The following is a 70,707-nucleotide window of genomic DNA, read 5'->3' as shown; positions in this document are numbered from 1 at the left end:
TACATTGCTTATGGGAATGTAAAATGCAGTGACTTAAAAAAGTTTGGGAATTCCTCAAAAAGGTAAACATATAATTACAATATTACCTAGCAATTCCACTTCTAAGTATATATCCAACAGAACTGAAAATATACCCCACACAAAAACTTGTACAAGAATGTGCATAGTGGCATTATTCATAATAGCCTAAAAGTGGAAACAACCCAAATGCCCATCAACTGAGAAATGGATAAATAAAATTTGGTATATCTGCATAATGGAATATTACTTGGCCATAAAAAGGAACAAAGTACTGTTACGTGGTGCAACAGGGATGGATCTTAAAAACATTATGCTAAATGAAAAAGTTCAACACAAAAGGTCACATATCGTATGATTCTGTTTATATAATATGTCCAGAATAGGCAACTCCATAGAGAAAGAAAGTAGATTAGTGGTTGCCAGGGGTTAAGGGTTTAGAAGAATAAGGAGTAACTGCTAATGGGTATGGGTTTCTTTTGGGGCTGATTAGAATGTCCTAGAATTAGTGGTGATGGTTATACAACTTTGTGAAACTTTGTGAAATCACTCAATTACATGTACATTTCAAAAGAGGGAATTTTACGGTATGTCAGTTTTATCTTAATTACTACAAATAAATAAACTAGATCAACTCTGTTTCTTGACCCAAATTAGATCAGGACTTGTAATTGGTTGAATGCAGAGGCTGTCCAATTATTCTGAATATCAACTAGTGATGCTCATTTACAAGAGGACAAGCTGCTGTGAAGTAGTCCTCCCCAACGTTGACATACTAAATAATATGTATCAGTTTTTATTGCTCTGATACATATTTAAGAATGTCTATAATAATGGATTCTGCCCCCAAATAGTGATCACTCTAAAATTGGCTGGAAACGTGTAAATTTATACTGCGTAGACTACACAAACCCCACTTGTGTAAATAAAGTGAAAACCATAGTCATATGCAAACATAGTAATGTTCCCCATTCTTGTTAAGCTACAGTCTGTTAATTGTGATCTAGTTTGAAATTTATCCAGGTTTTAGCTAATCTGAGACTTTAGTCAGTCTAAGGAGAGCTGCCTCCTGTGATAGGTTGGGTTGAGATGAATGGGACATCTAGATGTAAACACGGACTGAACTGAGGGCTGATTTTTGTGTCGCACCATGCATCAAAGTGAAGGATACCAACGAATTTGAAGAACAGAACAAGACCAAAAGCAGAATTTGAAAAATGATCACGTTTGGAGATGGGAGGAAGAAAACCAGTGAAGGAGATGAAGCAGCCAGAGAAGAAGAGGATAAAATTCATTTTACTTGGACAGCTCCTGGGGAAGCTATCCACCTGAGCTGTTCAGGTTTTGAGTCCCCATTATCCCTGGGTGGGTCTAAGCTGAGGGAGAAAAGGGACACAACAATCTGAAATATCAAAGCAGTAACCTACCTGATTTTCTCTCCTTTCCGCTATCCCTCCCTGTTTTTCTCCAACCCCTTCATGTTCCCACTGACTTCCCAATACCTTTGAAATCCCGCCCTTGTTGAACCTTTTTAGGATTTTTCTTTACTACCAGCTTCCCGCGTGGCGTTTGGCCCGGCTCAGCCGCCGTGCCGAGGCTTTTGCGCATGTGCGTGCTGAAACGTGAAGAAGGTGAAGATGGCGGCGGCCAGGGCGGGGGTTTTGGGAGTACGATGGCTGCAAAGGGCAGCCCGGAACATGGTGCCGCTGGGTACACGTACAGGTCGGCGAGAACTGGGGAGGCCTCAGAGTGGGAAGGGGATGCCTGAGGTTTGCTCTGCCAGGAGGGGGAGTATCATGGGATACCGCGACGGTCGTGTCGGAACAGGCAGTGGAGGGTCCCGCTGGTCCGGCTAAGTCCTGGGTTTTGGCCTCCGCATTCACTGCAGCTTGAAGCCTTCGGGGTGGCAGGGGAGCGGGGTTGCTTCTGACTTGCTCTGTTCTTCGCTCCAGCCTCCCACATTACCAAGGACATGCTCCCCGGTCCTTATCCCAAGACCCCAGAAGAACGGGCAGCCGCCGCCAAAAAGTATAATATGCGAGTAGAAGACTACGAGCCGTACCCGGATGACGGCATGGGGTGAGGCAGAGAAGGTCTGCTCGCACCGGGGTAGTGATGGGAGAAGGACGGCTGAGTTGGGTGGATCGACCCTGACCCTTTTCCCCCGAACCTTCTCGTGACCCCACAGAGTCAATGATGTGGATGCTTTTCTCGGTGGAGCGAAGTGGGAGGGGGGTGGGTGAGCAGCTGTAGCTGAGAGGACTTCAATTTTCTCCTTGGCTCAGGCTGTTTCCTCAAATGAGGAAACCGAGGTTTTAATGGCTCCCTTGAGGACCCCGGAATAGCAGGAACCTTCCTTGGCTCCATCCAGAGCGCTGGGTTTCATTTAGATTGAGCATCTGCTGGGCTCAGGTGCTGTTATCCACGCACGTGACCAGGCTGGAGCCTGACTCTTGTCATGAGAACCTTATTTGTAGATGGAGTACTCTATACGTGTGTGTATGTATTTCTTTTAGAAAGTATTTTTTGCCGCTCTGCACCTATTTTTTTTTAGAGCTGTGGAAATCATAGCAGCTGTTAGATTAAACTGCCAACTCCCTTATTCCAGTTGATGCTACGCCTTCCCCTTACACCCCTTCCCAACCAGTCTCCACATAACATCCCTGTGGTTAATTATCTGAAGTGATTGCCATCGCCCACATTTCCTGTTCTAGTATCACTCTTTTAATCTTGGTTTTAGCAGCTCCTATTCTTCTTACTCTGTTTTATAATAATTTTCTATGACACACATCTAGTTATCATCATTTCCTCCGTTTTTTATTGTGTTTTGGACAAGAGCAGCTTTGGCAGCAGTCCGTATAAGGTGAATCTGAATCTGTTGGGGGGAAAACCCTGCTTAGCAAGAAATCTCATGAGATCTCTAAGTCATAGAGATGTGTGCCAACTCCTTGGTGGTTGAGGAACATAGTTGCAATGAAAAGAATACTTTCATAATCTAGAACACTGATCTAATCTTTTTGTTTTCATTCTAGTTAGTGGATGACCTTGGGTTCAGACCCTAAATTTCAGTTTGTTTTTCTGTCTGAGGGAATTGATTGCTAAGTTCACTTTCAGCTCTGACATAGCATTGTGTGTTTTTTCCTTTTTGTTGAAAGAAGACAAAGAAAGCTTATATATGTTATAATGTTTCAGAGTTTGACATGAACTTTTAATTACAATTTGTATTTATGTGGTTAGTTCTGTACTTAGTGACTAGAACTTGAGATCTGGATTTGAGAGCCCATTCCTCTGTTCTTAGGTGAGGCAGTTATCTCTGTCACTTGGTTTTTCATCTCTGAGATGAGGAGACTGAATTGTCTAAGGCTGCTCAGAGCACCTTTCAGTAGTTCTTGCTGTCTCTCAGGTATGGTGACTACCCGAAGCTCCCTGACCGCTCACAGCAAGAGAGGGATCCATGGTATGACTGGGACCACTCGGACCTGAGGTTGAACTGGGGTGAGCCGGTGAGAAAATTATATCCCCTTTAACCTTCCTTCCGTCTCCATGTCTTTCTGAGTATTCTTTCTTTAACTCAAATGGCACCTCTTGTCCAAATAACACTAAGCTTTTCTGCCCAAGGAATCAAGGTCCAGTGATCTGACACCTGAGGTTCCATGTGTAGCATGTAGAATGGGACTTCTGGAAGTAATTGAAGTTTTGTATTGTGAAAGTTGTGAATTTCCATGGTTGAGTTGTCTCTGGTCAGCAGAACCTAGACAGGCCAGCACTCAGTTCTGTGGGCTGCAGGATCTCAGGCCTGGCTCTCAGAATATTGCCCCAGGGCAGTAAAATGCTTCTTTTGAGACTTGTATCAGGCCCTGGTTACTCTGGACTGCCTGCCTTTTGCAGGAAGAGTAGTATGTAACAGTTATCTGCCATTTTGCCTTAGCTCCACTGGGACCTAGACATGTACATACGGAACCGTGTGGACACATCCCCCACGCCTGTTTCTTGGGATGTCATGTGTAAGCATCTCTTCGGCTTTGTGGCCTTCATGCTGTTCATGTTCTGGGTGGGGGAGAAGTACCCCTCCTACCAGCCTGTGGTGAGTATCTGGGAAGTGCCCCCTTAGGCATGTTTGCTTAGCCCCTTTTCCTGAGGGACTGAAGTCTCTGGAGGAGGGATCCAGCCAATACCAAGATATGAAGGCTTTACCCACTGGCCTGGCACAAGTACCATAGCATGGCTCCACCCCTACATCTTAATCTGGGTGAGAAGAAACAGTTTAGGACTAGGTGAGGAATGAGAACATGGAAGCCAGCCGTGTTTTGTCGAGAGTTGCCATTTGGGCACTGTACTCATCACTTATATTCCAGCAAATGATCTTTCTAGGTAGAGTTAAGGAATCTAGAACTGAACCTTTATCCTTTGCTGGAGGTGTGAAGGACACTTACTTCCTCCAGGAACTGGAAGGAATTAAGTGTCTACTACAAGCATAGACAACTGTATTTTGGAGAGAATGTAAAGGACATAGAAAACATATTCTCTAGCTTTAAGGAAGTTTAATTTGATTGAAAAGAAATTTAGATAAAATGACATGATAAGCAACATTTGAACAGGTATGTGAGAGTTTGGCACAATTTGTATGTACATATATATGTTAATGTATGTGCTAAGGGGTATGAGGTGCTGTTAAGGAGAAGGGTTGTATTAGATGCTAAATATATACATATATATAGGGTTTGAGTGTAGGAAGAAGTTGGAGAGAACATTTGGGATAAGAACAGAATGAAAGGGAATAGGATGAATTAACTGGAGTGAAATAGATATATAAAATAGTTCCTAGACAATCAGCTGCATTGGTTACTTGGAGAGCTGTTAAAAATTCAGATTCCTAGGCTCCATTCCCTAGAGATCCTAATTCTGTAACTCCATGGTGGGGTTTTAGAATCAATATTTTAAAACAAGCTCCCAGGTTTGGAAATCACTATGTTAAAAAATATTCTGAGGTGAGATGATCAGTTAGGTTGGGCAGCTTTTATTACATGGCTGAGGGATTTGGACTGGATGGTGTAGTAACTCATTATTTCAACAAATATTTATGGAGCCCCTACTACATACCAGGTGCTGTGCTAGGGGTTGGGGATACATTGATGCCTTGGTTTGCCTCTAGGCAGCAGGGAGCCATTGTGGGTTTTTGAACAGCACAGTGACATAATGAAGGGTGGGTTTTTAGGAAGATTAATCTGGGAGTAGTCTACAGGATGGATTGGAGGGAGAGGAACTGAAAGCAGGGAGGCTGCTGTGTTTGCAGTTGGCTGCCCAGTGCTACCTCTGCAGAGATAATCAATGTCCTTATGGTAGCTGGTATATCTGTGTGCACTGACATGAGCCTTCCTACCAAGCCCCAGGGGCTCTGAGCTGGAGAGTGCACGTAGGGCTGGTGTGAGCACTAACTTCACTTCAGGAGAGCAAGAAACACAGTGTGGCTCTTCCATTTTTCAGTTCTGTAAGCACATCACCCTCTCTCCTCCCCTTGAGCTGTGTTCTCTGACAGCTGTTTGTTGGTAAAGTCAGCAGCCCCTAAAGCACGTCCCAGCCATGTCTCCTCTGTGCTTTCCCCCACCGCTGCTCCTGCACGCCTCATTTGCTAGGCCACTTTAGTGGTGGAACCATTAGAGGCTGAGTGACTTAAAGGAGATTGAGTCTGTCTCGACCCCGAGAGAGACTGGGATGGATGGATGCATCATCTCATTTAGAAAGCTTTGACTCTCGCTGTCTTGAACAGTGTAGACGCCACTTCTCTTACAATCTAGGCTTTCTCTCTGCCTTGGGCTGAGCGGGGAAGAATGCTGCTCCTGCCGTCCTAGCCCAGCTGGGTCTGACCAGAGGCTGCCATGCATTCCCATTTACCATGCGTGATTGTTACCTCTGAGTGGGGTGTAGCCAGGTGTTCGCTGCATGTATGTTGTTCTTGCTGACCTTTGTTTTCTCCTTAGGGGCCAAAGCAGTATCCTTATAATGATCTGTACCTGGAACGAGGCGGCGATCCCAGCAAAGAGCCTGAGCCGGTGGTTCACTATGAGATTTGAGGAGGCTTCCAGGGCTTTTGTGCCCCCTAATTAGGACTCTCTTGTTCCTAGAGATTAACCTTAATGAAATCCCTAATAAAACTTAGTGCTGTGGTATTTGTGCCTCATTTCCCCAGAAATAGCCACTGCCGTGAGGAACCTCATCCTTTTCCTTTTTTTTAATTCCTGCCTACTGTCTGGGATTGCCTCCCCTCTTTCCTGCTCTGGGACTGAAAGGATAGGAGGGGTGGGGGAGGGGTAAGCACAAGATGATGTTGATTTGTTAATTTTGCTGGGACTCTGAAGGTAACTGAAGGTTCCAGTTGTGCAGCAAGTGGGAAGGGTAGTGCAGCAGGGTCAAGGAAGAAGGCATGTTCCTAACTTCCCATTTCAAGTACTTTATAGGGTAAATGGGGGCCTGGTAGCTCCGTGGTTAAGCGTTTGGCTGCTAACCAAAAGGTCAGCAGTTGAAATCCATCCAGCTGCTCCTTGGAAACCCTATAGGTCAGTTCTGCTCTGTCCTAGAGGATCTGTAGGAGTCAGAATCGACTCAACGGCAATGGATTTGGTTTGATTTTTTAAGGTAAATAGAAGTTTTTGGACTGGCCTAGGGCTGTAACTGCCGCTGATCTTATTTCTGTTATATGTATTCCAAAGCAACTTCTGAATCATAACTCCTTAATTGGTTGAATCAGTTGAATCAGAGGACAGTTCAATGAGTGATTATTGAATCTATGCATAGTTTTCATTACCTTGATGATTCATCCAAGCTTTGATAATAGCCTTAGAAAGAACCCAACCAAAAACTCTTGCTTTTGAGTTGACTTCATCTCAAAGTGACCCTACAGGACAGGATAGAACTGCCCCAAAGCGTTTCCAAGGCTGTAATCTTTATGGAAGCCAACTGCCACATCTTGTCTCCTATGGAGTGGCTGGTGGGTTGGAACTGCCAACCTTTGGCACCACCAGGGCTCCTTTAGAAAGAACAAAACCCTGTTTTTGAGAGTCTACCTCATAGCATCTATTTTTAAATGAACCAGCTCATGTTCTTTTTGCCCCTTTGGGGGACATTTTTTAAAGTTATACTGCCTCAAAACCTGCCCCACAGGGGGTAAAAAACATGCATTCAATGTGGTCTATTGAAGCAAGTCCATTCAAGTTACAGAGTGGGGCCTGTAGTGGTTGTGAAAGAGACCTTTGTGAAATCAGGGAGTGGGTGCTTCTACTGAAATGCCTCTCTTTAAAGGTCACCACTGTCTTCACTCTGTCCTCTGTAGTATTTGATAATCATTTATTTAACAAGCATCTGTGTACCTAATATATATCAGACACTGATAGACCTTGGGGATATAAAGTTGAACAAGACAAAATGATTGCCTTCAAGTAGTTACCTAAAGAAGAGGCCAGCAGTTATAAAACAAGGTGACAAGAGATGTGAGTTGAGAGAAGAACGTACTTTTTTTAAAACCATGTCCTGCTTGAAACTGACTTGATAACTTTGGTTCAAATTTCTCTTGGAGCATTCCCATCAGTGGCTCTTCTGCTTTATTCCGTAATTCTAGGCGTTGCCTAAGGTTCAGTTTTCAGCCTTCTCTTTACTTTCTTTTGGTATCATCTTGGTATGTTACGGTGCTAAGAAGTTCAAGAAATACTTGTTGAATGCTTAATATGTGGGAAGAGTGGGCCAGGCACAGATAATACCCTAAATTTGTCTTCTGACTTCAAAATCCCTCTTGGGCAACACCATAAGATAAATGACTCCCCATCTTCAGAGGTAAGTTCAAGCAGGAACACAGTAGAATTCATGCATTAAATGCAAGTTTTGAATCAAAACTTAGGTCTAAGATCTTCAGCTGCCTACAGGGCACATTTATTTGGAATTGCCACAATTCCCTCAAAAAAAAAAAAAAAAAAAAAAATAGATCTCTTCACCTCTAGCCCCACCTCAAGTTCTCTAGTTCTATTAATAGCCCTACTGTTTTTATAGTCTTCCAGGCTCAAGGCCATAATAATCTTGAACTTCCTACCTTAATCAGTCTCAAGAGCCTGTCCAGCTCTCCTTTACAGTCATTACCACTATATTCAACCAGGCTTTCATCACCTGGTATCTGGATTGTTCTGTTAGTCTCCTAGTTTGAATCCCGGCCTCCACGTCTGCTCTCCAAGAGGATCCACACTACAGGTCTCAATACAATCATCTTATTGCATCCCTACACTTAAGTTTCAGTAACTCCAAACTATCTGCAGAGTTAAATTGGTATTGCACAGCCTGCAGCCAGTCCACTCTCCCAAGCACAGCCTCGTTTGTTCACAGTATGGGGTATGCCAGGATGCTTATTAGCTTGTTGGGCCCTTTTCTCCTTGATGGAACACCACCTGTTTTTTCGCAGCTCCAAGAAGTCACACCCATCTCACGTTCCTGAACGCGTTCTAGAAATCCCTTGGTTCACAGTAATCTCGCCCTCCACACACCTATAGCTCTTAATTCAGTTAAGCCAACAGCTTTTGGGCATCAGTGTGTCACTCACTGCCACTTATTTGTGGCCTCGTTTGATTTTTACCTTTTCAACTAAATGGATTCCACTGAGAGCTCCTGGGACTTGGGCCGGGTCTTCTCCCGCTTCAATAAGTAGATAATTAGTGCGCTCCCTTCTAAGAGGCTGCCTCAGCCCGCCCCTACCTCCCGCCCCCAAAAGCCTGGCTCAAATCGAATAGACCAGAACTTAACTGGTTGCAGAATCTGACCCACTCCGCCAGAACTGTGCAATCACAGGGCAGTTGAGGCAGGCTCGATGAAAAGCCATCATGCTATGAGGACACGTTCTCTATGGCTTGATGAAAAGCCATAATGCTATGTGGACACGTTGTCTATGGCTCAGCCCGAGTCCTCCGCTAACCTTTCTCCGCGGCGCGCGTGGGCAGCAGTGGCCAGCGGGCTAGGACCAGTTTTGGCCCTCCGCAGCCGCCGTCCACAGCGCTCCGTTTGAGGCCGAAAGCCCTTAGAGAGGGCCGGCCCTGGCTTGCCGCACCTGACCCCTGACTTGGGCTGCCTCTGCGCAGGTTGCTTGTCCCGGCTTGTCTGGGGGCCCTGAGTCGCCGAGGCAGACGCCCGGGCCTGGGTGGAGAAGGTGCTGGAGAACTAGAGCGCCGCTCCTCCCTCTAGAGAGTGCTGGGGGTCGCTCGCCCTCTGTCGAGACCCCTGCCTGACGTGTCCTCGACCGCCGGTTCAGTCCGCCCTCGGAGCTCCGGCCTGTACGCCGTTCAGGGGCCCCTGCTACGTCTGCCTTCGCATTGGATCCGGCTTCACTCCACCTGCCGCGCCGGGGTCTCCCAGCCCGGCGAGGGTTCTCTTCAGCGCTGCGCGACTGCGGCCCCTCCTCCGGTCCCCCAGCCCTGACCTGGGCCTGGAGCCCGCCCTGAGTCTCTGCGTCCTGGCTTAGCCGGAAGGCCTGTCATTACTGACCCTGGCGTGCCGCGCTCTAGGGAAGGCCGAGAGAGGCTGTACTGACCACCCTCGCTAAGGACTGGACTGCCAAGGGTAGCTGGCGCCTTACTTGCCTGCAAGAGTCTGTTCAGCTCTTGGTGGAATGGTTATAGCTCTCCCCCAGCCGGCGGCCCAGCCATTGCCACTCGTTGGTTTTCTTAGCTCAGCGGGGGCCCTTGTAGGCAGGAATACCTCTGGACAAAGTGAATTAAGGACCCATCTTCATAATTCCCAGGTTGTCAGGGATTTAAACACTTCATGGAGTTTAGGCTAGTGTAATGATTAAAAGTATGGGCTCTAGGGGCTGATTGGAGTTCACATCACAACCTAGTCAATTTCCTTCACTAAAACCCGGATAATAGTACTTACTTCACGGAGTTATTGTCAGAATTAAATGAAATAATGCAGGTCAAATGCACAGTGCGAATCACAGCTCCTACTTTTGTTATTAGGAGTTCTTTCCCCAGGAAAGAGCCCTGGTGGCGCAGTGGTTAAAGTGCTCGGCTGCTAACTGACAGGTAGGCAGTTTGACTTGACGGCAATGGGTTTGGTTTTGGTTTTTTCCCCAGAAACGGGAAAATGGTTGTGACCAGCATATGACACTGGTGGCTGTAGAGTATGGTGTGCAACTCGTCATAGGATACCTGATGTATCCACACATCTTTCCAGGCCCCATGGAAAGCTTGGCTTAATTGGCAACCTTAAACTTTCTTCACACTGGAGAGCACGTTAGAGATTAAGTAATGCTATGTCCTGTTTGTGTGGGTGAGACTTAGTTGTGGTTTGCTCAGGCAAGTCACAGTGGGTCCCAGGTTTCCTTCCACAAATTCAGTGTTACTTTTTTTTTTTAAACCTTTCTGCTGCTTTGCTAGCTTGTTGGAATGGAACCTTGAATTACATTGGATTGTATTGGAAATGGATGTCTGCATTCATTCAACAAATATTTATTGGGCACTTACTATGTGCCAGGCATTGTCCTTGTCAGTGAGTTAAGTGCTACAGCTGCTAATCAAAAGGTCATCAGTTCAAATCCACTAGCCCCTCCTTAGAAACCCTATGGGGCAGTTCTAGTCTGTCCTATAGGGTTGCTGAGTCAGAATCGACTCGATGGCAATGGTTTTGGTTTGGTTTTGGTCTTTAATCTTTATAGGAGCAGACTGGGTAGGTTTGAACTGCCAGCCTTTCTATTAGCAGCCAGATACTTAACCATTGCACCACCAAGGCTCCTTAGGTATAGGTATAGGGAGCAGCATTTGCAAAGGTGCTAAGGTGGGAAAAAAACAGGAAATGAAAAAGCCTGGTGTGACTGGAGCAAAATGAATAAGGGGGAAAGTAGTGAGAGATGAGGTTAGAGTGGTAGGCTAGATTGGGCAGGGCCATGGTTAGGAGTTTGAACTTTATTCTGAGTGTGATAGAAGTCATTGAAAGATTTTAAGCATGGGCATGCCAAAATCCTGTTTCAGAGTTTAAAAGTTTACTCCTGCTGTTATGTAGAGAATGAATGAGGATGGCAGAGTAGCTAGGAGACAACCATTTGGGAGATTTGTAATAATCCAAGTGACAGATGATGGCATCTTCAGGTAGGGTGGTGGCAGTGGAGATGGACAAAAGTAGACAGATTAAAATATATTTTGGAGGTAAATAAGGACTTAATCATGGATTGAAAAGCAGTGAGGGAGAGAGAGGAATCAAGGGTCACTTTTAGGTTTCTGGATGAGAAATTGGGTAGATAGTGGTACCATTTATTGAGATGAAGAAAACTGGAGGAAAAAGAGGTTTGTGGGGGAGGAGGTGGTGGAATAGAGAAATCCATTTTATGCAGACTAATTTTTAGGTATCTTTGCTATATACAGGTGGAAATACTTGATTAGCAAGTTGTATATAAGAGCTTGGAGCTCCAGGAGAGATTTGTGTTGGTGATATAAATTTTTGAGTCATCACCATATGGTTAATACTCAAAGCCAAGGGAATGGATGAGAGCACTGATAAATTATTTGATTTAATGGTTGTCATCACCACTGGGCCTGTTGCAACCAGTGTGGTTGAATACCCTTTTGAGCTTAAAGAATTATATTTTAGAGATTGGGTAAATGAGCTCTCTTTACAGATCTGCAAATGGTCGTATATTTGTCACCCTGTGTTGCCCTGAAATGCCCCATCCTGTGGTAGAAAGAAAGAAACAAGATCCTGATCCTGTGTCCACAGATGCTCCCCAAATCTAGCCATTAAGCTTGCTGGTTTCTATTTTCAGTGGGCCAAGGGCCTTGTCAGTTTTTTGTCACATACAGGACAGATCATGAAACTGAAGGAACTTGAACGACCAGCTGTCCAAGTGTGGAGCCCAGCTAGCCAGTTCCCTATGTATCTGGCCACAGGTAAGGTGATACTGTGGGGTAGGAGCCACTGGAAGTACATAGGTGAGGTAAAACTTAGAATCCAGAATTCTCTGTTGAGCATCTGAGAAAGCTCTAGGTTCAGAAAGGCAGAAGATGGCTTGTAGCATAAGCAAGGGAATATTGGATGTTTTTGGTACTTTAGGGCAGCCTTGGAATATGGCTCAAGGCTAGGCACCTCATGCTTTCTTCAGAGTTACCATTTGAGAAAGAGTACACCCAGTCTTATAGGAGCCCTGGTGGCACAGTGGTTAATCACTCAGCTGCTAACTGAAAGGTTGGCGGTTCGAACCCTCCAGCCACTCCCAGGAAGACAGATGTGGCGGTCTGCTTCCAAAAAGATTTACAGCCTTGAAATCCTTATGGGGCAGTTCTACTCTGTTCTTCAGGGTCTCTATGAGTCAGAATCTGTTCGACAGCAGTGGGTTTGGTTTTGGTTTTATACCCAGTCTTCTGTTGTTCATCCTTCTCTCCACTCCCTAACCCATTTATACTCCAAATTAATGCACATACTGTTGCTCATATGCTGCCTCTTCTTGACTTTTCTTGTGCCTAGGAACATCTGCCCAGCAGCTAGATGCCTCCTTTAACACAAAGGGCACATTGGAAATCTTTGAGGTTGATTTCAGGGACCCATCTCTGGACCTGAAATGCAAGGGAGTCATTTCCACCTTAAGCAGGTACTATGTCTAAACTGTTGATGGGTATGCAGGGCAGATCCTGATGTGGATCCTGGGAGGGGTATGGTTCCTCAGGGCTCACAGGGAGAGAAGCGAGGGGAGAAGGAACTTTGCCAAGTTGTAGAGAAGTTAAGTCTGGGTTTACTTTGCAAAATGATTTTAAAAAGATCCACCTCCACCTTTCTGGTCAGAAGCAACAGCAGCTGCAGTGTCAGGCAGAATGCATGTGATAGAAACGCCTCATACAAGCCTGGACCTATTGATTGCTCCTTGAACCCAGGGATGTTGGCTCCTTCTTCCCTTGGCTGTTGTGAAGATAACAGTCTTACACAATATTTCCTTTTCCTGCCAGTGAGGAGAACAAATGACCCTCTCCTCATTGCTGTCCCGCACTGATTGGCTACTCGTGAATTTCCTGGCTCTGCCGGACCTTCAGGGCTCAGTACTGTTGTGCATTGAGCACATATGTGCATGGCAGGCACTGTGCTAGGGGGTGCTATCTTATCTTACTCATTCTTCAAAATAAGCTTAAGAGATAAGTACCACTATTCCCATTTTACATAGGTGAAACTCTGTAAAATACATTTTACTGAAACTCTTGAGAAGCTGGGATTTAAATCTAGGCCTGTCTGACTCCAGAGCTTACCTTCTTTCCATTATTCAACTGTTCTTTTATAAGTTTCATAAAGGTGGAGCTTACAGTCTGGAGCAGTGGTCTCCCAAGTTTTTATATCATCAGGAAAAATGTGAAATTCACTGTATTCAAGTTATATATTCAGTATAAATAATATACATGTATTACTGTGCGGTTCTATTAATAAAGTACAATTTCTACCTTTTTTTTAAATTAAAAATATAAATGTTTTTCTTACAGCTTGATGAATTATCTTGTCCACCCACTTTAGAGATTACTGGTCTAGATTGCAACTTTCCATCTAATGATTAATGAACCCCTTGTACACTTCGTGGTCCGTCTGAGGTATCAGTTAAGATATTTAGACAAAAGTACCCTCTTCTTTCTTTTTCACAATTTAACCTGATAATGAAAGGTTAATTATTGTTCTCCCTTTCTTGAGCCCCTAATTTTGAATAATTTTAAAAACAACCACCCCCACCTTTCTGGTCAGCATATATCACTTTATGACAGTATCTCATGTTTTGCAGTTTCTTACATCTCTTTGTATTTCCAATACCTGTGCCCTCTAAAGAGCAGGCCTTCAAGGATTTACCAATAATAATGATATGTTCTTAGTCCCTAAGCTTGCATTCCAGAAGGGTCTCTGAAAGGGATGGGCTAATTCAAAAATGATTATACTCCTTGAAAAATAAAAGGGGGCAGTGGGCAAAGGCTCTTATCCTCAACAAGCCAAGCAACAGCTTCAGCACAGTAGTGGCACCATAAGACTAAGAATTCTTAAAGAGGCAATGTAAGTGCTAAAGAAACCTTGAAACTGAGTTCTAAGATTTATGTGGGCGGATTTTTTTTTTTAAATTGTGCTTTACAGAGCAAATTAGTTTCTCATGAAGCGATTAAAACACATATTGTTTTATAACATTGGTTGCCCACCCTGCAATGTGTCAACACTCTTCCCTTCTTGACCTTGGGTTCCCCATTTCCATTCGTCCAGCTTTCCAGTTCCCTCCTGCCTTCTTGTCTTTGCCCTGGGCTGATATGCCCATTTAGTCTCCCACACATGGTTGATCAGCATGTGTTATTGTTTGTTTTATGGGCCTGTCTAATCTTTGGCTGAAGGGTGAACCTCAGGAGTGACTACAGTACTGAGTTAAAGGAGTGTCTTGGGGCCATCCTCTCGGGGTTTCTCCATCTGTGTCAGACCCGTAAGTCTGGTCTTTTTTGTGAGGTAGAATTTTGTTCTACATTTTTTTCCAGCTCTGTCCGGGACACTCTATCGTGATCCCTGTCAGAGCAGTCAGTGGTGGTAGCTGGGCACCATCTGGTTGTGCTAGACTCAGGCTGGTGGAGGCTGTGGTAGTTGTGGTCCGTTAGTACTTTGGACTAGTCTTTCCCTTGTATCTTTGCTTTTCTTCCTTTTTTTGTTTGCTCCAGATAGCGTGGGACCAGTGGAGTATCTTAGCTGGCTGCTCACAAGCTTTGAAGACCCTAGATGCTATTCACCAAAGTAGGATGTAGAACGTTTTCTTTATAAACTGTATTATATGAGCAGAGATTTTTGTCTTTTATTTATTGCTGTATCTCCAGCACCTAGAACGGTGCCAGGCATATGGTGGGTGCTTAACAAACATTTGTTGAATGAACAAGTGACGTTAGAAACTTCTGGGTTCCCAAACTGAGTAAGCATTCATATTCAACATTTCAATTAGTTACAACCAAGTTAGTCTTAATGCCTTAAGAGCCTTTCAAGGGTGACAGTCTGTTTGTTTTGTAGTCAACAAGGTTAAAGGGACCCTTTTTGAAATGTTGGTACTGAATTTGGAAGTCATGAACTTCACCTCATACCCTTGTTCTAACCTGCAGGGAGTTGGGGGTGGAGACAAAATAAATGATACAGTTAGCACTATTGATAATATTATCTCTACTTTCTTTTTCCACCACTCAGTGTTCAAAGATTGATTCTCATTCCCAAAGATCTAAGAAATTACTTTTGACATAGCTCCAGTGGGGCTTTTCTGAAGAAATCATAGACACTCCAGGGTCTAAGATAACCATTTCTTTCTCTTCCAGCCTGAGTTAGATCATTTACTCAAAAGTTTAATTCCAACTCATAGCGACCCTATAGGATAGAGTAGAACTGCCCCATAGAGTATCCAAGGAGCACCTGGTGGATTTGAACTGCTGACCTTTTGGTTAGCCCATGGCTCTTAACCACTACGCCACCAGGGTTTCCTATCACAAACTATTGACTGAAGTTAGCAGGGTCATTAAAGAGTTACCCATCCTTTGCTTTATGCTTCTCTCTCGCTCTTCTTTTTCTGTGTGATCTTTTGCATGGTGTAGTGGAAAGCAAATTTGCTTGACTGTAACACTAATAAAGCTAACTTGAGTTATGTCAGTGGTTTTGGGTTTTCTCATTTCTGTACAAAGAAGAGGTTGTACAAGGTGACTTCAGAGGACCTTGTGAGCTCTTATGTTCAGTCTCTCCTCTTTTTTTTAGCTTATTCTCCTTCCTTTTTTGTTTATATATTTTTTATCCTTTCCTGTGTCTCTTCATTATTAACATATGCTTTTCAAAATTGTCTCCCTTCCTCTGGCTGCATTTTTCAGCAGACCCATGCCTTAACCAAATTTGGACCCTGAGGATACCCTTTCCTGCAATCCATGATGCGTCAGAGAAATATTATCTATCTGGAAATACCTAAGAGAGAAATGTTGTGAACACCTGGGTGTAGATAAGGGACAGCCTGAAGCTGTAAATATACTGAAGGGAGTGCATGGATATATGACACTGGATGCAGTCAGAATCAGTGTGGATTAGTGTGTGCATGAAGCAAGTGATGTTTAGTTTGTTAGATGAATCTTACTCAAGAGGAAATGTTTCTGAGAGAATAATGCATTGTTTACATCACTGATCTTTGGACTGACGACAGAGCTGCTGGGCCTGTTATAACCCAAGTGTAAGAGGCCGGCGTGATCTGCCACATTCCACCTTCTCTCTACACTGAGGTTCTAGATCTCTGAGTGGCTTCTATAACCTCTGTATGACCATTCCTCTAGTGACATGGTGATAGTAAGTGATCTATCTTGTACCTTTATCTCAGCTCTAGCTACTTGAGGAGCATTGTCTGTTTGGGCGCCTGTGTAAGGGACAACACCAAGCAGAAAAGGATCAATTTATGTATCTTACCTAGTTTTCTTGCTCCCAAGACTTGTTGCTCTAGAGGCATCAGATCACAGAATAGAGAAGAAAGCATGGGCTTTGCTGTTGGGAAGGCCTGCATTCAAACCCCAGCTCTGCCATTTACTGTCCACTTGAGTACCTTATTTGAATTGACTGGATGGCAATGGGTTTGGGCTTGCCTTTGGACACATTATTTAGCTTATCTGACCCTTTTTAGTTCCATGCAAATTTAGGCTAGTACCAGGTACATGGTAGGCCTTCAGAAGAAGATAGTTCACCTCTCTAAGAGCCATTGCTCCACTCCACTGTCTTCATCCATCAGCTTGGAGCACTGCCTTCATCACTCTGTTTGCCTTTTAAGGAAACTTGGATTTCCCTAGCTATTTTGACCTGGATGTGGACAAACTCTTTTTCACTTTTGTTCTTTAACATGAGGTTGGGATTTTTTTTTTTATTGTACTTTAAGTGAAAGTTTACAATTCAACTCAGTTTCTCATACAAAAATTTATACACACATTGCTAGGCGACCCTAGTTGCTCTCCCTATACTGTGACAGCACACTTCTCCTTTCCACCCCAGATTTCCCGTGTCCATTCAACCAGCTCCTGACCCTCTCTGCCTCCGGATAGAAGCTGCCCATCTAATCTCATGTATCTACTTGAGCTAAGAAGAAGACTCCTCATGAGTATCACTTTTATGTCCCATAGTCCAGTCTAATTTTTGTCTGAAGAGTTGGCCTCGGGAGTGATTTCAGCTCTGGGCCAACGGAGAGTCCGGGGGCCATGTCTTCTGGGGTCCCTCCGGTCTCAGATAAACCATTAAGTCTGGTCTTTTTACTAGAATTTGAGTTCTGCACCCCACTTTTCACTTGCTTTGTCAGGGAGTCTCTGTTATGTTCCCTGTCAGAGTGGTCATTGGTGGTAGCTGAGCACCATCTAGTTCTTCTGGCCTCAGGCTGATGAAGTCTCTGGTTTATGTGGCCCTTTTGTCTCTTGCTAATATTTTCCTTGTGTCTTTGGTGTTCTTCATTCTCCTTTGCTCCAGGTGGGTTAGGACCAATTGATGCATCTTAGATGGTCGCTCACTAGCTTTTAAGACCCCCGACGCCACTCACCAAAGTGGGATGCAGAACATTTTCTAATAAACTTTGTTATGCCAGTTGACCTAAATGTCACCTGAAACCATGGTTCCCAGACCGCTGTCCCTGCTACTCTGTCCCTTGAAGTGTTTGGTTGTATTCAGGAAACTTCTTAGCTTTGATTTAGTCCAGTTGTACTGACTTCCCGTGTAGTGTGTGCTGGCCTTCCCTTCACCTAAGATAATTCTTGTCTGCTATCTAGTTAGTGAATACCCCTCTCCCTCTCTCTCCACCCTCATAACCATCAAAGAATGTTGTCTTCTGTGTTTAAATGAGGTTGGAATTTTTCAAAAGGAACTTTATTAAGCAAATAAAAGCAAAATGCAAAACAAGGAAGTACATAAATCATAGAAGCAAGAATTTATACAGCACATATTCCTAATCATAAAGTAGATAAAGCTCAGCCTTAGATTACCTTAGCTGGTACAACCTCCTGATCTCACAGGCCTTAGTTTATTCTCTTTAGCCTTGCTTCTTTCATGTTGCCAGAAGCATAATCATGAGCTAGTTGTTAGGGCTGATAGTATCTTTATGAAACTCAGCTTCCTCCCCTATTGTTCTAGGCTGGTCTGCAGATCTGATGTATCTAGTACAGTACTCAATACTGGATGCTCATTAGAATCACCTGGGGAGTTCTTGTTACAAATGAAGATTCTGAGGGACTGATTCTGGAAATTTCTGTTTCACAGGTCTGGGTAGGAGTCAAAGAATCTAGGTACCACCCATCATTCTATGATGCTGTGGTCTTTATTATTGCCATTGTTAACCTGGGAACCTCTTTAGCACCTATATTTTTATTTTTGAAAGTTCCCACTTTCCTATAGAACTCTTCTTCCTATACCTTCTCCTTAAATCTCTCACTTAGTTCATGTTTGCAGGATTAAGGCCATATTTTTGTTTTTTAACTTTTTATATTGAAAAAATTTAAACTTACAAGAAAGTTGCAGAGTGGTACAGTGAACACCCATGTGTCCTTTACTTAGATTCACCAGTTGTTAACATTTTGTCTCTCTCTCTCCCCTACTTGCTCTGTACACCACATGCATACACATGCACGTGTATGCACATACAAGGTGATCGCTTGTTCCCTGTTCATTTGCACAGCAGAGGTGATTGACATTCCTTGAGCCCATTTGATGATCAAGTCTCCTTCCTTGCTTATCTGTCAGCAGCACCCCCCACTCTCCCAGGTGTTCTGCATCATGACCCATTCAGGTACCAACTTTCACCCTCACTAGCAAAGTGGTTAACAATGGGAATGTACTCTCTACATGAAGGAAATTTATTTAGTCACACCCTGAGTTGTGCATTTTAGCCACTCTGAAGTAACTCCCCTTAAGGTCTTAAGTACCTCTTACCCTGATCTATATGCCATGTGCTCTGACCATACTGAGGTCACTGCAACCTCTCCTACCATTCCTTTGTGACTTGTTTCACTGGCCATACTCTCCTCTGCTTCCTGTGTGACCTATATGGGCTTCTCTAGCTACTCTTTTGACTTGCCCTCTGCCCATGTGAGCTCTAGTCCCTGGATGGCATGGCAGCCAAGTAAGCCAGGATGGAGCATGTTCTTCTGCCATACTAAGATCAGTGCTACCTTAGACATCATAGACCTGAACTGGTGCTTATCTCTTTACTTCTGACAGGTTGGTTCTGGTCTAATGACTGGACAAACAGGTTCCTGTCTTATCATTCCACTCAGTTTCATTGCTGACCGTTCCCAGGGTGTGGGAACATTTGATTGCTTTTTGATACAGCAGTTTGCAGTTAGCGATCTTGTGACATCATTTGATGTGAAATCTGGCTTCTCCGAAGGGCTGTCGAAATGTCCTTGGCTAGCAGCTGTGAAGTGGAAGACAGACCACATATGAGGCTTTGGGGATTTCACATGCCTTCCCTAGGGGCTTTTCAGATGACCCAAACTTGGGAGCCCAAGGTCAGTCTTTTTTCTTTTGTGTAAGACACTAGCAGTGCCTTATTGGAAACAGAATGCCAGAAAAGTGTTTCCCAGAAGGGCCGTTTATCCTTTCATGCCTCTGTCTGCCTTGCAGCAGTATGGCAGCTCCCACGGGCCAGGCATGAGGAGGTCTTGAGTCTTTTCTCCCTTTTAGTGTGAGAGGGAAGAGACAACAGCAATTATTGATCTAAGGAGCCTGCTTTTCATCAGGTACAGAAGAGTTGGAATCTTCCTCTAAACAGGAGGCAGTATTATAGAGTGGTTAAGAGCTCAGGCTCTGGAATGAGATGGGCCTGGTTTTGAACCTTGCCTCTGCCACTTCCTAGCTGTCAAATGGGATAAAATTAATAGCTGTATGTACAGAAGTTTCTTAATTGTGCCTCAGTTTCGTGAATTGAAAATGGAGATAATAATAGTAGTATTTACTTCATGGGGTTGTTGAGTATAAAATCAGCTAATATGTATAAAGCACTTAGATCAATGCCTGGTACAAAGTGAGCATTCAACAGGTGTTAGTTGTTGCTATCATTACATGCCTGTTTGAGTTGTGAGGATTAAGTGATCTTTTTGAAGTATGTATCACAGAGCCTGACCTCTATAACCCTGATAATGTTAACTTTAAAAGAAAAGAAAAACCCCACACACAACTTAGAGGCAGCGGCCTCCAGGCTTTTAGTGTGACAGAGATGGAATATTCTTTCAGAGAAAGGGCAGGACCAGACCTGACCTTCTGTGTCAGGGAAATGAGGGAGACAGGTAGGCCCTGGCTAGGGGTGGGGATGCCTGCATTAATGGCAGAGGCTGACAAAGATGCCCACTGTCTGCTTACTGATGTGGACCTGAGTAGATGCTGATGCCAGTTCCTTCTCTTTGTAGGTTTCACAAGCTGATCTGGGGGACCTTTGGCAGTGGGTTTCTGGAAGGCTCTGGGGTTATTGCAGGCGGTGGGGACAATGGCATACTTACTCTATACAGTGTGACCCACATCCTGTCTTCGGGAAAGGAGCTTGTGATTGCCCAGAGACAGAAGCACACAGGGGCTGTCAGAGCCCTCGACTTTAATCCTTTCCAGGTATTACATTTCAGTTGGTCAAACATGGCCACACGTGGAACAGTGGATCTGAATGGAAGCATTCACTTGTGACCACTCATCTGTAATTCTGAACCCTTCCCAGGATGTTACCGGGAAGGCTTTGGATAGCCCTGAATGTGGGCTTCTTTCTCCCTTTCCTGCTGTCATCTCTCCTGGCATGGTTGTCTCCAAAGGCCTTTTCTTCATACAGGGCAATCTTCTAGCCTCAGGGGCCAGTGATTCTGAAATCTTCATATGGGATTTGAATAACCTGAGTGTGCCAGTGATCCCAGGATCCAAGTCACAGGTGAGGAGGCTCCTGGGGCTGCTGCTTAGAGTATACAACTGGTTTTCCCAAGGGAAATTCTTGAATTCTGGGCCTAGCCAGACCAAGGCAATTTCAGGCTGTACCACTGGAGGGCAATAAAGCTCCATGGACTAAGGTGCTACCGGCCAGCTAAGTAGCAGGAATGGGGGAGAAGGTTCCTGGTCATTAACTGTCCTAGGGGCTTCTGGGAGGAAAATGAAGAAGGTAGGAGGCAGTAAAAGATGTTGAGGAAAGGAGTGGGAGTGCTATTTATCATAGTATAGCTTAGGCAGGGTTGGGTAGGGCCCTAGACTCAGCAGAGAGGGAGCAAGAGTAGGATACCCAGATATTTCCTTGTCTTTTTTGTGGAGAGGGTCAGCCTTATCTCATTTCTCTGGACATAGCTATCCCATGTAGTAGGAGGACTGGTATGGGTTCTTGAGTGTGCCTATCTGTCAGTCTGTAACTGGGCCCATCTTTTTGCTTCCTGGCTTTTCCCTGTCTTGTGCTTACAGTATCGTGAGGTAAGTTGAATATGCATTTGATAGCACCTCGTGCCCTGAGAGTAGCAGAGGTTTCTCTTTCTGCCTCACTCCCTCACTAGAAGTCTATGTCGCTTCCCCCTACCTTTCCTCCTTCTCTCCATCTCTTTGTCATAGACAAGAGAACTGTTTTTTAATCTTAACTCTGTCCTCTCAGGAGCATCTTGGATTAGGGGTAAAACCTAAGTATGCCTTCCATTCCCTCAGCTTCTACCATAGTACCCTAAAGGACCCTCCCTGGAAAAGTTAACTCCTAATTCCCTGAGACAGTGTTCGTTTGGGCAGCCAGTGTATACTCTTGGGCTTTCTGTGGTTGGTTGGGAGCTGTGGAGCAGTGGATGTCGCTTGGTCCAGAAGGTGACAAATTGTCCTCCCCACCCCCATCCTGCCTCAGCAGCCCCCAGAAGACATCAGGGCACTCTCTTGGAACTGGCAAGTCCAACACATTCTATCTTCTGCTCATCCCAGTGGCAAAGCAGTAGCGTGGAATCTCAGAAAGAATCAGCCTGTCATCAAAGTCAGTGATGACAGCAACAGGGTGAGTAGGAGAGGCCAGAACACAGGCTTGAGGTCTGGCCTCTCACGCCTAGCAGTTGGAGCTACCCTTTCTCTGGCCAGGGTTCTGCTTTCAGCTGCTGCACATGTGAATAAAGCCCCTTAGCAGATTTCCTATTGAGAGTGAAAGCCTGGGGAAGCTAAACAGAGCTATCTGGAGGTTTCTACCATCCCTTACTTAATCATGGTCATCACTGTGCCCTGATGCTATGGTGTTCCTAATCACATAGAAGAAGACACAGACCTACCCTCAGAGTGGTCCCATTCTACCTGGGCAGAAAAGGTTCACAACCAAGGGAGTCAGGTTACATCACCCAATGGGATCTTCTTTGTTCCCAGATGCACTGCTCAGGCCTGGCTTGGCACCCAGACATAGCTACCTAGTTGGTGCTATGCTCAGAGGGTGATCGTCTCCCAGTGATCCAGCTGTGGGACTTGCGCTTTGCCTCCTCACCCCTGATGGTGCTGGAGAGCCATAGCAGGTAGCATTTCAGTCTCTATCCCCATCCTTGTGGGACATAACTGACGTAGGTAAGAGGCAAAGGTTGCCTTGCTTTAGCTACCAAACATCCTCTCTGACTTTAAAGCCATCCCAGTGAACATAGTCACCCAGTCTGTGGTGAATAGCCTGAGGTTCCATCTAACTTCCAGAGATGGGAGTGGGAATGGGGTTGTGAGAAATATTGAAGCCAGGCTCTGATCTGAGGATAATGCTCATTTCCTTAGGTGATGAGGTTGCCTCCTCAAAGTCTCCTTCCTTAATAAGAGCAACCTGGCTCCTATCTATCCTGCTAATAGGCCTTCACCTGAACCTGCAGCCCGTGGGCTCACAGCATAGGTAGCAGCCCCACAGTCTGTTCTTTCTAACCAAAGGACCGTTTTGCCTTTATACCTCTTGGGCGACTTTTGAGAGTTAGGTCCTCACTACCTTCCAAGGCTAAAACCTCAATACAAGAGGGTTCAGCCATAGGAATGGGTGCTTGCCTGATTCATACTGATTCACAGTTCTCACCCTATAATCAGGAAAAAGAAAGAGGCCACCTGGCAGTGACCCTGGCAGGCAGCGTGGTACAGTGCACAGGCGCTGGAGTTCGACTTGGATTCAGGTCTCACCCAGTGCCACTTTCTGGCTCTGCAACTGTCTGAAAGTCACTTCACTTTTCAAAGCCTTGTTTTCCTCATTTGTAAAATGACATCAGACCACCCATTTTTAAGGCTGAGATTTATCTAAGATGTATTAAGTCATTCTACTCGTAGGCGTTCAACAAATATTAGTTCCTTTTTCTTTTCCTTTTTAGGGGGATCTTGTCAGTGTCATGGAGCCAGGCTGATGCTGAGCTGCTGCTCAGTAGTGCCAAGGACAACCAGATCTTGTGCTGGAATCTGGGGAGCAGCGAGGTAGGCTGGCCCTTCTGTGAGAGTATTGGGATGGGAGATGAGATAGTGGAGGTTTCCCTACTGCAGCTGTGTGTTTTGGGTTTCATGGACTGCATGGTCCCTAATGGTTGTATTCCCTCATATTAGGTGGTGTATAAGCTACCCACACAGAGCAGTTGGTGCTTTGATGTGCAGTGGTGCTCTCGGAACCCTCCAGTGTTCTCTGCTGCCTCCTTTGATAGCTGGATCAGTTTGTATTCTGTGATGGGTAGAAGCTAGGAAGTCCAGCAGATGAGACAAGCTGACAAGGTTTGAAGGGCTTGGTGGAGAATGCTGGAGGGAAGGGGTTCTCTCTATTGGGGGAAGACAGAAGGACATATGACTTGGGAAGAGATGGAGGCTGTTGGACACTAGGAGACCAGGGCCCTGGGTTTGGGAGAGCCGCATCTTTGCTACATTGCCTACCTTCCTGGCAGGATGTCAGTTCCTGCCACCACAAAGGAGGCCCTCACCTTGACTCTTGTGTGGGACCGTTACTTTAGGAGTATCAACTCTTGCTTTCCTCTCTCCCACAGACCCCTTTTATGTCATACTCCACTGTAGACCATGGATGCAGTAGGTTCTCCAAGAGTCACCCTACTGTATGGAAGTCCCACCCTCACTCCCAGTCTAGGAGTCTGACCTTCCTAGGTTGAATGTCCCAAGGGTTCCTCCAAAAATGGAGTTTGTAGGTGGAGTTTCTGGTTAAGCCTCTGCTTCATGCTGGTGATACAGGTGTCCTTTTGCCCTCAGATCTCCTCTTCCTTCAGCAAAGGCCAGCGTTTCCCACCATTGCAGGTGCCAGAGCAGGTGGCCCAAGCAGCGTTGATACCTTCCCTGAAAAAACCCCCCAAATGGATTAGAAGGCCAGCAGGCGTTTCGTTTGCTATAAGTGTAGTGTGTGTGTGAGTATGTGTTTTTTGGGTTATGGCTATGTACTTGTGAAGCCCACCACATGCCCAGCATGGAACTGAGTTCTGTAAGAATTTTCTTTTTCTCACTGCCTGTGCCCAAGATAAGGTCCTACTTTATCTCTCAAGCTGAGAGTTACTATAGCTTCCTCTCTACCCCTTCACCCATCCTACACCCTGCTTGCTTGCCCAGCCAAAAACCAAGCCCACTGCCATCGAGTCAATTCTGACTTATAGCGACCCCATAGGGCTTCCAAGGCTGTAAATCTCTATGGAAGCAGACTGCCACATCTTTCTTCTGTGGAGCCACTGGTGGTTTCAAACTACCGACCTTCTTTCGGTTAGCAGTCTATCGCTTTAACCACTGCGCCACCAGGGCTCCTTCTTGCCATCTCAGTCCTGTCTAAAAGAAGTGATTGCTTTAGACCTCTTGGTCATGGAGAATAGCCTGAGTTTCCACCTAATTTTTCTCTAACCCTTACATGTCTGGACTGGTAGTGAGGAAACAAAGAAGGAAAGAAGAAATGTAGATTTCATCATTGTCACTCAGCTGCTCAAAACCTTTTTGAGCCCTCAGTGCCTTATAGACTCAAGGCCAAATGCACACAGGGCCCCACTTACCTTTCCAGTGTGTGTTACCATTTCATTCCCTTGTGTTCCCTGTGCTCCAGTTACATGTGACTACTTTCTTTCCCATGAATAACTCCTCAACTCTCCTGCCTCTGCCTGTACCCTACCTTCCATCTTCTCTCCTTTGCCCACTGAATCCTACTACAGCCTTTCAAGGCCCTGCTTAACTATCACCCCCTCCATGATGCCCTTCTTTAACCCTAGTGAAAATTAATCTCACTTCTGTAATCCCACAGATTTGTATTCCTGCAATGATAACATTCTAACTGTACTAAAGCCATATGTGTGTGTATATATATTTATATATACACACATATATATATACGTACACACACATACATGCTGGGACACCCTACTAAGCAATAGACTACTTGAGGATAGGGAGCATGTCTTGTTCATTTTTACATCCCCTAAGCAGTGCTTCTCAAGCTTTAATGTGCGTACAAATCACTTGGAGTCTTGTTAAAATTTAGATTCTGCTTCCTTGGGCCTAGGGAGTCATTAGGTTGACTCCCAAACCAGTTGCTGTCGAGTTAACTCTGACTCATAGCGACCCTACGTGCGCCAGAGTAGAATTGTGCTCCATAGGGTTTTTAATGGCTGATTTTTTGGAAGTAGATTGCCTGGTGTTCCTTCCAAGGCATCTCTGAGTGGACTTGAACCTCTAACTTTTAGATTAGCAGCTGAGCGTGTTAACCATTTGCACCACCCAGGGACTCTGGGTAGGACCCAAGATTCTGAATTTCCAACAAGTTCCCAGATGATTCCCTTGCTGCTGGTGTGAGGACCACACTTTGAGTAGCAAGGCTCTAAAGCATCTAACAAAATGCTTTAGATATTAGGGTTGAATTGAAAACAGATGTATCAAAGTAGAGATTCTTGTTTTCATAGCCAACGGTTTTATTAAGGAGGTAAAGCTAACACTCAAGAGGCTGTGTGAGGTTTAAAAAAAAAAAAAAAAAAAGAGGCAGTGAGGTGAAGAATTCTGAACTAAAGATCAAAGAGCCTGAATTCTTATCATAGCCCTGTCACTTATTAGCTGGGTAACCTTGGGCAAGTCACTTAACCTCTCAGAACTTCAGTATTCTTATCTATAAAGTGGGGATAGTAATACCTGCCCAGCTTATGTTAGTGAATTGACATGACCTGCCAATGAGAATATATGTAAGCACTTGTAAAACTATAAAGTACTATACAAATAAAAAGATAGTTTTGTTTAGCACTAAACTGTGGTGTAGATTTTGTGCTGTAAGGGTTAAGAGAAATAAGAATTCTGAGCGGGAAGGTTTATTAAGGAGGTGGGGCTTGGGAAGGGAAGTAATGGTTAGGGAGTAGAACAGTAGTTGTCAGCCCTGGCTGCACACTGGAATAATCTAAAGAACTTTAAAAAATACTGATGTCTGGTTCCACCCCTCAGAGATTCTGATTTTATTGCCTGGGGTGTGACTCTGGTGACTCTGAATATTAGTGCCTTAAAAGCTCTCCAGGTGGTTTTAATGTGCAGTCAGGGTTGAGAACTGCTGGAGTAAGGGAACTTCAGCTCCTGTTTTGTGCCAGGTGCTTTATATAAAGTACCTAATTTGTCAGGTGGGGTGTTGTGGTGAGCAAAGGCACAGAAGTAGAATAATCCAAGCATTTTAGGGGTGTGGAGAGATCACATAAATGAGCAGGGAGAGAGTTGCTGGGAGAGACAGGTATGACCCTGATTTTAGAGGATTTTGTGCACTAGAGGCAGAGGAGCTTAAGGTCTAACCTGGGGCCTTGTGAAACCATTACAAGCTCCTGAGTAGCAACTGTGATAGGGTGGTAGTCTAAGGTTGGATTAGAAGAGGGGGAAAAAACAGAGGCTATCAGCCTATTCTAGTAACCTAGGTGTGCTGGCACTGGGAATGGAATGGAGGGGACCTGCATGAGAGACACTGAACAAGAAGAAAAGTTAAGACTTTGTTGTTATTTGGTTATAGTGGGTATATAAAGATGTAATGATGCTCAGGTGACTGGGAGAATGGTGGTACGAGGACAGGTGAGGAGAAGATGAGTAACGTGGTGAAGTTTTAAGCTGATGGTGCTAAGAATGCAGAGGTAGTTTTGGCATGGGGGCACTTTCAATACTCAGTTCATAATACTATTCGATCTTTAGGAGTTCTCCTACTATTGAATTTTCTATCCTGGGGTTGACCGATAGCGTTCCCTGGATCCTCACTTGGTGTTATTTTTTGGCTTGAAGATATGACCTTTGCCCTTCTTTGTTTTTTCTTACTAGTTTGTGCGGGAAGCTGGTTACCTTTGGCCTCCCCAGCACCCCTGCCCATCAGGTGCCACAGCCTTGCCCTGGCCTCATCTTCATCAGTCAAGTAACCACAGAATCTGAACTCCTGATGCGGTCAGCTGAGCTGCAGGCAGCGCTCAGATCAGGAAATCTCCTGAATTATTGTCAGAACAAGATCCAGCAAACTTCATCGCAAAGGGAAGAGATGCTCTGGCAGTTCCTGAAGGTAGGAAGCCTGAAGGCTGGCTGCTTAGAGGTGTTTCCCCAAAGCCTGGAACCCAGGTCTGACACTCCAACCTATGTCAAATCCAGGGCACATAAACCCACACTGTGACCCAGATTACAGTGACTCCAGCCCCTATTAGTTTTTTTCCTACACAGCACCCATCGTGTGGACACAAAATCTTCACCCTTTATCGGAGGCCCAGAAACCATTTATGAAGTAGGTAGGAAAGATGGGGAATACATGGGATGGTTTCCTTTGTTGCTTCTATTGCTGATGCACTGGATATTTTACCAGAGCCAAAGGAGGCTTTTCACAGTGTCATAGCAAAAGACAGGTGGGGTGATGGGAGGGAAGAAGAAAGAAAGGAAAGGAAAGGAGAGGGAAAATAAAGAAGAGGACTGATTGGACAGGTTCGTTGTCATGAGCAGGCTGTGAGTTTATTTTGAATAACCCAAAGCAAGTCGTCGTGGTGGCACTCAGGGTTCAGGTCCCACTAGACTCTGGAGGCATGGGTTCAGTTCCATCTTTCATTTAATTTCAAGTTGCTTCTGACACCTGGAGGAGTGCTATACCTGTCAAAGAAATTGAGTAAACTGAGAGGAGAGATCTGAAGGAAGGGAAGTAGCTAACTGGACAGGCAGTGGGAGGTTTAGTCAAGTCCTTATGATTATAGAGAAGAATGTAGGAAAAAAAAGACAGGGCCTATCCCTAGGTGTCTGAGAAGGACTCGGATCTGTGCTTCAGACATAGTAAGACTTTATGAGAGTAGACACCAAGGAGCTGGGAAGGAAAAGAGGATTTGAGAAAGATCATCAACTGTAGAGTGACCCTAGGGAAAGATGTGGGAAGAAAAGAGTAATAAATGATGCTTATGTTATAAGAAAGATATAAGTAATAGCTCCAGGAGTGGAGGGGACAGAAGGAGACTAGAGGGAGTGATCAGGAGCTCAGCCTTTACTCTGCTGAACAACGGAGGTGGTGATTGCCTATAAGACCAAGGCGAATCTGGTTTAAAAGCTACCCAGGAGCTGTCCATCATGATGGTTCCTGAAGCTGAGTATGGATGTCTTTCCAAAGGAAGAGCACAGAACAGGAGGGGGCTCTGAGAGGCTATGAGAAAGACTATAGTTAGAGTTCAGGGTTCAGTGTGGGATAAATGAAGGGACCAGATCAGCTAACCCAGATTAGGGGGGCTTGGCCCTCAGTATCTGAGACACCAAGTAAGTAAATTGACTCTGTTTACTGTATCCATGCAAGTGTATCCAGGGGTTTTCTCAACTAGACATTTAGACTCACAAGACTGCCATAGGCTATACGTGGCATCAGTCTCTTCGGAAGGATATGGGCCAGGAACCACAGCTTGTCAGCAGGGCAGCATCAGGTACCCTTCTGTGGGAGTCCTTGCAGCAGTCCATGTAGCAATTCACATAGCCATCCAAGAGTTCTCTTCTTCAGCTCCTCAGAAGACAGCTTAGGTGCAAGGAGATGAGACATGTGTTGAGCAGGTGTGTAAGCTGCCCTCACTTAGAAGCTTCATGCCCCACAGGAGCCAATGTATCTTGTAACAACTCCATAAGTATAGCTTCCAAAGTCCTTGCAGGGGATCTGTCTGTCCAGTTACAGGAGTCATTGTAATCAGGGTGTCCTCATCAATTATTTGTAGTTTATTTATAGTTCCATCCAGTCCAGATGCAATTTACCAATCACAACAATGTTGCCTGGAAACATAGTTGACATTTTACTCTTTCCAGGTTATCAGGTAACAGAGTGAAGATGCCAATGAAGGTTAAATGCTCATGCAGAGGCAGAAAAGGTTTCATTCATGTTTTGCCTACGGCCCAGCAGTAAGTCAGATCTGGGTAGGAAAAGAGAGATGGCATTGGCCTCAACAGGGGCACTTCGAGTAGTACAAAGTACTATATTTGAGGGTACAAGGTAACACTGGCACAGATGCCCAGCTCGGTGCAGGAGGAGGATCATTCACATTCATCTAATGGAGACTTTTCTGTGTCCTGTGATTCCTTAGGCAACCTTAGAGCAAGACTCCAGGATGAAATTCCTAAAGCTATTAGGATACAGTAAAGATGAGTTGCAGAAGAAGGTAAGCTACGCTTCATATCAGAAACTTCATGTAGAGAATAAGAGTATCGTGTCAGAGAAAACAGTTTCAGAATACCTCTTCCTGGGTTAATTAACGCACATTCAATCGTTTGGCCTCCTGGGGTTAGGATTTTTCCCAGGAAAATAGCTCAAGGATCTTAGAGAGGCCAGTTGGTGGGATATGGAGATTGGAAGAGAAAATAATGCTGGTTTGATTTTATGCTGGGGAAGGTAGTTCTCACAGGTCTCTCCCTGCAGGTGACCACATGGTTGAAGAGTGACTTGGGGCTGAGTGAGAGCCCTCAGCCTGAGGGAAATGACCTCAACAGTTCCAGACAACAGACCTTCTGCTGTCAGGTACTGTGGGAGTCCAGCCAGCCAGACTGAGGGTGGCACAGGGGACCTCACTTTAGGACACCTTCCTCTTCCTGGTCCTTTGCTTTGCTTTCAATAAGTGCTCAGCTTTTGTAGAAGTCTTCAAGCTTGTTGGATCTCTCTTGGAACCAGAGTGAGACACAAGAGTCCATAAGCTTTCGGGCTGGCAGTAGAACTGTATCTTAACCAGGAACTAGGACTCTTTCCAAAGTAACCCTTGTCTGATTACTTCTTTAGCTCTACCATTAAGGACCAAATAGTAGAGCTCCCAGAGATAGTCACTAAGCCAGCTGTCTCACTTCTGGGTTCAATTCCTAAGTAGTCACCTCTGTCCTTCCCTGTACAGGCCTCCAAACATACTACAGAGGAGTACCCTGCCTCCTCAGCCTTCTTTGACTAACTGGTCCCTCAGAACATGACTCCACTGGAGATTCCCATCACAGAAGGTACCCTGACCCCGGGGAAAAGGAGCCCTCTGCTTGGGAGTAAGGGGGCCCAAAGTTCCTGGGTTTGAAGATACTCACTTCTTGTACCCTGCCTCCTTCCCATCATCTCAAATGCTGGGAGGGTCTTTTCTTGGAGCTCTCTTTGGTTGTAGGTTTTCATGGATGAGTCCTTCCTATGGGACACTTCTACCAAGATATTTTTTTCTATCCTTTTTGTCTATTTGCTTAAAGGACTGCGACCCTGCCCTTGCTGAGCATGTACACATCATGCCTATGATACTGCTACATGAGGCCGATCCCTCGTCTTGGGCCCTGTCCTTAAAGAGTAATACTGGACCTGGGCACCCGTGGTCCCATTGCTGAGGAATGAAGGTTGGGGGTTTTGTTTGGGGCAAGAGAAGCTAAATGATATAGACATGGGAGGTATGATATGGGCTCTGCAGGGGACAGGAAACAAATCTCATGGGGAGGGACTGCCTCTGCCTGCAGACACTGATGGACTGCTGAGCCATGCTCTCCTACTTGGGGAACTGGGCCCTGCCATGGAGCTGTGTCTGAAGGAAGAATGCTTTGCTGATGCTATCATCCTGGCCCAGGCTAGGAGCCAAGATCTGCTGAAGCAAACACAGGAGCACTACTTGGCCAAGAAGAAAACCAGAATTTCCTCGGTAACTGCCCACCATGCAGGAGAGGAGGGGATGGGATTACTTGGACCTTGTCAGGTAGATGCCCATACCTTGGGAATGGTATTTAGAGTACTTCCCTGTCTCTCTCTCTTCCCACTCTAACTACCGCTACCTCACCCCCACCCCAGCCTCTAGTCAGTGGTCTAAGAGGAAACCTGCTTATAAGTGACTCTTAACACATACTGTGCATGGCTCCTGCTGCCTGTGTGGATGGATGACCGATGGCCTCCTTCCCTCTTTGCCCATTACAGCTTCTAGCCTGTGTTGTGCAGAAGAATTGGAAGGACATGGTGTGTGCCTGTAACCTGCAGAACTGGAAGGAGGCACTGGCCTTGCTACTGACATACTCAGGACCAAAAGAATTCCCTGAGCTCTGTGGTAGGTGTGGCCCTACTGCCTCCCAGGCTTTTGGATGGAGTGATGTGAGCTCCTTTGTCAATGGACTCAGTGAGGGAGGAGGCAGAGTTGAAGCCTGAGTTCTGAGAGGCCAGGCCATGTTGTCAGGGCCAAGGTCTGGCTTGGCTAGGAGGCGGGGATTACAGTGCATGCCCTTACCTTCAGTAGGGGTCATTCATTGTCTTTTTTACTTTTTCTTGTTGCAACTTGATGCAAGAACTTTGCCTATTGAAAAGTACTAATATTTGTGTTTAACACATATGCGGGATTTTTTTAAAGCTCGAAGCCTTGGGGTGCTTATTGTTTTTTATGGAGCATGCCACCTTTTTTCTCCCCCAAAACATAACCATGATTTGTACCTTCCAAATAGAATAAGCTACATTAAGAGGTATCATATGGGACTTTCTGTTAATGTAAAATGCTACATGTAATGTGATTAAAGTGTGGCTGCTGAATTAGAATGTTCCCTTTTCCCTAGTCTACACTGGCTATTCTACTTGTAATTAAAGGTATTTAATGCATATTAAAAAAAAAAAAAAAAAAGAACTTTGCCTGTCAGTGTAGAGCAGGGTTAGCCTTGATGTTGTCTTACAGCCACCATAGCTACTTGTCCTATCATTCATGTTCCTCATCTGTTTCCAAACAGGAAAAAGGAAGAAGAGCACAGGAAGCTGTGCCATTAATGAAATGTCCATCTCTCTGCAGACATGCTGGGAACTCGCATGGAGCAGGAGGGTGGCAGGGCACTAACCTCCGAAGCCAGACTCTGTTATGTGTGCTCGGGGAGCTTGGAGCGGCTGGTGGAATGCTGGGCAAAATGCCACCAGGCTGCATCCCTGATGGCACTGCAGGTACTCCTCTCTGCAGGGTACTGGATACTCCATACCAGGCCTTTGAGAGAGGCTAGTGTTGGAGATGGGCAAGGACGTCAGAGGCAACTCCCAACACCACTAGAGCCAGGGTGTTAGGGGGAAGGAAAGGGGCCTAAGCACTTGGGACTTTCTTCCAAGGGTGAGATATTATCTATCTGCCCCTATCCTTCACAATCAGGGGAGACTAAGAAGCAACTACTTGAGTATTAACCTTCATAATTTTTTCCCAATCCAGGTTTGGTTATACAAGTTAATTCTGTATTTGGGTAATTGTGAGCCTGGCCCTTCTGTTAGCTGGTGTGAAAAGTTCTGTGGTTCTATCCTGTACCAAGCATTCTGTAGGTGACCAGAGAAGGTGGGGTCACAGGCTTATAGACAAAAGTCACGCATGAAACAATAGTATAAGAGTCTGTAATTGATGATACACTAGAAGGGATAAATAAAGCAAAAAGAGGAGGCAAAGATGTACGAGAGTCTTAAGACCCAGCTAGGTCCAGTGGAGCCCATTCCAAACAGCTTGAGAGGTGAGGCCAAGTGGCCCTTCTATAGCTCACGTGGCTCTTACATATCATTGCCTGCTGCGTTCACCTGGCTATAGCCAGAAAATGCTGCCCTCACCTCTACCCATAGTGGGAAATCCCTGAGGGAGCCGCCTGGGCTTAGAAAGCAGCGTGTGGTATGAAGGCTGACCACCTTCATCCTTGTCCCTATAGAATCTGATGGAGAAGGTGGTGGTCCTCAACAGGGGCTTGGAGCTACTCTTGGGTCCTGATGGGGTGAGCCTAGGCCCTGCCACAGCCCACACTGTCACTCAGTATGCCAGCCTTTTGGCATCCCAGGGCAGCCTGGCCACTGCCATGAGCTACCTACCCAGTGACTGTGCTCAGGTGAGTGGGGCACTATAGAGAGAACAGACGATTTCATTCAGTCATCTCACACTGGCTGAGCACCTACCATGTGCTAGGCATTATGCCGAATGCTGAAGCTTCTATGATATATGAGGTCTAGTCCCTCAAAAGCAGCTCACTACTGGGGGAAGATGAGATGTCAGTAACTAGTAGTGCCATAACAGAGGCTTGTACAAAGCACTGTGAGACTTTAGGGAAGGATCTGATTTTGCCTGGAAGAATCAAGGAAGGCTTCCAGTGGTTAAAATAGTTGATCTGGACCCTCAAAGAGAAGCAGCTTACCAGCAGATGTAGAACATTCTAGACAGACAGAACAGCAAGGAGGGAGAAGTGGAAGTACTTAGCAGGGCTTAGGGGACTTTGAGTCATTCTAAAGTGGCTAGAGTGTAGAGAGGGTCAGCTGAAGTTTGACTTCTATATGGGGCCAGGCTTATAAGAGGCTGTTTTGCTTTTTTTAATTTTAACACATTTCTTCCTTATCACACCTTTTGCAGGCACCAGTTCAGCAGCTGAGAGAGAGGCTTTTTTTATGCCCAGGGTTCTGGAGTCTTGGGCCAACAGTCTCCCCCTTTTCATTTCCCACAGGTTGTTGTGGGAGCTACCCCCCACTCCACAGAGACATCATTTTATAGATTGGGATTTCAGCCTTCTCAGAAAGTAATACTTTACTTGTTTATTCACTTTTTCATTAATTCCAAAATATTTACTGTGTGCCTACCATGTGCCAGGTACAGTTCTAGGCACTGGAATATATTAATGGCAAAACCAGTGAAAATTCCTGACCTTATAGAGCATATAGTTTCAGTTATTTTTCTAGTCACTTTATTAAACACCTATTAGGCTCTTAGAACAGAAAAGTGTACAAAATGTGATCCTTGCCCTTAAGTAGCTCATAGTCTAGTGGAAAGATAGATGTAAAAAATAACTAGGAAAATTGATAAATGCCATGATTGACGTATGATAAGGTGCCATGGAATCACGCACAAGAAAGCAATTCACTGTGTGTTTGTGGGGGAAGGGGGCTGACGGAGGGAACAGTTCAGGGAATGTTTCAGAATGAGTATAATGTTATATACATTGTTGGATTTGAATTTATTAAAGTTCTGTTGAGGACTTCTGTGTGTAAATTCATGAGAGATATTGGTCTGTAGTTTTGTGCTGTCATTGTCTGGTTTTGGTATTAGGATAATACCTCATAAAATGAATTAGGAAGTGTCTTAATCAGGGTTCTCTAGAGGAACAGAACCAGTAAAATACACACATACTCAGAAAGAGATTGAGACTGATAAATTTAAGGAATTGGCTCATTGATTGGAGGGTTGGCAAGTCCAAAATCTATAGGTCAGGCAACAGGAGATTCCTTAAGTCTTGTGTCCCAGAATCTGTAGGTCAGGTGATGGGAAGAGTGGAGGAGTTCTGGCAAGATGTCTGTTTATATAGTATGGAGGCAGGGAAACCTAGGGAAAACTCCCTTTTGCTCTTAAGTCCTTCATTTGATTGGATGAGACCTACCCACATTATGGAGTATAACCTGCATTACTTAAGGCCAACTGATTTAATCACATGTAACTACTTCATAACAGCATCTAGTATTTGACCAAACAACTGGATACCATAGGCTTAGCCAAGTTGACACATAAGATTAACCATCACAGGAAGTGTTCTCTCTTATTCTATTTTCTGGAAGAGGTTGTTAATTCTTTGAATATTGGTAAAATTCTCCAGTGAAACCATCTGGTCATAAAGATTTCTTTTTTCAGTGATTTTTATTTACAAATTCAATTTCTTTAAGTGTTACAGGACTATTCAGGTATCTGTTTTATCTTGGCTGAGTTTTAGTTGTTTGTGATTTTTGAGAGATTGTTCCATTTCTTTTTTAAGTTGTTGAATTTATGAGTGTCAAGTTGTTTGTAGTATTCTTTATTATCCTTTTAATGGCTGCAGGATCTGTTGTGATATCCCCTATTTTATTCCTGATATTTGATTATTTATGTCTTTTCTGTGGAGACTTGGTGGTGCAGTGGTTAAGTGCTCGGCTGCTAACCAAAAGGTCAGTGGTTCAAACTTACCAGCCACTTGGCAGGAGAAAGGTGTGACAGTCTGCCTCTGTAAAGATTTCAGCCTTGGAAACCCTATAGGGTCGCAATGAGTTGGAATCGACTAGACAGCAATGGGTTTTTTGGGTGTCTTTTCTCTTTTTATCAATCTTTCTAGATGTTTATAAGTTTTACTGACTTCCCCCCACCAAAGAACCAGCTTTTTGTTTCATTCATTTTCTGTTTTCAATTAATTCCCTTTCTTTTCCTGTGTAACAGCTGATCCTTTGTTTCTTCACAGGTTTCAACTCCATCACCAAGGCCAAGAGTTTTCACTCCTCAGTGTCCACCAGTGATGCCCTTGACATCTTCCTATCCTAGCCCTTATCAGAGTTCCAAAGCCCAAAATATAAGTGTCTACAGGGTACCTGGGCCCCAGGCAGCCCAGCCTTTGCCCCTGGGCTACGGGGTGAAGCCTGGTGAGTAAATGAGGGAGTGAAGATCTGTCTGGCAGAGCACGGAGTTCTCAGGAAAGCAATTGGCAAAGCCAGCAGGGATCTGGGAGGCAGTATGTTATTCTATTGAAAGAAGCTTAGAAATTGAGGTCTGAATTCCCAGCACTGTCACTTACTGGTTTTGGACCCATGGGCAATATACTTAGCCACTCTGTTTCTTTTGTAAAATGAGAGTAATTATTATGTTTGTCATTTCAACTCAACAGGATTGTTTTGAGAGTCAAATAAGAATATAGTTAAAAGTATTTTATAAATGGTAGATCTCTCTTCACATGTATTAATCATTTATTATTTAGTTATTTTTTATTGCTGCCCTGTTCCTCCCTGATATGCTCAGGGTCTCTCCCAATTTGAAGTTGAATGGCACATGACTTATTTCTACTCTACTTCAGCTCTATCTCAGCCACTCTTCTTAGGAGGGCAAAGGACCCAAGCTCCTAACCCTGTGGGACTCCCTGGATTGTGGCCTCTTTGTTGTCCCCCTCCATCCATGGCATCCCCAGACATCATGCAGCCTGGCTCTACTTCCCTGCCTGAGACTCCTCAACTCCTCCTTCTGCTTCCTGTGAGACCACCAGGTCCCAGCCCTATGAGCTCCCAGACCCCGCCCCCTCCTGCGAGCTCCCTTGTAGCATACCCTCCAGGAGGGCCAGGTGCTTCATACTGTAGCGCCTTCCCAACCACTGGCATCTTGACTCCTCACCCAGGTCAGTCTTCCTCCAATGGCTTCTCTCTTCTGGGTCATTATTTCCCTCTCCTCCCCCACTACCACCTTGGGAGTCTGTCCCCTCAAGCCAGTGAACTGGGGCTCCTTGGGTTGGAGAATATCAAGTGGGAGTGTGACTGATCTGTAGAGGGAGGAATGGTGGACTCCAGCTAGAATAAATTTGTTGACCTTCAGGTCAAAAATTTCCAGTGTTCCTAACATGCCTGTAAATACCTTTATCTTTTTTACTATACAGGGTCTCAGAATTCCTGGAAAGATGTGTCAGCCCCAAGGGGGAACCACCAGAGGAAAAAGGTCAGTGCCCGTCCCACCACCACCACCACCACTCATACATTCACCAATGACCTGGGTTCTAATTCCTTAAGAATTCAGCCCAGTACTCCCCATTCTCAGGCATCCACTCTGTCCTCTCTTTCCCCACTCACTCTTTTTCTTCCTCCTCTTTCCCTCTTACATACATACACCAGTCCTCCCACTTCCCTTGTTATTCTGTCTCTTTTTCACTCAAAATTTCTGCCACTCTCCAAAACTAGGACCTAAAGAGTCTTTTCAGCATAGACTCGTGTTCCTTTCTTTCTCTCTCTTTACCTGCTGGAGGCATTTACACCCCCAGCACCAATTACTGCTCCAGTTATGAGCCTCACCCCTGAGCCACGAGAGGGCCTTTCCTCACAGCCTCCTGTCCCTGATGTGGGTCGTGCTCCCCCCGGGGCTCCAGGAGAGCTCAGCCTGCAGGTAACAGGAACAGCGTGCCCCCCTCCCCTGGCTGACCTTCGAGCCCTCATTGGGAAGGAAATGGATTCTGCAGAAGGGAGGGGCTGTGGCAGATTGGCCTCATTCCTTAAGGTAGAGGCAGTCTGAGCTAAAAGAGATGGGGGCCAGGGACCAGGTGTCTTTACTGCAGAGAAGGGGAGGGTGACCCCTCCCCAACTCTGCTCTAGAGACTCGTGAGTCACTGAAGACTAGTCCTTAGGGTTGCCGTGAGAAGGACAGCTTGCCCATCCAGCCTATTTCCCTGCTCCTTTTCATCAGCAACTTCAGCAACTGCCACCTGAGAAGATGGAAGGGAAAGAGCTGCCCCTGGAGCATCAGTCCTTGAAGACCAGCTTTGAGGTACTTCTACAGTGCTGCTCCCTGTCTGCCACTGACTCAGTAAGCCTCAACTCACCCACAATGCCCTCCTCACGCCCCTAGCTGGTTCCAGGACCCCCTCAGCTATAGACCAGTTCCTTGTATGATTCTTTTCACTGCTTCTGGACCTGCCGTGTCTGTATCTTATACTTAATTTGATGTCCATGAGGAGTAGGGGAGGGGTTTGGAATCTGTTCTGAAGTCCAGCTCCTTGGTAGCAGGACCCAAGCATCAAGAGTTAACTCTTGGCAAGGTAGCAGGGGGTACTGGAAGGAGGTGAAGCCAGGAGTTAGGAAGCCTGCCATTCATTCACTAGCTCTGTCAGCTTGAGCTAGTCACTTACCCTCTTTGGACCTTTGTTTCCTCCTCTGTGAAATGAAGGAGATAGCATTAAGCCCTTCTAGCTCTAACATCCTGTGATTCTTTATAGTCCTGGGTAGTGTTAGACTTAGGGACTAGGGTCAGAATCCATTTCCTTCCCTGCAGAAGACAAAACGGAAGCTGGATGAAGCAGCCTGACAACTAGAATGTCTATATGAGAAGCTCTGGGAGGGGACTGTAAGTACACCTATTGTGTACCTTTGCCTCCTGCCCTTCCACCATCACCCATGGCCAAAGGGTACCCAGTGCCTTCTCTTCCTATATTGTCTTACTGACCTGGGTTCCCCCCAAAATACATCTTGCCTGGATTGGGCTCCAGAACTTGAGTCCCCTCCTGTCCCTGCCATGCTGCCAGGATGGGGTCTGGGTTGGGCTTACTAACCTGTGTCAATCCTTCCACAGCTCTCACCTCAGCTTCTGGCTGGGCTCCGCAAGGTGGCCTGGTGTGTGGATGCAGGAAGCTTTGAGCAGGGCCTTGCAGTGCATGCCCAGGCGGTGGGCTGCAGTAGCTTCAGCGAGGTGTCCAGCTTCATGCCTATCCTGAAGGCTGTCCTCACCATTGCTCAGAAGCTGCAGGTCTAAGCCAGACAACCTCTCTTGCCAGGAGGCCACTTCAGCTGTTATTCAACTCCTACCCTAAGAAAAGGGGAATTTCGGAACAGGTTCTGTTTGCCTTTCCCAACGCTCTTTCCATGCTGCCAGGTACGTGATGCTATAGACTTGGCTCCAAACCAGCTGAGTGCCTGCTTTAAACCCCTTTATTCCTCGCCTTCTAGGATCTGCTCAAGCCTCTGTCAGCCCCAGAGGCAGGGTTGTGGGCCAGTTCTTCACTTTCTCTATTATCACACTCTGACAGAACCTAGGGCAGGATATCATCTCCCCCAGGGATATCCTGTTGAAGTGGCTTCTGAGAGGGTGAACAGGATTGTTACTTCCAAGTCTACCTGTGCTATACTAATCTTGCAAATTGTTTGTTTTTACCCTTTGTGGGTTATGAGCCTGATTTTACCCTCTCCCTGTGTCTGACTTCCTATTTCCAGGTCCATATTTCTCTGTAGCCCCAGGGGCTTGGGGTAGAATTGACTTATTTGAACAAGTCATGGACATGAGCATGAAGTCATGCTGAGCAGAACTGAGAGAGGGGACTTTTTTCAATGGAGCTGCTCCCTCTGCCAGCATTATTAACGGTGGGCTAGGTCAGGTGGAAAGTATAAGGTGTAAGGGGTGTATGTCTTTTGCTGGGAGCTGTCTTAGGCTATGAAATAGGAGTAGAGGGACCACAGCCTATGAGGAATGGCCCCTGATTCCACTTATGGTTGGGCCCTGGCCCAAGGCCCTAGACCATTCTGTGACTATAAGCCCAATTCTGGAATAGGAACTATATTAACAAAAGACTCTTCCAGCACTGTTCTTTGAGGTTTGGGGGCCCTTCTGCCCCTCAGCCACCGTATATCTCAGGGTTACCTTCTCTGGTTGCATGTTCATGTTTGGACTCTGCATTTGATGCACAGATGCACTTAATGGTGTAATAAAGCTTCCTTGATGGGTTTCCTCAGTCATCTCCCAATCATTGTCTCCTCTGGGTCCTATTTTACCATTACCTTTCTTTCTAGTCCTCTTGGTTCTTGTTCCCTGCACCCTAATAATTCAGGGGAGAGGCTTGGGGAGAGATAGGGAGTCAGGAGATTTGAAGAAAGGAGGTATCCAGTCCAAGTGAATTAGGCCACAAGGCTGTCTCCCTGCAGCATTTGTGGCCACTCTGCTGTGTGTGGGTGGGGGTGGGGGTGGATGTGTGTGGTGTGTGTGTGCGCTTGTGCGCATGTGTGTGTGTCTGGCCGTGCCTGACATTCAGCTCCAGGGTTTTCCCCACACCACTTCAGGGCTGAGCTCAGCTGCACAAAGGGGCTGGGTGTGAAGCCAGGGGTACTAGCCCTAATCCTGTTGTAGATCCCATCATGTCTGCAGGCTAGATGTGTATGTTTGGGAGGGAGGGATTGTTAGGCAGTATTTGTTTGTAAAGCCACTTGCTCTTCAGATAATACTTGCACTAACTTCTATTGATGAAGCAGTGTGAGCCCCAGCAAAGTCCTTTCCCAAAGTGTCTTTGAAGCCAAGAACCCATTGAAGGGAAGAAAGGCCGGGAGAGGGGATTAGTTTGTTCAGCAGCTGTGAATTTCAGTGGGAGGTTGATGAACTCCGAAGTCTTTGTTTAAATTAAAGGGGGGGAGAAAAAAGCCGCTGCTGGAGTGAGAGCCCCACTTGGGGCCCTGAACTAACACAAGGAGAAGTCTGAGCTGCAGGGAGCTGTGTACTGACTGCAGAGACTTTTCCCAAACACTTTCGGAAAAGGTGTTGTGAGAAGACAAGGGGGCGGAGTGGGGGATTAGCATGTGAAATGAAGTTTTCATTGACTTCAGTGGGGGTAGAAGGCTATTTTAATGGCATTTTGTTCCCTTATTTTCTCTTCTTGAGCTCTTTAGAGATATTGTTTTGCTAAGGCAGGCTTTCTTCCCCTTCTTTCCAGTCTGAGGATTGCCTCTATGGGAGCCAACATAAATATTTCTCCTCCAGGAATGCGGGTTAATTAAAAGGAAATGAATGAGTGGAAGCATCCAATCCAGACCCACAATAGGCAAGTGCCCTGGCCTGCCCTCCCCTCCCACCACCACCAGCACCACCAGCACTGAGGACGACCCTGTCTGTCTTTGCCCTAACCTGCTGCTAAGGCCAGTTGAGGCTGGGATTCTTTTCAAGAAAAGAAAGCCCTGCCTGTGTGTAAGCTCACAGGCCAGGGACAGGAAGGAGACAGTGTTTTGCCCACCCCAACCAGTGTCCTTGTCACTTCTCAGGACCTCCCTCTGCCTCTGTCCTTTAGTTGAGACAGATGGGCTCCTAAAGAGCACAGAGGAGGAAGGGGCCTGGGTTCCAGTACTCACCCCACAGTAACTTACTAGTTGATGGAACAAGTGAGTCATCTTTCTTAGCATCAGTTTAAATCTGTAAAACAAAAGGTTTGACTAGCAGACCTCAAGGGTGTCTTCCCAGGCAAGAGTTCTGGAGTTGTCTGCATTTGTAAAGGGAAACACTGAGCCTCAGCAACTGAGCATAGACCACAGCCTAGTCTTCGTGAATGCAGGGACTGTGTCTACGTGTCGTTTGCCACTCTATTTCCAGTCTAGTGTTTGCTGAATGAGCACATGAATGAATACATAATGCAAGAGGGGAAAAAATACAATACAGATCTAAGGTAGCTGAGTAATTTTTCTTTATAGAACTGGAATGAATCTGGCATCAATCATATCTATTTTGGGATACAAAACAATAACCTATTAAAGAACTTTCTGGCAGCGTGACATATTTAGAATACTAGCCTGGAGTTATCAGAATGAAGCACAGTAGTTCCCTGCTTTTATGCTGAGAGTCCTCCTGGAGAATGCAGCTTTGCTTTCCAACACTGGACTTCTGTATTTTCTAGCTGCCTTGCCAGACTTTCTTCCTGTTCACTGTCAAGTAATTCTGCCAAGTGGGACAGCTAGGTTGGTATATACTGTTGCTTGATTAGGTGAGAAGGGCAAGTTGGGGGATTCAGAAGGCCCAAATAAAAGCTGACGGAAGGAGCAAAGGGGCTTTTGCTAATACAGCTGGAAATGAAGCACTAGGAGACCCTGAAGGGAAGTATTTCCTTTGTAAGGAAGTATGGGGAACGTCTCTCCTCAGTAAGTGTTCATAGAATCAAAAGATGGGTAGGGGTGGGACCAGCGGTTTGGAATCTGACCTGGCTATTGTCTCAGTTTGGGATATGGGAGCCCTTCCACTCTTACAGTTTAGGCCTTAGAGCCTTAGCCCTTGGTTCCGACTTGGAGCCACACCTCCTCTGCACCTGCCCCTACTCTGGATAAAGTGGTCTAGCATCTGACCAGTTCTACTCCAGAAGAGCTGCCTGGTGTCCAGACCCAGGAGTGACATAGGGGAAGGAAGCTGGCTGGGAAGCTCCTTGGACTAGGGAGGATCTGTCAGGGATTGGCTCTTCCTTCCTCGGAGCCTTATTTCATAAGTCCCTGCTGGACTACTTTAAGAATGGAACCAGAAGACTCGAGCACCACAAGCAGCAAGCTCTTGGGTACTGAGTACATGCCATTAGTGGAAGATTTATGTGAATGATTTACTAATTGTTGGTGGCAGGTTCAGCCTCGTTCAAGTCAGAATAACTACTTAGACCATCAGGAAAGTAAGGCTGTAGGGAGGGTGGTATACTGGTAAGGTGGGAGGGAGGAGAGGGCTAAAGGCCCTGACCCCAGTATGACAGTACCTGGGAACGCAGGCACACATCACAGTGACTGCAATAAATTAAAGTTCAAGGTGCTGAACTTCCTTTTAGCAAGTTTCATTGCAGGAAGTTTACTTCTTGGAGGAAGGTATCCAATGCCCTGAATCCTATCTGTTTGAGAACCAGGTTAGTGAAAAGGAAGGGTCTCAATTTCTCCTTCCTTATGACCTTCCTTTAGAAGTGCAGACCAGGGTCTGAATGGGAAATTGGCTTTCTTTAGCTCAGCCTTGGCTCAGAGGAACAAGGATCCTTTGGGGGAGAAGTTGGTTGCTAAAAGGAAATAGGTTAGGGGCAGGGAGATGGTAACTTTAAAGAGCAAGAAGTGACAGGCAGTCGGCTTTTAGGGAGTTCCTAGACATTTTGGGTACGTGTCTGGGGTACCTTAGGCGATTGTCTGGAAAGGTCTTTGTCCCACTAGTAAAAGTCACTGAAGAGTGGTTAGAGAGGGTATTGCAAGAATGAGTGGCACCTTAGGTTTCAGCAAGTCAGCACTCTAGCGTTCCCACTTCATCTTCAATTCCTGCCTCTAGGAGCCAGCCCCCAAATACATGCTTTTTGCTGGGACAGTAGGCTCTTTATGGAAAAAAGGAAAAGAGAGAAGGGGAGAGCATTTGAAATTCCTAGGGATTCTGCCGACTGCAGGGAGTCAGGTCAACGGGGCTCTGCAGAAAGAAAATGCAGCTATGGCAGGGACCCGGCAACAGACAAGGGGGTGGGTGGTCGGCTAGAAAATGGGCGAAAGATAAACGCTATACCTGGGCCCTGCATATCTATGAACATTGTTTCAATTCCTAAGGCTTCATAGGCTGGTTCAGGTGTTAATAAGCCAGCTAGGAAGCGGAGAAGGAATGCCTATCTCATCTAGGCCAAGGAAGAACAATAGCTCGAAATCTTAGAAGAGAGGGTGCCCAGACTTAATGTGGGCTTGGGAACAGAGCTGTAGGAACGCACAGAGGAAAACACTGTAAAGTTGTAAGCTTTTAAGAGATTGCAAAGCAGAGCCTCTCCCTCTAAGGATCCCTGGGCTTGGAAGTGCTGGTTCTCATTCCCTAGGTTCCTATCATATTGAGATCCCTAAAAGAAGCCAAGTACAAATGGGGAAAGAAGGGGGGAGACGAGACCCTTAGGGTTTTCTCCCGGACTTGTGCGCAGCGCCCCCCCGTGGCCGCTCCGTGCGGCTACAAAAGTACTTGGTGACCCGCCGACGGCATTGCTCGCAGCGTACAGCACAGCACCAGTGGAATTTGCAGTTACAGCTGGACACGGTCTCGGCGCGGCGCTCCTCCACCGCCAGGCCGCAGTCCCCACAGAGCCGGCGGCAACTGCGGCGCTCCCAGCGGCCCAAGGCTCTCCCGCGCCGCAGGCACTCTCGTCCTTCTGTGCCCAGCAGCCCCAGCGTTTTGTTCTCCAGGCAGTAGTCCGGAGAGTCCTCCAGGTGCACCAGCTCCCGGGTGGAGATAGAGCGGAAGGTGTCGGCAATGGCGCCGCGGCCGGCCGCGCTGTTGCCAGCACCCTGCAGCAGGTCCACCTTGAGTGCTGCGTGGTACTTCTCCTTTAGGTGCGCGCCCACCTCCCGGAACTCAGGCAGCTGCAGCCAGCAGGTCTGCGTGGTGCAGCTGCCAGACACGCCGTGGCACTTACACGTGCGTTTCATGGTGCCCTTCACCGCCTGGGAAGAGAGCGAGGAGTGAGCAGGCCGCTGCCGCTGAGCGGCTGCAAGGCGTCTAGCTAGTCCACGTGGCTAGTCTGCTTGGCACCTCGTTTGTTTTCCCAGTCCGTTAAATTAATTGGAGAGTTGTTAGCGGATGGAGCGTGCTGCCTAATCCCAGGGGCTGCGGGGCTTACCTTGCGGCCGGCTTCGTTGTTGTGCAGGTTCATAGCTGCCCGGGCATCCTGTCCTGTCTCCAGGGCATCGACGAATTGCTTGGAAATTGCCTCTCCGAAGCCTACGTTGTCACTGCAGCCTCCCCACAGCCAGCCTTGTCCTCCTGGAAAAGTGCAGGGGAGCAACGGTCACTGAGCAGGCGGGCACGCAGCCTCCTGGGCTACTCTGTCTAATTAGGTTTGGGAGATCCGGGATGGGATGGATTAAGGTTGGGTGAGTCCCCTGTATCCAGATTAGTTTAAACCCAGAAGATTTTTTGTGTGCGTGTGCCACCTTTACGCTCCCTCCCAGTCTCAGCCATAGCTCCACGATGTAAGTAGTTGCCGAGTGGATTCAATGATCACGCGCCCCTCAGGTTACAGTGTGTCCCGCCATTGGGCAGAGTGTGCACGTGCCCAGCCGGCAACTGAGGTTGGGAAAGAACCAAATGGTGCGGAAAAAGTGAGCGAAGTGCCAGCATTGAAGGGGAGAGAAGGTTGCAATTGAAATAACATGGAGCAACAAAGTGGGAAGTTGAACGGAAGGGCACGGAGGATTAGAGGTGGCAGTGGAGACAGAGTGTGGAAAGGAGACAGGGATAAGCCACATAGAAGGAAATCCCCCTCCCCCCCGTCCCATGTTTGTGAGAGGGCAGAAAGAATTGAGTCAGCAGCCAGTCTTGTTCCTTTGTTATTATTTTGTTACATTAAGAAAACGACTTAGAGAATGAGATTCCCTGAGCCATGTTTAGGCTGGTTTTCACTGTAGGGTTTGGGTTCAAACTGGTTCACTCATCTTCAACATGATATTCCTGAGATTTGGAAAAATACAACTCTGCAGATTTTTATTCTTCACCCCACCAAACTACCCACCAAGCTGCTCATTCTCTGAGTAAACTGGGCTGCCCTCCCTACCGCAATATCACTACTCACCCAGTTGTCCATTGCGGGAGTCATCACAGCCACAGTTGTCAAAGTCCCCAAGGCTGCAGTTTCTAGTCAGGGTGTACATGACCCCAGCAGAACTGATGGCATGTACAAATGCTGTCTCCCGATTAGCTGCCAGGAACCAAAAATTTAGGGGCATTAGAAGGAGGGGCTGCAGCCCAAGGAAATGCCAGTCATGTTACCTTCCTCTAATACCATCATTATACTCTCCTTTCTCAGCTCTAACCTATTTCCCCATTTTTAATAACTTACCTTCTTCCATAGGGTCGCTATGAGTTGGAATTGACCTGACAGCAACGGGTTTGGGTGTTTTTGTTTGCTTGTTTACCTTCTTCTGGAATTTCCTCCAGCTCTGGCTTCAGCCCTATTCTTTTCCCCTCCCATCCTTTCAGTCACACATTTTATGATTAGGTGGCTCAATTCTTGTTGACATACATGGTCTTAAAAGGTTTAGGTGGGAAAGAGCCTGAGGAAGAAGTGGGGAAGGAGATGAATCTGAGGGTCAGGTTGTAAAGAACCTATTTCTACTTCTTCCTGGAATATTAGTGTCTAAAAGTCATGCCCCACTTAGTCCTGAAAAGAAGCCCTGCGAGGCAGCCCTTTCGTTTACTGCCTTGGCTACACCTTATCTTCTTCATGGGAATCTGGTCTCCAAGTCAGTTCCCATTTACCTAGTACCTCTCTGCTGAGCCTGCTAAAGATTGGGTAAAGGGGCTAAGAGCATAAGGAATTATGACCCCCACCTACCTCCTGGTGTTACGCACACGCATAATATGAGGAAACCTTTTAGCTAACTGGGAGGCCCAGGGTGGTATAGGATTAGGGGTGAAGCAAGGTCCATTCGTTGAGCAGGCAAAGTATCGGGGAGCAAAGAAAAAAAATTAGGCAGGAAAGAGGAGCTGGAGAAGGAAAAGAGAAAACACCAAACAGAGAGTTCACTTGAGAGAAGAGGCCAGGTGAGGAATAAGGGTATAGAGGAAGCAGGGGGCCATCCCTGGAGAGTGGGGCTCTAACCTGTGGCCAGGGGGTCCAGGGAGCTGTGGCCGAGGCTTTCCTTACCACTGCGAAGCCCACCATGGCTGGACAGCTGCAGGGCTCTCTCGGGGCAGTTCCAGCGGTCCCAGGCAAACTGGTATTTGCATTCTTCAATACCACTCTGGGCACCAGCTGCTACACTGCTGGAGTAGATCAAGTAAGCCTGCAGCAACACAGGGGTCAGAATTCAGACTCAAAGCAGCTGAACTTGGGAGGCATTTGCTCTAAAGTGGCCAAACACTTCTCTTCCTGTCCACTCTCCCAAAATAATGACATAGTAAGCATTTTAAATGTGCTGTCCCATTTAACACCACGAATAACCCTGTGAAATAGGTACTATTTTATAATGGGTCTCAGAAAGATGAAGTAATTTGTCCAAGGTCCCATAGCTAGCAAATGGCATGAACTAGGAATGAAACTCAGGTTTATCAGACTCTAGAGCCCATATCCTTATTCACTACACTATACCACCTTTCCAAAATGAACCCAAATCATGTTAACTCATGGAATTTCGGCTGTTCTCATCCCACTACTATTTTAGAAAATAACATTTTGGAGCTAGAAAGGACCTTAGAGATCATGCAGGACAATTTCAGCATTTTAAAGATGGGAAACTACTACATCCCACCACAGCACTGAGAAGGATGTGTGGCAGCCTGACACACCCATGAAAGGCTGTTGACTTTTCTGGCTCTGGAAATTCCAGCCATAAATTCAGATTCGGTACTCTTTAGTTCTTGTCTTGGCTTTGACCCTAGTTTGCTATGTACTTTAGGGTGTGTCCCTAACCCTCTCTGTGCCACAGTTTCTCTATCTGTGGTATATACAGCATAATAAAGGATGGATATAATGAAAAGAAATGTGTAGTTCTTCAGTCAACAAGCTAAAATTAGTGAAATCTAAAGGAATCAAAGGATTTTTTTTTTCTTACCTTTGGACCAGTCATCAGGAAATTGTTCACTGACCTAGAAGGGAGACAAACCAAGGTATATAATAAATAAAGAGACATCAACTCTTTTCTGCTTCTAATAGTTGTAAGGATTACTTAAGCAAATTTAACTGATAGGTAGAAAGGGAAAATGGTTTTGTCAAGGAAAATTATGCATAACTAGTCTACTAAAGCTAATTTATTTAGTAAAAAAGAATATATGAAAAAGGAGCTAGTGGTGTGATTTCTTTGGAATTTTAGAGTCAGTTAAAATTTCCAATACCATACAAATTGGGAGGATCATTTGATAATTATTTTGCCATGAGTGGGAAGAGAGTTAGCATTAACTGACTACTCTGTACCACACACTCTACTCTCAAGTGTTTCACGTGTTGCTCTTGTTATATCTTTACCATCTAAGGCATTATTATCTGTATTTTGCAAATAGGGAATCTGAGACCCAAAAAAGTTATCTTGACCAAGCTCATCCAGCTGATAAGTGGTTGAAATGGGACTTGAAGCCAAGCTGGTCTGACTTGACAGACCTCTGAGATAGATATTTTACTAGTCAAGGAGAGGTGATGGTGTTGTTAGTTTCCATAGAGTCGGTTCCAACTCATGGCAACCCCATGAGTGCAGAGTAGAGTTGCTCCATAAGGTTTTCAAGACTGTGACCTTTTGGAAGCAGATCACCAGGTCTGTCTTCCAAGGTACCTCTGGGTGGGTTTGAACCACCAACCTTTTGGCTAGTAGTCAAGTGCTTAACCGTTTGTGCTGCCCAATGAACCCCAAGGAGAGGTAAACAGTAGAATATCTCTCTAGGGATTCAGTCATAATTAAATTCCAAAAATAAATAATCTGATTCTGGAAAATAGTTCGGCTGTTTCACAACTAAAAGTGGATTTGCCGTACAACCCAGCAACTAGATTCTTGGGCATTTATCGCTGAGAATTGCAGACTTATTTTCACTCAAGAAGATGTATCATGTATACAGCTCCTAGCAGATTTATTCATAATAAGCCCAAATCATAAACTACCCAAACAACCCTTAAAGGATAAATGGCTAAACAAACTGTGGTACATCCATACCATGGAATACTACTCAGCAATTGAGAACATACCATGGCCTATTTGAACAACATACCCATAAAGTGAGTTGTGTTGTTAACCTCCAAGTTTTTTGCAGATATGTTTGAAACACATGGCTGATTTACACGTATCCAAAATGTCTAGTATTAAGAAAAGACTGTGTTCTTGTGATAAACACTAAAGGAGGAGGATCTGTCCTTGATTAATGGGACAATGGCATGATGTGCTTTTGGGGAGAAAAGTAATATGACAGAAGGAATAGTGAGTGTGTGATGTAAGAAGATGGAAAAAGGAAAGAATTTAAGTGTTTGGTTGTATGCCACCTAGGAACATTCATGTGATTGAAGGAAAGATGCTAACAAACAGTGGAAGATAAAAATATGTTTAACAGATGGGAGCAACTCCACAGAGCATTGCACAATCAACAGACTTCTAGATGGAGGTACAGGCTTCCCATTCCCCAGAAGGATGTACAGTTGCTGGCGATACTACCCAGATTGGGGCCATTCAAAGGTTTTGTCTTCCTGGACCCTCCCAACTATTCTCAGACCTTTTATTGAACTCCAGACTTGCATATCCGACTACTTTCTTGACGTCTCTACTTCAGTGCTTAATAGTGTGATACAAATGAGCCAAAGATGGTCTCTGTGTATTGGCCCAAGTTGTTTATTTCTTTATAACAGACTGAGGCGTGTAAGCCCCAAGAGCCCACTGGTGCCAAACTCAAATTTTTATATATCCAATTGTTTTTAAAACTGCCCAACTAAGCAGAGTTTTAGCCATTTAGAACCCATCTGTTTTGCATACTCCACAGAACTATGCCCAACATCTACTAGCCATAGAGAAGATAAATCCTGTAGTTATAAAGACCCTAAGCTGCTGCTTCCCTCGGAGCTCTCTGACCCAGAGACTCCCCACTGTACTGCTGAGGGATATTACCTAGACATGTAAGCTCCCCTCCACTTCCCCTTTTCCCTGCAGGAATACCCTTGCCCTCTTCTTCTGGTAGCCACCTTTTTTACTTCCCTTTGGAGGGTCTCCTGCTGCAGGGGACTGCATGCAAACCTGTCAAAGCGTTGGCCCCAATAAATAGCTTGTTGTGCAACACTGCTGTCTTGTGGTTATATCTTTTTCCTTAATCAGTACTACTACATGCTTGAACTCACTACAAACAAGTATCTCAAACTTAAGATGTCCAAAACTGAACTCTTGACCTTCCCCACCAGCACCCCAAACCTACTCCTATGTAGTCTTCCCGATTAATTAAGGTACAATTTTTCCTTCCAGTTGCTCCAACAAAAATTTTGCTGTAATCTTTTACTCCTCTCTTTCTCTCACACCCTACATTCGGTCAGCAGAATAAATCCAGAATCTGACCAGTTTTCAGCACCTTGACTGCAATGACCCTGGTCTAAGCTATCATCTTCTCTTGCCTGGATTATTATAAATGTAAGAGCTGTAACTATAAGACTTTTAGAAGAAAACGTAGGTGTAAATCTTTGTGACCTTGTATTAGGCAATGGTTTCTTAGATATGATACTAAAGGCACAACCAACAAAAGAAAAAATAAACTGGACATCATCAAAATTTAAAACTTTTGTGCTTTGAAGAACGTCCCCACAAAAGGGAAAAGACAATCCACAGAATGGGAAAATTATTTGCTAATCATATATCCAATGAGAGACTTGTATCCAGAACATATAAGGATGGAAAACTTACAACTCAGCAATAAAAAGGCAAATAACCCAATTAAAAAATAGACAATGAATCCAAATAGATATTTCTCCAAAGCAGATATGCAAATAGCCAATAAGCACATGAAAAAATGCTAAATATCATTAGTCATCAGGAAACTACAACTAAAAACCACAACGTGATAGCACTTAACACCAACTAGGATGCCTAAAATAAAAAAGACAGACAATAACAAGTGCTGATGAGGATGCAGAGAAGTTGGAATCCTCATACATTTCTGATGGAATTGTAAAATGATACAGCTACTTTAGAAGATTGTCTGGCAATTCCTCAAAGATTAAATACAGAGTTACCATATGATCAAGCAATTCCAATCTTAGAAATTGAAAACATATGTCCACACAAAGCTTGTACATGAATGTTCATAGCAACATTATTCACAATAGCCAAAAGTGGAAACAACCCTAATGTGTATCAACTGATGAATGGATAAACAAAATGTGGTATATTCATAAATGGAATATTATTCAGCCGTTAAAAGGAATGAAGTACTAATACATGCTACAACACGGATGAACCTTGAAAACATTATTCTAAGTGAAAGAAGCCAGACAGAAAAGGCCACATGTTGTATTGATTCCATTTATATAAAATGTTCAGAATAGACAAATCCATAGAAATGGAAAGTAGAATAGTCGTTGCCAGAGGTTGAAAGGGGGAGAAGTGGGGAGTTACTGCTAATGGGTATGAAGTTTAATTTTGGGGTGATGAAAGTGTTCTAAAATTGATTGTGGTGATGGTTGCACAAGTCTGTGAATATACTAACAGCCATTGAATTGTACACTCTAAAAGGGTGAATTTTATGGTATGTAAATTAAATCTAAGCAAAGCTGTTATTTAAAAAATCTTAATTATTCTTGAATATCTAGTTCAAAAGCCACAACCAGATTTATTCTCTCTGAAACCGCACACCACTGTTTTTCTGCCTCATATTAAATTTTCCCTTTACTTTCTTATACTGGATTGTAAATAGGGGCTGCCTTAATTATCTTTGTAGTCCCTCCAGCTTCTAACATAGTACCTTGAGCATACTAAGTACTCTATAAGAATGGATTGAATTAGGGGAGTTTGAGAAAAAGATAAGAGAATCATGAGATGCCACAACATATTGAGGAGAATAAGGACTGAAAAAAAGATTTTGGAGAGGTGAGAAGGAAGTCTGTTGTAAGCCAGTGCCCCCACTAATTTTTTTCGAACATTTTAGTGTGTTTTAGGTGAAAGTTTACACAGAAAATTAGTTTCCCATTCAACAATTTATACGCAAATTGTTTCGTGACATTGGTTGTTATCCCCGCAATGTATCAGCACTCTCCCCGTTTCCACCCTGCCTTCCCTGTTTCCATCCTTCCAGTTTCCCTGCCCCTCCTTGCCTTCTCATCTTTGCTTTTGGGCAAATGTTGCCCGTTTGGTCTTGTATAGTTGATTGTTCTAAGGAGTACTTTCCTCATGGGTGTTATTGTTTATTTTATAGGTCAATCTATTATTTGGCTGAAAGGTGACCTCAGAGAGTGGCTTCAGTTCCAGGTTAAAAGGGTGTCTTAGGGCAATAGTCTCAGGGATTCTCCAGTCTCTATCAGTCCAGTAAGTCTGGACTTTTTTATGTATTTGAGTTTTGTTCTACATTTTTCTCTGATTCTATCCAGGACCTTCTATTGTGATCCTGGTCAGAGCAGTTGGTAGTGGTAGCTGGGCACCATCTAATTCTTCTGGACTCAGGCTAGAGGAGGCTATTGTTCGTGTGGGTGTTTAATCCTGTGGACTAATTGTTTCATTGAGTCTTTGGTTTCCTTCACTCTCCTTTGCTCCAGATGGAAAGAGACCAATAGTTGTATCTTAGATGGCTGCTTGCAAGCTTTTAAGACCCCAGAGACTACTCACCAAATTAGGATGTAGAACATTATCTTTATGAACCATGTTATGCCAGTTTGACCTAGTTGTCCCCGGAGACTATGGTCCTTAGCCTTCAAGTCCAGTAACTCAGTCTCATGAGATGTTTGGATATGTTTAAGAATTTTCCATAACTCTGACCCCTATGGGCTCTATTATACATATGAATATATATGTAGCACATACAGATATGTATATACAAATGCCCACAACTATACCTATATATGCACATGCATGTACTCCCATATGCTCTCCCACACCAATATAGCATACGTATTTACCTATGTAACCACTCACAGATTTTTGGTTGTTATTACTGTTGTTGCAGAATTGTATATGTTATAGCATTTACCGTAGTTGTCCTTTATTCTTACGTACCTCTCAGTGTCTTCATTTACCTTGGTCACACTGTGCTGACTTCCTCTGTATTGTGAATCGCCTTTCCCTTCACCAGAATTAACAGGTGTCTACTATCTAGTAAGTGATTCTCCCTCCTATCCCTAATCCATTGCTGTTCAGCCGATTCCAACTCATAGCAACCCTATAGGACAGAGTAGAACTGCCTCATAGGGTTTCCAAGAAACCCTGTTGAATTTGAACTGCTGAACTTTTGGTTTCCTGAGGGACACTTAGATTGTTTTAATCTTTTTGCTACTGTGAATAATGCTGCAATGAATATAGGTGTGCATATGTCTAATCATTCACTGCTCTTATTTCTCTAGGATATATACCCAGTGGGACTGCTAGATCGTATGGTATTTCTATTCTAGCTTTTTGAGGAAGCACCATACCATTTTCCATAGTGGTTGTACCATTTTACAATCCCATCAGCAGTGTATAAGAGTTCTAATCTCCCCACAACCTCCCCAGCATTTGTTGTTTTCTTTTTCTTTTTCTTTTTTTTATCAGTGCCATTTTTGCAGGGTAAGATGGTATCTCATTGTAGTTTTGATTTGCATCTTCCTAATGGCTAATGATCTTGAGCATCTCTTCATGAATTTGTTAGCTACCTGAATGTCTTTGGTGAAATGCCTGTTCATATCCTTTACCCATTTTTTGACTGGGTTGTTTGTCTTTTTGTTGTTGAGATGTTGAAGTTTTCTATATATTTTAGAGATTAGACCCTTGTCGGGTATGTCATTGCCAATTTTTTTTTCCTGGTCTGTAGGTTCTTTTTTTACACTTTTGGTAAAATCTTTTGATGAGCGTAAGTATTTTATCTTTAGGAGGTCCCAATTATCTAGTTTATCTTCTGTTGTTTGTAAATTTTTAGTTATGTTTGGTAGTGTATTTATGCCATAAATTAGGATCCCTAGCTTTGTCCCTATGTTATCTTCCAGGAACTTTATAGTTTTAGGTTTAACATTTAGGTCTTTGATCCATTTTGAGTTAGTTTTTGTGTATGGTGTGAAGTATGGATTTTATTTCATTTTTCTGCAAATGGATATCCAGTTTTGCCAGCACAATTTGTTAAAGAGGCTATGTCTTCCCCATTGCATGGACTTTGACCCTTTGTCCATAGCTGGATGGATTTACTTCTGTGTTCTCAATTTTGTTCCATTGCTCTGTGTGTCTGTCATTGTACCAGTACCAGGCTCTTTTGACTACCTTGGCTGTATGGTAATTTCTGAGATCTGGAAGTATGAGGCCTCCTACTTTGTTCTCCTTCTTCAATAATGTTTTAGCTGTTCGGACCTCTTTCCTTTCGTATAAAGTTGGAGATTAGTTTTCCATTTCATTAAAGAATGTTGTTGGGATTTGGATTGGGATTGCATTGTATCTGTATATCACTTTAGGTAGTATCGACATTTTCACAATGTTAAGTCTTCCAATCCATGAGCATGGTATGTTTTTCCATTTATGTAGGTCTCTTTTGGTTTCTTGCAGTAGTGTTTTGTAGTTTTCCTTGTATAAGTCTTTTATGTTCCCGGTTAGAGTTATTCCCAGACATTTTATCCTTTTGGGGGCTATTGTAAATGGTATTGTTTTCTTGATTTCCTTTTCGGAGTTCTCTTTGTTAGTGTAGAGGAATCTAAGTGATTTTTGTATGTTGATCTTGTACCCTGCCACTTTGCTGAAACTTTCTATTAGTTACTGTAATTTTCTTGTGGAATCTCTAGGATTTTCTATATATAGGATCATGCCATCTGTGAATAGGGAGAGCTTTACCTCTTCAGTACCAATTTGGATGCCCTTTATTTCCCTTTCTTGTCTTATTGCTCTGGCTAGGACCTTCAGTACAATATCGAATAAGAGTGGTCATAATGTGCATCTTTGTCTCGTTCTCGTTCCAAAGGGAAATGCTTTCAATCTTTCTACATTGAGAATAACATTGACTGTTGGTTTTGTATATATGCCTTTATTATGTTGAGGAATTTTCCTTCCATTCCCATTCTGCTGAAAGTTTTTATCAGGAGAGGATGTTGAATTTTATAAAATGCCTTTTCTGCATTGATTGAGATGATCATGTGATTCTTTTCCTTTGTTTTATTTATGTGGTGAATTACCATTGATTGGCTTTCTAATGTTGAACCACCCTTGCATCCCTGGTATGAAGCCCACCTGCTTGTGATGTTTTCGTTTTGTTTTGTTTTGTTTTGTTTTGTTTTGTTTGATACGCTGTTGAATTCTGTTGGCTAGAATTTTGTTGAGAATTTTTACATCTATATTCATGAGGGATATTGGTCTGTAATCTTCTTTTTTTGTGGTGTCTTTTCCTGGCTTTGGTATCAGGGTTATGCTGGCTTCATAGAATAAATTAGGGAGTATTCCTTCCTTTTCTGTGTTCTGGAATAGTTTGAGTAGAATTGATATCAACTCTTCTCTGAATGTTTGGTAGAACTCTCCATTGAAGCTATCTGGGCTGGGGCTTTTTTTTGTTGGAAGTTTTTTTAAATAACATTTTAAATTTCTTCTTTTGTTAAAGGTCTATTTAGGTTTTCTGTTTCTGTGTTAGTTTAGGTAGGTAGTGTGTTTCTAGAAATGTGGCCATTTCTTCTAGGTTTTCAAATTTGTTAGAGTACAATTTTTCATAATATTCTGTTATGATACTTTTTTATCTCAGTTGGTTCTGTTGTAATGTCCCCTACCTCATTTCTTATTTTGGTTATTTGCATCTTCTTATTTTTTCCCTTTGTCAGTTTGGCCACTAGTTTGTCAATTTTATCGTTCCTCTCAAAGAACCAACTTCTAATCTTGTTGATTATATTTTCTGTTTCTATTTCATTTATTTCTGCTCTGATCTTCATTATTTCCTTTCTCCTAGCGACTGTGGACTTTTTTTGCTGCTCCTTTTCTGTTTGTTCGAGTTGTAGGGTTAAGCTATTGATTTTGGCCCTTTCTTCTTTTTTGATGTGTGCATTTATTGCTATAAATACTCCTCTAAGCACTGCTTTTGCTGTATCCCAAAGGTTTTGGGATGTTGTGTTTTCATTTTCATTTGACTCTAAGAATTTTTTTTTTTTGTAGTTTAAGTGAAAGTTTACAATTCAGTTAGTCTCTCATACAAAAATTTATACATACATTGTTATGTGACCCTAATTGCTCTCCCTATACTGTGAGCACACTCCTCCTTTCCACCCCTGATTTCCCGTGTCCATTCAACCAGCTCCTAACCCTCTCTGCCTTCTCATCTCACCTCCGGACAGAAACTGCCCATTTAGTCTCATGTATCTACTTGAGCTAAGAAGCACACTCTTCACAAGTATCATTTTATGTCCCACAGTCCAGCCCAATCTTTGTCTGAAGAGTTGGCCTCAGGACTTGTTTTAGTTCTGGGTTGACAGAGAGTCCAGGGGCCCTGCCTTCTGGGGTTCCTCCAGTCTCAGTCAGACCATTAAGTCTGGTCTTTTTACTAGAATTTGAGTTCTTCACCCCACCCTTCCCGTGCTCCATCAGGGACTCTCTGTTGTGTTCCCTGTCAGGGTGGTCATTGGTGGTAGCCAGGCACCATCCAGTTCTTCTGGTCTCAGGCTGATGGAGTTTATGTGGCCCTTTTGTCTCTTGCGCTAATATTTTCTTTGTGACTTTGGTGTTCTTCATTCTCCTTTACTCCAGGTGAGCTGGGACCAGTTGATGCATCTTAGATGGCCGCTCGCTAGCTTTTAAGACCCCAAATGCCACTCACCAAAGTGGGATGGTGAACATTTTGACTCTAAGAATTTTTTAATTTTATTTTTTATTTCTTCTATTACCCAGTAGTTTTTAAGTAAGCTATTATACAGTTTCCATGTATTTAAGTTTTTCCCTTGTTCTTTCTGTTATTGATTTCTAGTTTTATAGTGTTGTGATCACAGAAGATACTTTGTATTATTTCACTGTTTTTGAATTTATTGAGGCTTACTTTGTGGCCTAAAATATGGTCTGTTCTGGAGAATGATCCATGTACGTTGGAGATGAATGTGTACTGTGCTGCTGTTGGGTGGTGTGTTCTGTATATGTCTATGAGATCAAGTTGATAGTGTTACTCAGATCTTCTGTATCTGTGTTGAGTTTCTCTCTAGTTGTTCTGACCATCATCAAAAGTGGTGTGTTAAAGTCTCCTGCTATTATTGTAGAAATGTCTGTTTCTGTTTTCAATTCTGTTAGAGTTTGTTTTATGTATTTTGGAGCTCTGTCATTGGGTAGGAGCCCTGGTGGTGCAGTGGTTAAGAGCTATGACTGCTAACCAAAAGATCAGCAGTTAAAACCCACCAGCCACTCCCTGGAAACCCTATAGGGCGGTTCTACTCTGTCCTACAGGGTCGCTATGAGTTGGAACCTATTTGATGGCAACAAGTTTGGTTTTGGTTTGGTCACTGAGTGTGTAAATATTTATCTTTAATCTTATATAATGCACTTCTTTTCTTTTATACTGGATTTTGACTTAAAATCTATTTCATCAGAGATTATTATTGCCACTCCTGTTCTCTTTTGGTTACTGTTTGCTTGATATATTTTTTCCATCCTTTGATTTTTAACCTGTTTATGTCTTTATATCTAAGGTGTGTCTCTTGTAGGCAACATATTGATGAGTCATGTTTTTAAATCCACTCTGCCATTTCCTGTCTCTTGACTATTTACATTCAGTGTGATTATCGATAGGTATGAATTTACTGCTGTCATTTTGTTATGCTTTTTTGTGGTGTTAATGGCTTCTTTGTTCCACTTAATTTTCTGTGCTGAGTTATATTTTGTTGATGGATTTTCTTTTCTTATCCTTTCGTTGTTGTTGATTTTGTGTTTACTGAGTCGTTTTTATTTTCTTCTTTTTTATTTTGGTGAGTAGATTAATTTTCTTTTTGTTTACTCTGAAATTTACCCTTATTTTCCTAAGTTTAAAACAGTCTGTTATATCTTGATTTTGCCTTGATTTCCTCTCCATATGTAAGTTCTATAGCTACACCGTTTACTCTCTGTTTTTGTTTTGAAGTTGTTGTAATTTACAGATTGACATCTCAGGTTCCCTGTTTTCAGTTTTGCAGCTTTATTTTACTTTGAGAATTCTTTATCTGGGTTTGTATCTGAGTGATGCTATCATGTGTCTTAGTCTTAGGTTGTTGTCTGATGTCACTGGTTCTCTGTCTAAAGGATTCCCTTTAATATTTCTTGTAAGGTTAGTCTGGTTTTTACAAATTCCCCTAATTTCTGTTTATCTGAGAATGTTCTAATTTCACCATCATATTTGAAAAACAAATTTGCTGGATATATGATTCTTGGTCATCAATTCTTTCTTCTAGGGTTTTATATATGTCATCCCATTGTCTTCTTTCCTGCATGATTTCTGCCAAGAAATCAGTGCTTAGTCTTATTGGTGGCCTTTTGTAGATGATATTTCATTTTCACAAGCTGCTCGCAGAATTCTCTGTCTTTGATTTTGGAAAGTTTGATTATGCTAAGTCTTGGTGACTTTCTTTTTTGGGGTCTATCCCGTATGGGGTTCGTTGAGCTTCTTGGATGGAAAACTTCTTGTCTTCCATGCTACTAGAGAAGTTTTCTGTCAAATCTTCAAAAATTTTCTCTGTGCTTTTTTCTCTCTCCTCCTTTTCTGAAATTCCAATTATGCATCAATTCTTCCTCTTGATAGTATCCCATATAACTCTTAGACTTTCTTCATTTTTCTTCACTCTTTTTTTTTTTTTGATTGTTCCTCAAACAGATTAGCATCAAGGTATTTGTCCTCTATTTTGATGATTCTTTCTTCCATTGATTCAATTCTACTTCTGTGTCCTTCCATTGTGTTATCTATTTCTGATGTTTTATTGTTAATCTTCTGGATTTCTGGTTGTTGTGTTTGTATGGTTTCTAATTGTCTATTTTGTCATTTTGTTCTTGTATTGTTTTCCTTAATTCTTCTAGGGCTTTGCCTGTGTTTTCCTTGATCTCTTTGAGGATGCATATAAGTGTTTTGAATTCCTTATCAGGTAGTTCTATTACCATTTCTTTCTCAGGAAGGTTTAAAACCAAAACAAAACAAAACCACCAAATCCGTTGCCACTGAGTTGATTCTGACTCATAGCAACCATATAGGACAGAGTAGAACTTGCCCATAGGGTTTCCAAGGAGTGGCTGGTGGATTCGAACTGCCAGCCTTTTGTTTAGCAGCCTGAGCTCTTAACCACTGAGCAACCAGGGCTCCTACTGCCCCTTTATTTTGCTCACTTGTTTGAGCCATCTATTTCTGTTTATTCATATGATTTGTTATTGTCTGCTGTATCCGAGGCATTAAGGTGTTATTTATTTAAATATTGCTTTATTGATTGTATGAATGTTTGTTTTGAGCTGATTTTTTTGTTTTGTTTTAATGTATCCAGAGCTTTGTGTTTTCTTTTCCTCTTTAGAATGTTTTTCTTCCTCTGTATTATTTTAATTGTTGTTGTTTTGTGGTTCTGGTCTATGTGTGACTTTGGTGGTGTCTGTTGGCTGGGTGTGATTTCCTTTCACTAGTGAGTATGGTGGGTCATACCTATGTGTGAGTCCTCTATGTTTAGGCTCATATGTCTTCCCTTACTGGATTGAGTGGAGGTGTGGGAGCAGGTTCTTTCCCTGATATTAGGTGACAACTGTTGGATTGTCAGGGTCCTTCCACAGCCCTTGTGAGATGGTGGGGTCCTTTTGGGTTGGTGCTAACAGTTAGTGCATTCTCTGGAGATCAAGGCAGGCCATCTCCATATCTGCTGAGAGGGAGTGCTAGCCAAATGGATGGGGGTAGTAGATCTGCTGTGCTTGCACGAATTGACATTTCAGCAAATGGTGTGGTATAAAGGGGTTTCAGTGCAAGTGCAGATGACACGTAGGAATTGTTTGGGTGTGGGATGTGTGATGCTGCAGATACGGAGGATAAAGGGACTAGGATCTTCTGCTCTTGGTTTGGCAGAGATGCAGATGGCACCTGTCAGGATGTGACTGGGGTTGCTGGTGAGGTGATGTGTCTCTCTGGCTGGTCACTGGGGTATGGGTGCAGGGAACATTCTTGATGGTCACTAGGTTGGGTGCTTTGTGTGCTCACCACTCATTGCCAGGTGTTCAGGGCCTGCATCTCAGGGAGGGGTGGTGGGTGTGGCTAGGCTTGTGCCCTGTAGCATGAACACCTGCTCCTCAAGAAGAGGTAGTAGCCATGGCCGTGGCCGGGCTTGCTGGCATCAGGTAAGGCCTCCTGCGTCTCAGGAAGGGGTGGTGGGCAGGGCCAGGCTTGGGCGCACAAGTGTGAGCCACTTGCGCTTCAGGGAGGGGGTTGTGGGCGTGGCCAGGCTTGCAAGTCAGCATTAGTGGTGGCCTCCTGTGCCTCAAGGAAGAGGTGGTGGGCTGGTGCCAGGCTTGTGAACGTAAGTGTGAGCAGCCTGCACCTCTGGGAGCGGATGGTGGGTGAGGCCGGACTTGCAACCTTGGCTTCCTCTGCCTGTGCCTCAGGGCACACGCTAATGCACATGGCAGGCAGAGTGACTGCTTCCACAGGGCCATTTCTTGGGGGGTGGGTGGTGGAAGCTCTAGTTGTTACTCTGTGGGTTGATTTTTCACTGGGTGGCTCCCGACAAGCAGTCCCTGCACTAATACCTAGCTTCCTCCCTTCTTGCACTCACCAGAGGGTCTGGAACGCTCATCTGCCCCTCTGTACCTCCCCTTTGCTACCCTGCAATTGTACACCCCCTGTCTACACTTTCTCCCTCTCTAAAGCTCAGATGACTCAGTCTGTTTCATTTGCTCTAGAGACACTTCCCCGTGATTCCCTGGTTTCAAAGCTATACCACTCCCTCGCTTCCCACCAGGGGTGCCCCATCCCTGGCCATGTCCTGCCCACCTTGTCATTTCTTTCTGGGGTTGTTTGTACAGAATCTCTGCCACCAGCTGTGCTCTCTTTGTAGTTGCTTTCCTGTGTTCCTCACCCTGAGTTGTTGTTCAGTGCTGTCCCAGAATGACCACTCTGCTCCTGGCCGGCAGGTAGGGCGTGGTTGATCCAAAATCTGTTTCCCTGCTGGCCTCTTTCTGCCTCTCTGTCCAATCAGTGCTCAGTCTGTTTCTTCAACTCTCTTTCTGATGCTCTGGGATCCAAGGTCATTTTTGTGTGTGTCATTTTTACTTCGTTTCTTGAGTCTTTGTTGTCAGGAGGTCATTACGTGCAGATATCTAAGGCGCCATATTCACCAGAAGTCCTCCCACTAATTTTGTAACACTGTGAGCAGATGTACATTAGCAAATGATCATGTACAAGAGTGACAATGAGCACTGAGCATATGTACACAGAGGTTAGTGTTAAAATCAAACCTTTTAGCATAGTCAATCTGACACATTTAATGCTATATATAATTGTTATTGTGCTTCATAGTACTTAGGTGTAAGTGGTGAGCAATTTACATAAATAACTGTAGTTAGTTTTGCTTTTATAGTGCCAAATAAAAATTTTATAACTGTTTCTTCTCCTTTCGTTAGTCTTCTAGTTTATATGTATGTACTGATACTGTGTAAAATTTAATTCTATCACAGAATAATAGATAACACTTATTGAGTATGCCAGGAATTCTTCTAAGTGCTTTACCTATATCTTTCTTAATTTTTAAAATTTTCATAGCAACCCCATGGAGTAAATACTGTGTTATTTATTGAATATTTATTCTGTGTACACCAAATACTAGGTGCTTTACATGTTTTTAGTTCATATAATTATCACAACAATTATATAAGATAGAAACAATTATGCTCTCCATTTTACAGATACAGAAACTGAAACAGAGAGTGGTTATCTCACGTCACAGCTAGTTAAATGGTAAAGTCAGGATTTGAACCTAGGCAGTCTGATTGTAGAGCATGTACTCCTTAATTGCTACATCTTCCTGAAACCCCTATTTTTCTTGCTCTTATTCCCACTACTAATCCAGGACTCCTGATCCCTAAAAAGTTCTCAATAAGTATTTCTGGGAGGTCTCAGTGATGTTTTGCACCTGCTCGTAAGACAGCCTAGGTAACTATCACATTTTCTCTGCTACTTTTTTATTCTTCCACTGCTCCAGACTTCCCCTCTGCTTCCATGCTCACCAGGTACCCATATCTCCCAGGCATAGTCTCTGCTTTATCTGGGTACCACTATATCCCCTGGGCACATTTTCTGGAGACTGCTGCTGCTCACACTGGGTTCTATGCATTAAAAAATGGGGACAAATGTCTTTTTAACTTCTTGAGAGTTTTACTTTTCCACTTAGATATCAAAACTGTGCCATTTGTATACAAGGGTCTTACAGAGTCTGAGTAAAATAGTCCTTTCAGTTTTTGCTTATAGCATCTCCTCCTAGTAACCCTCCAACCCTCTCATTGAACTGAAACTGAGGGGCTAGCTGACAAATTCAAGTGACAAGCTTCATTTCTGGATCTTCTAAATTCTCTTCCTTTAGACTGAATTGTCTCCTGGGGAGACTCCGTAGTCACTCATTTAGACAGAATTTTGAGGCCTACAGTCCTACCAATTCTCCTACCCAGGTATACTGAACCCAAGAGGTGGACTCAGCTTGAAGCCCTTTCAAAGGATGTCATCCTTGCCAAAAAAAAAAAAAGTCTTAAAAAGAGTTTCTGGTGACCTGTTCACACACTTCCTGGGCTCAGCCTTCAGGGACCCTGACCTTCTCATGCTAAAGTGCTTTTACCTATCCAGGAGCAGTGTGCCTCAGTTTGCACACTGGCCATATTGATTCATCCACCCTGGACCTCTTCCACCCCTATAACGGCTCTCTGAAGAACAAGTGATGATGTTCATTCTGATTCTGGGAACGACCTTTTAAGGCTGTCTATCACCTTGGGAACTGGAAGTTTCCACTGGCCCAAAAGCAAACATATGGGGACTAAGGTCTAACCAGATAAGGAGAATAATTCCTTAACTAGACCTTGAATGAAGCTGTAGCCCTGTCCCTGTCCCCAGATGCCTGAAGAGGGTGGCTTTGGTGAGAGTCTCTCCCACAGATCTGCCCCTGGTCTTACTGTGAGACCTATGATGCCTATGGTGGAGGGCGTGGGCAACAACCACACCAAACCAGCTTCCTTTAACTGTCAGGTTGCCATAGTGCCTGATCTGGACAGGTCTGGCTTCTCTCTCTCCCCTGCTCCTATCTCCTCACATCTGTCTTGCTTTAGAGTTTTTTAGAGGTGTTCTATCAGTCTAGGGCAGTAAAGCTCAAACTGTAGAGTGCATGAGAATCCTCTGGGGAGTTTATTAAACATGAAGATTCCTAGTTCCCAGCTCTAGAGACTCTTGCTCAGTAGTAGTGATGGGGGCCCCAAGGAGTGGGGGGGTAAGAATCTGCATGTTTAACAAGTTCCTCAAATGACTGTATTGCAGATGATCCTCAGATTCCACTTTGAGAAACACTAGCCGAGATGGAGAACAGGTAGGTGACTTCAAGCATCTAATACCCAAGTAATAATTTGAGGGCCTGGGAGATTCAAATTATTGCTTCAATCTTCTGGAAAATGGCTGCTTAAACCTCAACAGTAACAAACTGGTAGACATTCTGCTGCTTAATTCTGGAGTTTAACTCTAGAGGGCCTCATTTTGTATGTATAGATTGAGTGAGAACCTTGCGGTTTTGGTAGGTGACAGGCCTGCTCACTGGTCACTGCCATGAGGAGATGGGTCTCTCATGGCACTGAATATTACAATTGTGTGTCTTTTTCCTTCCCTGCATCTTTTTTTTTTGGTATCATAGAGTAGTTTTCCTGACTATTACAGTGGACATCTATGCCACCTTCCCCATACCAGGAATAAAATATTTTAGGGAGTAGACTATGTCTGCCAGGATTCTGAGTCTTTGTTTAGAGGCCACCTGTCCTCTAGGAAGCACGCTAGCTACCTCCACTCACAGAAGTTTTTAATGCCGTGGCAGTCACTTTAAATTCTTCAATCACCCCTACATTCTTGTCACCATTCTGAAGTGAATCTTTAACTCACTCTGGTTAATGCGTCTTCCTACAAGCTTCTGATGCCACTTTATCCTTCTCTCAAGTTAATTTACCGACAATAAGAATTTGGGATAGTGACCAGAGGTGTGTTTCTCTCTCTGTGTGTCTGTGTGTCTCTCTCTCATGTAGTCTGAGCTCTCACAATAATGTTTCCCTATAAACAGCTCCTGCTGTCACTTGCTCCCATGTAGGATGGTTAGCCAGACTGAGTGCTTTTGTCCTTGTCTTCATTCATACCTTCTGCCATACCCCCTCTAATATCAACACTTATGTGGAAGTTTTGGAATATTCTTCTTCCTTTTAGTGTGTGTCTACGTCCCTGCTATTCTCTTCATGAGTTAAATATCTTTTCCACTGTGTTAAACAGCTGTCCACAGATACAGATGCATTAGTAGTTTTGAGGCTCTGGGTAACCTCTAAAGCAGAGCCGTATGGACTTTAAGTCATTTTCTCTTTGCTTCTGTGCTCTGGGGACCATCTAACTTTGCAACAGTTTGATGGCATGATATAGCTATAGTTCAGAATTCTTTTATCTAGGGCACTATCACTCCTCAAACATGCACAGCTTTCAGCATTATGCAGCTTCTCTCATGGGCTGTATTGCCTGCCAAATTGGCTACTCCACACTCAGCCTGGTCACCAGTAAAAAATTTTCTCAGAGAACTGGGACAGGAGGGGAGGGACTTTGGATCAATCAAATACAAATGCCACAGCTTCTCTTTTAGCTCTTTGAAAGTGTCTTAGTTTCTTAGCGCTGCTATAACAGAAATGCCACAGGTGGGTTGTTTTAAAGAATGGGAATTTATTTTTTCACAGTTTAGGAGGCTAGGAGTCCAAATTCAGGGCACTGGCTCTAGGGGAAGACTCTGTCTTTGTCGTCTCTGGGGGAAGATCTCTTTCAGTCTCTATAGACCTGGTATTGCTTGATTCCTTGGCAATCTCCACGCAGCATGTATCTTCCCCTTGGTTTGTGCTTGCGTCTCTGTGCATAATCTGCTCTTTCTATATCTTAAAAGTGAGTAGGTTTAAGAAAAACACCCTACACTGATATGGCCTCATTAATATAACAAAGAAAACATTATTTCCAAATGGAATTACATCCACAGGTATAGGGGTTAGGACTCCAACACATATTTTAGGGGGATATAATCCATAACAGAAAGTCTCCAACTTTCTTTTTTGTTTGTTTATGTTTTTTTTTAACCTAACATTTATTATCCATAGATCTGTACACACTATTTTTCAAAGTCTCTCTTCACCGGATACCATTTGAAGATGTTTACACTATTCTTTCACCTTAGGAAATTCACAGAAAATTTCATGGTCCCATTCTCTGTTAGTTATGTCTAATAGTGAACTAGGGGTTTAAGCAACTCTCCAATTAGTTGTAACCATTTCTCCCTATTTTGGGGTGGTTCTCCAAACTAAAGGAGCCCTGGTGGTGCAGTGGTTAAGCACTTGGATGCTAACTTAAAGGTCAATGGTTCAAACTCACCAGCCACTCCACAGGAGAAAGATATGACACTCTGCTTCTGTCAAGGTTACAGCCTTGGAAACTCTATAGGGCAGTTCTACTCTGTCCTTTAGGATTGAACTCAACAGCCATGGGTCTTTAAACTAGCACACCCCAGGAGGCAGTCTATACCAAATTGCATTGTATGGTTCAGTTTAGCAGCCATGGTGAGAACACGTGCCTGATTCAATTCTAAGGACAGCCCAAGGCACAGATGGGCACTGGAGCAGGAGTGCCAAGCACCATACTATATTCAGACTTACTTCTCCCTTCGCATGACTAGGACCTTGTTACTAGGTCAAGTTTGTGTGCTGGACTCCTTCTCGCCTCACTCAGCAGGAGAGATCTTTCCCAGGAAGCAACTCAGTCTCATGCACCAAGCTTCTTCTGGCCAGCCTCGCTAGTTTGCTAGGTGTGCCTTGATAGACTTTGATGCGGATTCCCCTGTTCCCTCCCCTACACATATTTTAAAAAGCAAAGATTTGGCTTAAGCCTTAAACCAAAAATATCCCTTGAAGTCTTCTTTAAACCAAAGAATAGTTCAGCTTAATTAGTAAAGAATATCTGCCTTCAGCATTGTCCTCTTTTAAAGAACTATCTATATGGGATCAAAGCGACAACAGCAACTTGAAAGGTTAGATAGGAAGCTTAGGGAGCAGTGAGTTTACTTTAATAAGGGAGAACAATTTGAAAAAGGAGGGTGAGAATGGTTGCACAACTTGAAGAATGCGATTAATTGAACATGTGCAAATTGTTGAATTGGCATATGTTCTGCTGTGTATATTTCCAACATCAACAACAACAAAAAACAAAATCAATTATTAAAAAGAAGCAAAGATTTTGAATATGGATCCCCAGAATTTGATATTTTCTTCTCAATGCCCAAGATTTTCTTCTTAATGCCCCTGATCTACTCCTTTGTTCTTCTCTTCACTTTCCCTACAAGTCTTTGAGTATCATGGTCAGCTTCTCCCTAACCTTTATCCCAGTCTCTCATTGTCCATAAAACATCTCTGGGTCATGAGGCTCCAGCTGCCTACTCCAGGAGATGCAATCTGGTTCTTATAATTTGGGGTGATGTCCAGGGGAAAGAAGTAGTAGTGAATAAATGTAGACTGTACATCTTCTCCATCTGGAGTTTTGGCACGGGGAGACTCCAGGGAAAAGGAAGTAAAAAGGTTAAGGAGAGGGTCTAGAGTAGGGGAGCTTCCTGGGGCTGTAGCTAGAAGGTACCCCAGTGAAGCAACTTTCTCTTAGAGTATAGTTTCTGACAGTGTCTTTTCACCCCACAAGAGTCACAAGATGCCTTGTGTGAAGGAGAGCCCAAAGACAGCTCTTTCTGAATGAGATTCCTTGCCACTCTTAATCCTTCACAAAATCTGACCCACAAAACACACATGCATGAGAATACATACACATGTGTACAGAAACCCACACACAATTACACAGAAGGCAGAATGTACTAACAGACTGTGATGCTATACTAGTTTATTTCAGGGTCCAAAAAATTTCTTCACTCCCCCGACCCCCCAACAATACCCAAGGGTATTTAAACTAGGAACAACTCATTCTACATTTAGAGTTAAGTTTAAAATGCAGTTTTTTTCTCAAGGGTGAACACTGTGACTGATTCTTATCCATTCTAAAATATAAATAGTTGAAATTAGGCTCTTTTCTATTTAGCTAGGAGAAGGGATTAGGAAGTAGCAGGCACAAGATAGCGGAAGTCTTAAAGAAAGGGAAGTCTTCAGAAATTCAGAGACACATTTCTCCTACTAAATAATTTGTCAAAAGGGAACAAAGGTGGTATTAGGGGAGAGCTCTATCTGAGTAGAGCAATGGAACAGAAGCCAGACTACAGAGAGTGAAAAGTTATTAAATGAAAGCAGCTAACGTAGACTCATTGGAGGACTATGCCATTGAAAATAAAGGGAGATAGAGAAATGGTTGAGATGGAGATTGGAGCCAATTGAACGCTTTTTCAAGATGGGTATAAAAGGAAAAATTTATGTGTAGCTTTTGGTCATATCCCTGTATCTATTACCCTGATTTAAATTCTCCTTCTTCAAAAGGAGTTCAGCCCTAGGAAGAATTCTCAAAAAATTTTTTGTAAGGGTGAATTTTCTATATTAAAATTCAGTGCCCTAAGATAGGAAAAAAAAAATCTTGTAAAACAGCTGTATGTCAGTTTTAGTAATAGCCCTTATATTAAAATGTACATTAAAATCCCACACTATCTCAAATCCAGCCCTTGTCAAACAATTACTGGCAAAGACCATACAATATGCATAAGGGACAACTAGGAGCCCTGGTGGTGCAGTGGTTAAAGCACTTGGCTGCTAACCATAAGTCGACGGTTTGAACTCACTAGCTGCTCTGCGGGAGAAAGACGTGGCAGTCTGTTTCTCGAAGGATTTATAGCCTTGGAAACCCCATGGGGCAGTTCTACTCTGTCCTACAGGGTCACTATGAGTCAGAATCAACTCCGCGGCAGTGGGTTTGGTTTGGGTTTTTTTTTTAAGGGGCAGCTGGGTACCACGGATCTCTGCAAAACAAATTCAAGCAGATTCCTTCCAAAGCAAATCACTGATTTTCAAGGGAGAATCTTTCCTCCTGACACTGATAATTCATCTTTATCCCAGGATATTTTATAGAATGATAGGCTGTCTTTCCTTGTCCTCATTTCCTTCCTTCTTTATCTATTGTAGCAAGAACTGCTGAGAAATGCTGAGCTACAAAAAAGCACTTCAGCACTTAGCATTTCAATGAGGACTCTCTAACTGGGAATACGCTGTACTCACCCTCCTTTCCTTGGTCTCTAAGTGAAAGCTGCTAAGGAACAACTCAAGCCACTGTTCCCAGAAAGCCTGGGATTGCAGGTACCTCTTCCAGGATCATTATGGAGGCAGCAGATTTTGTCTTGTTTTCTGATCTTGTTGCCTTAGTCCCTGTAGTATAGACTTTAGGAGATATTCATGTTCTCAGTTGCATTGATGGATGCTATACTAGTTTATTTCAGGGTCAAGAAAATAAGCTTACATAGTAACTGTAAAGAATTATCCTATAAAATAACTAGATGGACAGTTCACTGAGTAGAATTGCTAAGCTTTAGCCCTTTAGTACCATTTACAGTACTTAATGGAACTAAATTCATATGGATAGCAAAAATTGTCTCTCCTCAGTCTGGCCCAACCATCAATTTCTGTTGGCTTTACTAGCCAGCCCCAGCTCAAATGGAAATAAACTCAAACATGTATTTGAATGAATTTTTAAAAAATAATTTGTATACTTGATTTTTCCCAGCAAGGGCACTCATATATGTGTGATGTTCCCCAAGATTCATTCTCATTAGTGACTCTAGATCTCATGGACACAGGATAGGAGACTCCTTTTCCTATGCTTTTCTTCCTTTTTGGGGGCTTTGGTAGTATTTGGAGGAATTAGACTAAGAGAAATACATGCAGTTGAAAATGCCACAGAAAGTATAGATGAAACAAGATTAGCCAGGGTTCCATAACTGTTGAAGGTGAGCGATGGGGGTTGATTAGATGTACTCATCTCTCTACCTTTGTAAAACAATGAAATTGTCCACATTATAAAAAGTTTAAAACAAATAGAATGCTCTGGAAACAATCAGCTATGCAGTCTGGGTTCCATCAGACAGCTTGGACTAAGGTGAAAAATGCCAGACAGGGTAATCTGGCCAGTTTACTTGTTTGCTATTTATTATCCTGGATATTGGTGTGGGGTGGAGCCTTCGAAGTCTTTGATACAGTGAACTTGAAGACCTTGTGCAAGGGAAAAGGACTGAGCTCTTTGGTCACAAAATGGAATTGCAGTTTTGAATGAGGGGGAAATGTCTCCTTATACAGGAAGGTTTAATCTTGACCTGGAGAATACAAGAATTTCATCTATGGAGTTGCATAGAAAGATTAAACTATTGGCCCACCTAGAGAGTCTTATTGGGACATAGCCTCATATATGCTGCTACAGGAGGATGCTGAAGTTGGGAAAACAACTTATTAAAAAAAGTGAATTTAGACTCGTCAGATTATGGTGAATTTAAATGATCCCCTTAAGGTCTGAATTTCTCTTGGCCTGGGGGAAGCCCTGACCTAAAAGGCATACAGAGAAATGATATGATCAATAACAGGGGTCTACAATAAAGATCGAGAAAAACAAGCCATAAAAGTTTGGCTTGTAATGAGACTGGAGAGTCTGTCCAAAGTGGATGGTAGTTTCTTTTGAGAGGCCCTCAGGCTGTAGGCATATTTCAGTGGGAAGCAATGGGGAATGTTATTCATGTAACCCAAGCTCAGAGTTCCCCAACTGTTAACCCAGCCTGGTCTTTTACCTAATAAAAAAAAAATCTGCTTTCTGAAAAAGAAGGGTTTATCCTAAGAAAAATTGTATTGACCTCACTCTCTAAGCTGTATGAATTTTCCTCTGCCTTTCTGATGGAAATAAAAAAGAGTCAAGAGAGTCCGGGAAAAAGAATTTTATTAAAAGCCTCAAGAGAGAATAGCATTACCCAATTGGCCTAGCTGGGAAAAGGGGAAAAAAAATCACCTCTTTCCATGGATTAAAACTCCTTTTCTGCTGGTCCTTTTTATACCCAATTTATCTCCATATAATATCACAAAAGCAGATCCTTCTTTGTGTCATATTACTACACACACATACACACACACACACCAATGAAGGGGCACCTAGGACCATCATCTTTATCACTTACGCAAACTGGTATCATAAGAAAAGCTGTAATGAAGTGTGTCTTCCCAGAACCTCATAGCCTTTGTAAATAATAATAATACAGGAAAACCTGTGAAAGGCGGAATCTGTGTAAGGCAGAAACCTGTCAGACAAGGAAAAACTCAAATATTTTCCACTAATAGAGAGCGATAGAAAATTGGTCAGACTGCACCCTGTCAAAGGCAGAAAACTTGCAAGATCCAGAAAAACAAGGCAGACCCATCGAGTTCCAGCTCTCACAGGTTTCACCGTAATAATTCCATACTGGAGAAATAGACTCTGAAAGTAAACACCCAGGGCTCAATGAGGAAATCAATGGCAAAACACGGAATTAAACTTCCCTGGTCATGTCTAAAGCCTTCAGAAGAACTTCCTACACAGTAGCTGCTAACCCAGTACTCTCCAGAATTACTCCTGGAATACCAAGCTTTTTGTATGGCCTACACATGTGGACCAGAGCAGTTATGTGGTATGTGAATCTTTTATATTGGCATATTGCTTTCCAGATTCCAAAGGGCCTTACTTTTTGTTTCACTTCAGGGATTCCCAGCCTCTGTGAGGATGAAGATTCCTTTCTAATGTGGCAAAGTTTAGTGGATCCTCACTTGACTGTAATTGTCCTTTTTATATCTGTGAGTGGGAAAAACTCAGCATGACAAAAAACTACCATGAATTCAATACTTTTTAAGTGAGTTTGTATTTTATTGTTTACAATATACATTTGAAAAATAGTAGCACAAATATGTGGAAAACAATTATATTACCTATAGATAATGCTTAGTGAAGATATGGATTCAAAGCCCTTCCTACAATAAGTGAGTCCCATCTTCATCAGGGATTCCAATAGTCATTATCAGTAGCAATTTCAAGACCTGTGGTAAAGGTAACTCTGAAAACAGTGATGTAAAGAACCAAGGGATGGTGTTTTTCAAAAACTGTTTTAAAACCTTAAGATTTCAAATAAAATTCTTGTTCTACTGCAAAAGAGAAACTGACCCTACATATCCCTACTTCAGGACTTTGGAAGGAAGTAGAGGTAGTGGTCTCTGTTGAAGAACGAGAGCAGTGTCATTGTTCCTCTGTGTCCCAGTACATCTTTCTGCTTTGGTGCTTGAGCTAAACAAAGATAGAACGAGAAATGGACACAACTGGG

General features: G+C 43.9%; 3 protein-coding genes across 3 annotated transcripts; 2 read left to right on the top strand and 1 right to left on the bottom strand.

Moving 5' to 3' along the window:
- The first annotated feature begins 1,548 nt into the window (after positions 1-1,548).
- Positions 1,549-6,196, top strand: NDUFB8 (NADH:ubiquinone oxidoreductase subunit B8). The gene is made up of 5 exons (XM_004370035.3): positions 1,549-1,740; positions 1,971-2,097; positions 3,422-3,521; positions 3,947-4,102; positions 5,997-6,196. The coding sequence occupies exons 1-5, from the start codon at positions 1,656-1,658 to the stop codon at positions 6,087-6,089; spliced, it is 561 nt and encodes a 186-aa protein (XP_004370092.1). The 5' UTR covers positions 1,549-1,655; the 3' UTR covers positions 6,090-6,196.
- A 5,652-nt stretch (positions 6,197-11,848) lies between these two features.
- Positions 11,849-38,621, top strand: SEC31B (SEC31 homolog B, COPII coat complex component). Its single transcript, XM_023739054.1, is given in 26 exon segments — positions 11,849-11,927; positions 12,502-12,625; positions 20,415-20,610; positions 20,822-20,917; positions 21,854-21,997; positions 22,354-22,496; positions 23,313-23,412; positions 23,539-23,700; positions 24,184-24,329; positions 27,235-27,466; positions 29,493-29,567; positions 29,825-29,923; positions 30,288-30,387; positions 30,877-31,055; positions 31,325-31,451; positions 32,175-32,320; positions 33,055-33,228; positions 33,744-33,773; positions 33,775-33,906; positions 35,587-35,764; positions 36,193-36,507; positions 36,763-36,821; positions 37,116-37,262; positions 37,560-37,679; positions 38,145-38,216; positions 38,442-38,621. Coding segments are annotated over 26 exon segments (3,555 nt in total).
- Positions 38,622-43,489: 4,868 nt separating this feature from the next.
- WNT8B (Wnt family member 8B) lies at positions 43,490-56,017 on the bottom strand. The gene is made up of 6 exons (XM_004370033.2): positions 55,998-56,017; positions 47,144-47,177; positions 46,237-46,375; positions 45,163-45,288; positions 44,212-44,354; positions 43,490-44,035 (listed from the first exon to the last, which is right to left on the bottom strand). Exons 1-6 carry the CDS (start codon positions 56,015-56,017, stop codon positions 43,490-43,492), a joined length of 1,008 nt encoding a protein of 335 aa, XP_004370090.2.
- Between the last annotated feature and the right edge of the window lie 14,690 nt (positions 56,018-70,707).

This window comes from Trichechus manatus, unplaced genomic scaffold (genome assembly GCF_000243295.1).
Source record: "Trichechus manatus latirostris isolate Lorelei unplaced genomic scaffold, TriManLat1.0 scaffold00007, whole genome shotgun sequence".
NCBI classification, from domain to species: Eukaryota; Metazoa; Chordata; class Mammalia; order Sirenia; family Trichechidae; genus Trichechus; species Trichechus manatus.
The sequence above is the reverse complement of the archived record's forward strand: the minus strand, read 5'-3'. Positions and strand labels throughout refer to the sequence as shown.

Bases quoted from the DNA above. Each gene is read 5' to 3' on its own strand.
- NDUFB8 (XM_004370035.3), top strand. From the start codon at position 1,656: ATGGCGGCGGCCAGGGCGGGGGTTTTGGGAGTACGATGGCTGCAAAGG. The intron at 1,741-1,970 runs GTCGGCGAGAAC...TCTTCGCTCCAG, and splicing joins GCCGCTGGGTACACGTACAG to CCTCCCACATTACCAAGGAC. The intron at 4,103-5,996 runs GTGAGTATCTGG...TTTTCTCCTTAG, and splicing joins ACCCCTCCTACCAGCCTGTG to GGGCCAAAGCAGTATCCTTA.
- WNT8B (XM_004370033.2), bottom strand. From the start codon at position 56,017: ATGTTCACCATCCCACTTTG. The intron at 47,178-55,997 runs GTGAGTGGCATT...TCTCCCTTCTAG, and splicing joins ATGTTCACCATCCCACTTTG to GTCAGTGAACAATTTCCTGA. The intron at 46,376-47,143 runs GTAAGAAAAAAA...GTGTTGCTGCAG, and splicing joins TCCTGATGACTGGTCCAAAG to GCTTACTTGATCTACTCCAG.